General features: G+C 33.4%; 6 protein-coding genes across 12 annotated transcripts in view; 2 read left to right on the top strand and 4 right to left on the bottom strand.

The window, feature by feature from the left end:
* Window positions 1-6,851: 6,851 nt before the first annotated feature.
* LOC112014000 (uncharacterized) lies at window positions 6,852-12,988 on the bottom strand. Its single transcript, XM_024046381.2, has 7 exons — window positions 12,608-12,988; window positions 11,541-11,949; window positions 11,214-11,370; window positions 10,919-10,963; window positions 8,680-8,845; window positions 8,176-8,546; window positions 6,852-7,489 (listed from the first exon to the last, which is right to left on the bottom strand). The coding sequence occupies exons 1-7, from the start codon at window positions 12,902-12,904 to the stop codon at window positions 7,171-7,173; spliced, it is 1,764 nt and encodes a 587-aa protein (XP_023902149.1). The 5' UTR covers window positions 12,905-12,988; the 3' UTR covers window positions 6,852-7,170.
* A 1,771-nt stretch (window positions 12,989-14,759) lies between these two features.
* On the bottom strand, window positions 14,760-23,879 carry LOC112013942 (protein MEI2-like 1). Of its 3 annotated transcripts, none has more exons than XM_024046341.2 (15): window positions 23,696-23,879; window positions 22,397-22,574; window positions 22,195-22,240; window positions 20,568-20,909; window positions 19,573-20,003; window positions 19,324-19,482; window positions 19,071-19,187; window positions 18,833-18,984; window positions 18,409-18,491; window positions 17,895-18,317; window positions 16,155-16,806; window positions 15,591-15,675; window positions 15,437-15,505; window positions 15,159-15,338; window positions 14,760-15,068 (listed from the first exon to the last, which is right to left on the bottom strand). In XM_024046341.2, the coding sequence occupies exons 2-15, from the start codon at window positions 22,472-22,474 to the stop codon at window positions 14,916-14,918; spliced, it is 2,970 nt and encodes a 989-aa protein (XP_023902109.2). In that variant the 5' UTR covers window positions 22,475-22,574; window positions 23,696-23,879; the 3' UTR covers window positions 14,760-14,915. The 3 variants fall into 3 exon arrangements, with proteins under 3 accessions (XP_023902109.2, XP_023902094.2, XP_023902101.2); XM_024046326.2 differs by having other exon boundaries at window positions 20,568-20,912; XM_024046333.2 differs by lacking the exon at window positions 23,696-23,879 and adding an exon at window positions 23,118-23,611 and having other exon boundaries at window positions 20,568-20,912.
* A 21,200-nt stretch (window positions 23,880-45,079) lies between these two features.
* On the bottom strand, window positions 45,080-47,600 carry LOC112000075 (protein MHF1 homolog). Of its 5 annotated transcripts, none has more exons than XR_010626474.1 (5): window positions 47,345-47,592; window positions 47,196-47,267; window positions 46,213-46,296; window positions 45,560-45,766; window positions 45,080-45,263 (listed from the first exon to the last, which is right to left on the bottom strand). XR_010626474.1 is itself a non-coding variant. In XM_065767107.1 (5 exons), exons 1-4 carry the CDS (start codon window positions 47,472-47,474, stop codon window positions 45,941-45,943), a joined length of 360 nt encoding a protein of 119 aa, XP_065623179.1. In that variant the 5' UTR covers window positions 47,475-47,600; the 3' UTR covers window positions 45,654-45,766; window position 45,940. The 5 variants fall into 5 exon arrangements, 4 of the variants coding, with proteins under 4 accessions (XP_065623178.1, XP_023887947.1, XP_065623179.1 ...); XM_065767107.1 differs by lacking the exon at window positions 45,080-45,263 and adding an exon at window positions 45,940-46,014 and having other exon boundaries at window positions 45,654-45,766; window positions 47,345-47,600; XM_024032182.2 differs by lacking the exon at window positions 45,080-45,263 and adding an exon at window positions 45,940-46,014 and having other exon boundaries at window positions 45,654-45,766; window positions 46,213-46,293; window positions 47,345-47,593.
* Window positions 47,601-49,310: 1,710 nt separating this feature from the next.
* LOC136064823 (trihelix transcription factor ASR3-like) lies at window positions 49,311-55,284 on the top strand. The gene is made up of 4 exons (XM_065767093.1): window positions 49,311-50,683; window positions 51,804-52,089; window positions 53,638-53,689; window positions 54,701-55,284. Exons 1-4 carry the CDS (start codon window positions 49,990-49,992, stop codon window positions 55,025-55,027), a joined length of 1,359 nt encoding a protein of 452 aa, XP_065623165.1. The 5' UTR covers window positions 49,311-49,989; the 3' UTR covers window positions 55,028-55,284.
* Window positions 55,285-55,832: 548 nt separating this feature from the next.
* On the bottom strand, window positions 55,833-58,342 carry LOC136064828 (magnesium protoporphyrin IX methyltransferase, chloroplastic-like). Its single transcript, XM_065767100.1, has 2 exons — window positions 57,657-58,342; window positions 55,833-56,442 (listed from the first exon to the last, which is right to left on the bottom strand). The coding sequence occupies exons 1-2, from the start codon at window positions 58,236-58,238 to the stop codon at window positions 56,035-56,037; spliced, it is 990 nt and encodes a 329-aa protein (XP_065623172.1). The 5' UTR covers window positions 58,239-58,342; the 3' UTR covers window positions 55,833-56,034.
* An 11,011-nt stretch (window positions 58,343-69,353) lies between these two features.
* The window catches only part of LOC112000068 (magnesium protoporphyrin IX methyltransferase, chloroplastic), a 2,509-nt gene continuing 709 nt past the window's right edge, over window positions 69,354-71,153 (top strand). Inside the window, exon 1 of the mRNA XM_024032173.2 lies at window positions 69,354-70,039. Coding sequence (XP_023887941.2) covers window positions 69,455-70,039 — 585 coding nt within the window. The 5' untranslated portion in view covers window positions 69,354-69,454. The remainder of the gene's footprint in view (window positions 70,040-71,153) is intronic.

The raw sequence follows: 71,153 nt of genomic DNA on the forward strand, positions 1-71,153 counted from the left end.
TATAAGGATCGTATTAACGAGAGGCTTGTTGACATCGACCTGAATACAAAGTCTAGCGTACCTCCCTCTAGCCTCCAAAGATGTGTGGGTGTCTATCCTAAGCACCTTTCCAATGGCTCCTCCTATCTGTTGGAGTACCTCAAATTCATATAGTTCCATAGGGAGCTCATGCAGCCGAACCCAGCTTGCTATAGAAGAAACACTCGCACACGCAAGCTTAAAGAAAGGCTCCCACAGCCCATTTTTAAGGATTGGCTCCATGTCTTCTTTCAAAGAAAATTTGATTGAATAGAAATCTTTTCCTAAATCTACACAGTCGAATCTCCCAGCTAGTTTCCACAAGAGGTTAAGCTTGTTTTGGAGAAAGTTGAATCCCACTGTTCTACCATACAGCTTGATGATCAATGCGTTGGACCATGGCTTCCTAATCCAAATCTTGGTTTCCCTGGTTACTTTAACCACCACAAGACCCTCACGAAGTTCATCCATCTCCTTATCTGAATCCACTTCCATGTCCAAGGTATCTGTAAAATCAAAAGTCTTGGCATAAGCACCTGGTATTTCCCCCACTAGTTTCTCTTTAAAAGTTCTCTTTAATGCCCCCCACGTATTCTGAAAATCCTAAGAATGGCCACTCTCACTTGAACCATTGACAAAGTCAGCATGGTAAACGTCCTTAACCTTCTTTTTACTCCTGGAGAGTTCAGCTTCCTCTTCCCTAGAGAGGTTTCGGTTTTTTGAACGAGCGTCAGTCATACATCAACTACTGGATACCTTTATGGAAAAAGCAGTTTCCATAATTTTCTTTAAGTGGCTGGTGGTGTGCCAATAAAATGTCGAAAGACAAAGGGCTAAAAAGTGTGAATACAGGAGAAGGGTATTACAACAACAATGTTTGATTTATTTTTTTATTCAAGGTTTTTTATATACGACTTTGCAATGAAAGTTGTATACAATTTTACTACAATGGTTGTAGAGTATGGACATAGAGTATGCCAGTTCCACAAAGTGACTTTGGTAGCTTTTACAGAAACAAGAAGGTGTTCCAAGGATGGTAGAAATCTTGTGAAATTGGGTTCCTATGAGGTAAGTGAATATATAGCTCATTTTATTCAACATTAATATCTTAACCTTGTGCTTTGTTTTACTCTTAGATATTGTTGATGTTGTAATCTCTATTTATTTTTAGAATAATTTCATATGCATACATGAACAAAATAAAATTAAAAATTTGGATAATTTTTAATTTTTGAATCTTTATTTTAGAGATATGTTATTACGTGATATGATTGAATTGATTGTCTAGTGGCATTTCTATTTATTATTTCAAGTAGAATCTTTGTAATAAATTCTTTAAAAAAAAAAAGAAGATATTTTTGGGTAAGTGCTTTTGGCAATGTAATTTTAGGGGTTAAGTAGTTTAATTTTTGAAGCCTTTGCTAAGGGATGGGTTTTAAGTTTGCCAATATATATCAAGGTTGCCTAAACTGTAGCACTATAACAATTTATTGAAACATAAATTATTTTAAAATTTCTTTATAAACCAAAGGGTCAAAGTGTTGGGGGCATGGTCCGGCCCACATAAGACTAGAGTTTCTTAATGGGCTTATCCAAAGTTAGCCAATAACTAGCCACGTGCATGACAAGAATTCTAGTTAAAGTAGTGTTAGAAATTCATGTGTTCCTAGGATTCATGTGGGGCGGCAGAGTTGCTTATAAAAGCAAGGATTAGTGTGCCATATATGTGAGATAGCAATAACAAGGGTGTGTCGCATTAAAAGAAAAAGGTGTCGCACAGGAGAATTAAGAAAGCAGCCAAGAGGGAGTTGCTTAGAGAAAAAGAAGACAGCCAAAAGAGAGCTGTTCGTGGAGAAGAAAATAGAAAGGAGAGAGCAAAGTGTTGCCACTTTTGAGAAAAATAATTAGTGTGTGTGAGAGTAAAGAAAAACAAGAGAGCTTTTTTCTTTAGCCATGAGACATACACAAGAATTATTGTAATTGATTTGATAATAGTGAAATTATTCGGAATTTGTTCTATGGTTTTTCCCTTCAAAGAGAAAGGGGTTTCCACGTAAATTTTGTGTTCTTATGAGTATTTGTTATTTTGGATTGTTAATATTGTTGATATTATGGTTAGAGTCGAAGCGATGGCTGGAGAAGAAGGCAAGGCTTCAAGAATTAAGAAGTTTGATGGAATAGACTTCAAGTATTGGAGGATGCAAATAGAAGATTATCTTTATGGGAAGAAGTTGCATCTGCCTCTTTTGGGGACAAAATTTGATACTATGAAAGATGTAGAACGGAATCTTCTTGATAGATAGGTACTGGGAGTTATTCGAGGAGTTATTCAATTAACTCTATCAAGATCAGTTGCACACAATATTATGAAGGAAAAGACCATAGTAGATCTTATGAAGGCTTTGTCTAGCATGTATAAAAGTCATCAACTAACAATAAGGTGTATCTAATGAAGAAGTTATTCAATCTAAAGAAGGCATAAGGCACTCCTATAGCACAACATCTAAATGAGTTTAATACGATCACAAATCAATTATCCTCGGTGGAAATTGAATTTGATGATGAGATTCGTGCATTGATTCTTTTGGCTTATTTACCAAAAAATTGGGAAGCTATGAGAATGGTAGTGAGTAATTCTGTAGGAAAAAGTAAACTCAAATATGATGATATTCGAGATTTAATTTTAGGTGAAGAGGTTTGTAGGAGAGATACGAATATAGACAATGCACAAGATCAAGCTTTTGTCTCAAAAAACAAGAGCATAGGTAGAAGCAGAGGACCTAATAATCGAAAATTCAATAGTAGGTCACAATCAAGAGATAGATCTTAGTTTAAGGAAACTAGAGAATACTTCTATTGTGGGAAAAAAATTCCATACAAGAAGAGATTGTTGGCATTGGAATAAAGAACAAACTAAAGGAAAAGATGAAAAGAATGATAGTAAGAAAAATACTACAACTATTGTGATTGTTAAGGATGATGTGGTGCTCTCTATTGAAGAGCAAAAGTGTGAACATGTTGCTAATAATGATGTTGAGTGGGTTGTTAATTCTGCAGCCTCCCATTATGTTATCCCTATGAAGGGGTTGTTTACCACATACAAAATAGGATACTTTGGTACAATGAAGATGGGTGATTCCAGTTACTTAAAAATTGTAGGAATTGGTGATTTGTGCATCGAAACCAATGTTGGTAGCACCATAAGGTTGAAGGATGTGCTACATGTTCCACATTTAAGGATGAATGTGTTTTCTACATTGGCTATGGACCGAGCAGATTATTGGACTACCTTGGTAATGGAAGATGGAAACTTACTAAAGGGTCATTGGTTGTTGCAAGAAGACATGCTTGTTGTGGTATGTATAGAACTCATGTGAAGACTTGTAAGAAGAAGTTCAATGAGATTAAAAATTTTGAGAAGACTCCAAAGATAAGAGTTGAGATTGATGGTGATGATGTCAAGAGAGTGAAATTTTCATTGCCTAATAGTGCTTCAAAAGAGGAAGTGATAGGTGATGAAGAATATGAAGATGTTAAGGCTACATGAGATGATAATGAAGTGAAAAACCTTAGAGGTCTTGAGCAGGGGGAGTAATATCCTCCACTAGAGATTGTTGAACCTCGTGAGAAGAGAACTACTAGAGAACATCGAATTGTTAGCTTCAAGAATAATTAGGCTTCTGATGAGGGGAGCCAAAGGATTGGATTAAGGAAATCCAAGATGAGATTAATTTTTTAAGAATGAAAGGTATTGATATTGATGAAGTGTTCTCAGTGTTGGTGAAGATAATGAAGAAGGTCAAGCCTGGTGTCTGCTTGACTAACATGGATTTGAATTAAAGAATTGGATTGAAAATCTCCCCACATTGGTAGGCTGGAAGATGAGATTGTTAGGTGCATCAAGCACCATGGTCCAGCCCACATAAGACTAAAGCTTCTTAATGGGCTTGTCCAAAGTTATCCAACAACTAGCCACGTGCATGACAATGTGCATAACAAGAATTCTAGTTAAAGTAATGTTAAGAATCCATGTACTCCTAGGATTCGTGTGGGGTGGCATACTTGCTTATAAAAGAAAGGATTAGTGTGCCACATAAGCGAGATAGCAACAACAAGGGTGTGTCACATAAGAAGAAAAAGGTGCCATACAGGAGAATTGAGAGAGCAGCCAAGAAGGAGCCACTTAGAGAAAAAGAAGACAGCCAATAGAGAGCTGTACGTGGAGAAGAAAATAGAAAAGAGAGAGCAAAGTGTTGTCTCCTTTGAGAGAAATAATTAGTGTGTGTAAGAGTAAATAAAAAATAAAAAATAAAATTCTTTAGTCGTGAGACATACACAAGAATTATTGTAATTGATTTGATAATAGTGAAATTATTCAGAGTTTGTCCCATGGTTTTTCCCTTTAAAGAGAAAGAGTTTTCCACGTAAATTTTGTGTTCTTGTGTGTAATTATTATTTTGGATTGTTAATACTGTTGATAATGTTATTTGGGACCCAACACAAAGAAAGAACAAAACTAAAAATTTGTTTTATGTATTCGGTAAGGAAGTGCTCTTAGGGCATTGGTTAACAATCCATTTTAGGAAAGTTTTGACACCAAAATAATTATGTCTTATTTAAATTTTGAATTTTTTTTAAATATATATAATTATTTAATGTTTTCAAAATTTAGTCTATAAGAATAAGAGTTAGCCCCCCCAAATATATGAATTAGTCCAATGATGCTATTAAAAAAAAAATTGGTCTAATAGTAATAAAGATATAACTTTATTTTTCACAATTTTAGTTTTTATTGTAAAATGTGCTCTTATATCTGTTAAATATTTGATCAAGTTTGGCATCAAAAATGTTTGAATCTATCTTTTTTTAACTTGTTATGTGGCGATTAACAAGTCATTGACTCATTAAAAAAATATTTTCATTAAAACTATACATAAAATATGTCTTTAGTTGCCACATAATAGGTTAGAGCAAGATAGCTTCAAATATGGGTGTGTGTATATATAAAACTTATCAAATAAAAAAAGTGTGTGTGTGTGTGTGTGTATAAAAAAAAAAAAAAAAAAAAACGTGTGTGTGTGTGTGTGTGGAGGTTCTCTTGATAAATATATTAATGCCATAATTTAGCCTTCCAAACAAAAATTCCTAGCTCCGCCGCCCCTATGCACGTGGAAGTGTGTATAGAATTTGGAAAATTTGATGGTGTATGTGATTTTTCTTTTGGTTTGTTTTTGTGTTTGTCCAAATGAGATGAGGTCTATCTATGCAATTTTGGAGAGTGGGCTTTGAGAGTTTGCGCTATGTGAATTTTTATGGAAGCAAGCAAATATGTGTTCATTGTTGTGCGAGATTTGTCACGCATTTGTAAATTGTGTGTGTGAATATGTAATAAGTGTACAGCTTGTGAATATAATGTAGAAGTCAACATTAAGAGCTATATGACAAGGAGTATAATATTGACATTACCCTCTGTTTTTTCGTTGATTAATCTGAACCTTGCTTGCTATTAATTGCTTCACTCCTTTTCCTATTGCTTCTTCACTTCCATGTTTTGTTTTAATAGTTTTTCATTGTACTCTGTGTTTAAGAGTTCAGGTTTGTGGTGTTTGGCTAGGGATTTTTTTTTTGGATGAGCCTTTTGCTCCGGTTTTCGATTTTTACTGATTTTGGCCGTTTTAGGGGTTTTATCGGACCAGAATGTTTCTTGTTCAACAGGTTAAACCGGTTCAGTTTTTAAAACTATGACTTCGCCTTCTAAAGGTACCTCACCCATCTCAACGCATCAGCCATATTGGTTCAAAATGAAGATCTTGAGACCATTTTTTCAAAATCTAAAATGATTTGAATAGAAATGAAAAATAAGAGAAGAGTGATTTTTTTTTGGAGGGAACAAGGGAGACGAGACGAGAGTAGGAGAGAGATGTAATAAAATTTGAATTTCTAAAGCCCGAGTCTCCAACTCACGTCAAGGTGTGTCATAGTTGCACCCAACATGCCTTCTAGGTCGGTCTTAAATGGTCCCGATTTTAACAACCTTGCACCTCACCCTTCTACATTGCCCCACACTGCATCCAACTCGAGTGAGCATCAGGTCACCGCTACTACACAAAATCTGGTAGGTGAGTCTCTAAGCCTCAAAAGCAGGAACTGTCTACAGCTGAAGTAGGTAAAGTTCAGAAAAGGAAACAGGCTACAGCTGATTGGGCCGAACAAATGGTTGATATGCGTAGAACAGTGGCATTCTTACAAAACGAGACCTGGAAAGAGAAGATCAAGAGAAGAGAACTCATACTCGAACTATCATGGTTGTATCACTCGGATCCATTCCAACTTGTAATATATCTAGTTGCCTAGCGGCAAAATAACTTTTAAATATTTCTTTTTCTCAAATGTATTTTTATTAAAATACTATGTAGCATAAGTGTCTGTTATTTAGTAAACATCAAACCTGATTAATTAGACCTTGTCCTTATATATGTTTTTACCTATGTCCTTGTAGAAATTATATTCATTACACCTTAATGCCCTTATATAATATATATGAATATAATTGTCAAGAGTTTTATAATTTAACTGACACCTAATATTTTTAATGGAGACATCAAAGGTTCAAATCACCCTCTCCACCAACAATCGGCATTTGAATTTTACTTAGAATGCTCGGCTTTTTCTACTTCCTTATGACATGTGAGCTATTCCAAAGTATTAATTAAGTGACCAAATCCATCATTTTCTATCAAATTAAGCTTTTGGAATTAGTGCTAGTTTATCACTAAGTTCTCAAGCCATTTTTCAAACCAACCGAGGCTTAGATGATAGACAGAAACATATGCTGGAACACAAAAAGAAAGTTGCACTTAATTATCTCCAAAAAATAGTAACCATCATGAGTCACACAGTAATGCTTGACTCAGAGGCAGGTGTGACATAGTATCTAATGTGGTTACCAGAACATCAAACTATCACGCTCACAGCCAAACTCATCCCACTTTAGAACCATTCCATATCCCCAAACCATCCCTAATGCAATGTTTTGCTAAGCTGTGCCAAAACGGACCACCAAAAAGTTCTTCCACTTAATAAGATCGTTACAAAAATTCAGTGCACAAGCAAAATGGTGGGTTTCTTCCATACAACAACATGATGGAAGATTTAAGTCATCTTGTGCAATCCAATGTTGAGATCAGAAGATATGGAAACAAGAAGCGGCGCAGAGTGGAGCCATACAGCTTTGAAGACGCGTTTCTGATGGGCTTTTATTGATTGGGAAGGCTTTCTAGAATTATACCTGATATCAAAGACGTGAATCATGGGGTCTGCTGAACCAGATGTTATGTAGAAACCATCAGGAGACCAGGCCTGATTTATCAGCGCCGACTGAGATTCACTGCTTTCTTGCCTCCACCCAAAAGCATGGATTTCTGTCTGTCTCAATCTGATATCAAACAATCGGAGCTGCCTCTCAGGAGCTCTGCATATAAGAAATGTTAACGTTAAACTTTTAACAAGCAAAACTACATTTCTGACTAAAACAGATGACAAGAAAAAGTTTAGAATCTGAATGTAATTTTAGCCCTTCCTGAAATTTGATGTGCTTTCTATTTCAAAGCTACAATTCCTTTATAAAAGCCCAGGTATAATCACCAAGAAGTGTTTATGGTCACATACCATGAGCAATAGGACAGGCAATTGCCACTATAGTCAATATTTTCTGTTTCAAACCATCATATCATATAACTCCTTAATATTTATAATCATAAAACTATATTCAAATTTGTAGGGAACTGATTCACATTATACATCCGAACCAAACAGAGTCCAAGTTGCACACCTCAGCAGCAAACCAGAATTACCACTAGATGCAATTCAAGAGAGGTTTGAAGATCAAACTAATATTAGAAGTTCAATACCATTATTTCATCTCTTCTGTTAGTTTGCATTTCTGGTATGCAACTAAAGAAAATTGATACTATCTTTTAACTTAAGACCTCAAATTTTCCTAGATAAAAAGTTGTTGATCAACATAGCATTTTCCAATTTTCTTTCAAGTATAAAATAATAAGTACTAGATCTTGTAGATTTCTCGGAGCACTAACAAAGCAGTGTATTAAGACAATGACAGCATCAAGAAAAAACTGGTCAAGAAATGTTTCTTACGCTGTTTGAACCATGAATAAATTGAAATCACATGGATTTGGTAGTACACTCATGCATTTACATTCAATTTGATGCCTGTAATCTGCTCTTCCTACCAGTGTATCAAACCCAATAATTCGCTTGTCTGCCCCAGCAGACAATACAATCGGCTTTTTCTGCATTCCAGCAACTCCCATAACAGCAGACGAATGCAAATTCCTGTGCAATGCCTTTGGTTTCCATGAGTTCTCCCCATCTTTCTCACTCCAAAGCATAACAGCATGGTCACTGCCTCCAGTGACAAAACAGACATCTTCCCAAGGCATGAATGTGATGCCGTTAATAATACCCTTAACATGAGGCTTTTCCTCTAAGAAATTTACACGAGCTCTCTGTCAATACACAAATATGCAAAATCAAAGTGAGAAAAGAAACAGACTTTGCAATGAAAGTTGAATGCTTATTTACAAATGGTTGTGGAGATAGAGTATGCCAGTTCCACAAGTGTCTGTATTTAAATGTTACCCCTTGTGTCTTATTGAGATTAAGAACTGATATCTGAGAATCTCCACCATCAGCACTGTATACAGAAAATAGGCTGTTTCCATGTGGGTGCCAGGCTATATCTTCGGGCCATCTCCTCTGCTTAGGGGACAAACATTCAGTCGAGCTAAGTAGAGAGGCAATGGACCTGCAATTCAAGACAAAGAATTTAAGTGCCAAGACACCAGCTGAGAAACTTGACATCACAAAATTTAGACACTAGTAACTGAAACTGGATATAATTGATACAAAAGGAAAATTTTATATAATTCTAACATTTCTTAAAGGCATACAAAATGGGGGACCATTCTCGTGGACATCCAATATATTTGATGAGTATTTCTTTTTGTGGACTAAATATCCAATTTCCTACTTTGTCCTTACAAAGCTCTTCCTATTCTAGTCATGGTGGGAGACTAAACATATATGAAATAACCAGGGTATTTTTGCCTTGTATCATTAATAGGAGTACAGCTCCATATCCTTTCATCAGAAAGATAAGAACACCTATAAGTATAATCCATCTAACAAGATACCTTTAGCATCATGTATCACCTTTTCTATCTTGCAGCATACTGAATGGTGGGAGACAACCTTGTATTAAATTTGGTTAAAAGTAGTTGCTGCTTTGTCTGAATCTCAGCATACTCTACACACTGGCTTCTTCCCCACATATGATCTCAGTTTTGTGCACCAATTTAAAAAATAGTTGGAACGTGATGAAGTAACCAAAAGAGAAGAAAGTTTAAAAGTGTTGATAACTTTTTCTTTGTTGCAAGGCAACTAGAGAGGATTAAATATATATATCACATCAGCATATCTTTATACTTAACATATTACATAACCTGCTGCCAACAGGAAGAAAGTGTGAAAATTTTAATTACCTATCATCTCTTCTACACAAGTAACACGAGATATTCTTAACTGAAACTCACAATCACAAGTAACGACAAACTAAAAAGATGAATATTAAGAACATGATAGTAAAAAGGTTAACTTTCCAAAAGAGAATGTGTCCAAGGAGGCATAATGCTCAATGTTTAGTGACCACAAATATTATCATACTTTTAATTGTTTATCTTCCTTAATGAACCCACAAATAGCATCCGCACACATTCTCCAAACTCATTGAATGTTTCAGTCCAAACCTTTGCCAGCCAAGACCCTTCCCCTCTCTTCCAATCCTCCCAAATGGTGAGTAAATGGGCTAGGAAATAAAAGCAACTCGTTCAGGGGTCTTTGTTTTCCTCTCCTGATAATCAAGGCTAGAGCAACATATGGCACAAATTACACAATGTTCACTTTCTAGATTTTCATACCAAGGAAAAGAATAAATTCCAAACAGAAATACCACTCTTCTTCTATTGGGAAGTTACACACACACCCAGTGGGTCTTGAACCCACATCCTCATCCCCCATGTTGCTCTTACAAAGGGAGGAAGCGTCATTTGAGCTAAAGCTCATTGGCCTCTCTTCACACCACCTTAACCAGTAATTGCCCTAATTTATACTAGGAACACAAAAATAAACACGGCGGCTTGCTTTGGATGTGATATACACTTTTATCTCTAAAATTGAATCATAAAATAAAGAAGTAAACCTAGCAAGTGATCATCAACCAAATCTAACTCCTAACTTCCAAGTTCCCGCAAATATTTTGGTAACCTAAACTACACATTTTTAAGAACTCCACACTCTAATGTATCTGCTCCAATCAACTATCACCTAATATATACTAGGAAATATTTGCAGACGTTTTTCTCCACACACCACTAACCTTGACAAAATTCCAGAAATTCTCCATTCCAATGACAAAAAAGCTCACTCAAAATCTCTCTGATTTCAAAAGAGACTTTCGGCAAGGACACAAAGAGTGTCTGCTTCACATATCCTCTAAACAAGCAGTCTCATTGCTATTAAACATTAGATGCTTATAATGAAAAAGAAATCTGCAGTTACAAATAAATTAAGTCCTAGATAATGTCAAGTTATGGTAATGAGTGGACCACCTAAGACACCTTCATATTGCATCCACATGCTCCACCAAATTTCAATCATCATAATAAAAATATTCACGTCCTGTAGGTTGCATTATGAATAAATAGAAGCAATGCTGCATAACATTATGTGGTAAAATAATAACTTTTCAATGCTATCAATCAACAGCTGACATAAGATACCAGTGAAGATAAATGAATACAGACAAAGATTTAAGACTTACCCCCTAGACTGAACTTGCCATAAATTGACCAAACCATCCAAAGCACTGCAAGTATTTCAAAAACTCCCACGAATTAGATTCTGTAGAAACTTATGAGAAAGATAAATTTCATTAATACCAAAAAAAAAAAAGGCATATCGTGTAATAATAGAATAAAGGATAGTTAACGCGGGGGGTGGAGGGTGTTGATATTTTACTATTATTGCAAAATTTCAATCATACCATGAAAGTTCAATTTTTTAGCCAACGATGACATATATTTATTTTCACGTATATATACTAACTCAATAATTACCTAGTCACGAAAAGTTGATCATTCACTGGACACAAAGCAAGACTTCTCAACTTTCGCTTGTGTTGACTGGAGATGTGAGTGCTTGCATGGCAGCGGACTATGCATGGTGAAGAACGGCTACTTATTGATGTAATCAAATCTTTGTGTTCTTTCTGTTCTGAAATACAAAAGAAAAACTTAATGACTACTAATTGCAAAGAAAGGGGATCTTGGATTGGAGGAACTGGGCAATATGTTATGCAAAAAAGTTGCAAACATGTAATTGTAGGCACACACAATCACAGTGTAAAAATAATAATGTAACGCTATGCAACAAGTGAATCTCACCAAACTTTCTTTTTGTTCCTTTATCTTGAATTTTAACTTCTTCTTCGGGCTCAATAGAAACTCTAGAAGGTTTGTCCCCTTTAACTTTCATAGCACTATAAGATTGAGTGGAAACTGATGGACCAGATTGAGTACTAGAAACATGTGAAGGTTTTGCACCAAACTTTGCCGAGTTTATATGTTGGGAAACTTTTGGATTCACAGAAGGAATCAGAAGTTCTGGTTTAGATTGAGGCTGGTGTCTAGATGAATCTTCACTTATATTAATAGGACTAGTTGATCTGCGCTCCACCTTCAAATTTTTCGTTCCATTCTCGGCAGTCCCTTTAGATGACAAACCATTACTATGGGTTCGAAGCCGAGCCAATTTAGATTTTGAATCATGCAACCTCTTCTCTGATTCCTCAAGCTGCATACTTTTTCAAAGAAATGGTCAGCAAATAACCTCCTTGAGAAGGTTTCAGAATTGCAAGCAATGAAAGAGTTTGTCTTCACAACATTTACTAAGGAATACTGAAACTCCCACAATTGCTGAAACTCAAATGGCACTGATATACAACGCATGGGGATGATTGAAATCACTCCGCCAACCACTAATCATGAACGCAATCAATATATCTACAAAATCCAACATCCACGGGCGTTCTTTCTTTCTGGTTTTTCAGCAGACTTACTATTTTAAAAAGCTCAAGTACAAAAATTGTGAGTTATTCCAACTTGAAAGATAAAATTTATCATTATTTTAAAATTATATACATGATAAAATAAATAAATAAATAAATAAAGGATCTTGCTATATATATGTTGAATCTAGCTGGAGAAAAATGTTAAAGAAGCAAAACCCATTTCGTAAAAAACCATTCAAAGTTCAAAACCAAGAAGCAAATTAAACAATAGAAGCTTATGGAATATCAAAACTAGAACTTTTATTAGTACAGTATCATAGCCAAATCAATGAGATAACATTCACATAAACCCCAAATATCATTAGGAAATGAGAATGAAAATTGGGATTGAAAGAATGAATGGTATTAATATTTTTATTATTAAAAAAAAAAAGACAGAACCTGGGATTTGTAATAAGCGATACGCTGTTTATTAGTTAGGACTTCTTTGGTACGATGTTCGATCAGAGCCACCAATGCCTCTTCTTGCTCTTCTCTGCTAACACCGTTGTCGCTATTGTTGTTGCTGTTGTTGTCGTTGTTGTTCTTGTCGTCGTCGTCCATGTTGTTTGATTTTGTTGTTGTTGCTGTTGATGATGATGAAACTAGTTTTTGCTGTTGCTGTTGTTGTCGTACTTCATTCTCATCGTTGGTCTCAACTTTGGGTTTCTTCAGAGCCAGATAAGGAGGCGCGCTCATTTCTAAATTGTAAATTTGGGTACTATATTCTATTTATTATTTCTATTATCTCTCTCTCTCTATTTCTTTTCTTTCTCTGTGACGTTTCTAATTCCTATACCGAAAAAATTAAATAACTTTTCTGTGTGTGTGTGTGTTTTTTTTTTTTTTTTTTTGAGAAACTTAGAAGAAGAAGTTGAATGTGGACATTGGATATCAAAATGTGAATCATTATTAATGCTTATTAATATTATAAGCATACCTAATAGCTAATTATGGGCCTTGGTGACTTGATCCATTGAGGGTTTTTTATTAGACATCGGGACCTGAGTGTGTAGCCTTTTTTATTTTAGAGAATTTTAATTTATAACGTTCACTTCAATAATAGTTCTTTATCATCAGACGAAGACACAAATCAATTTTTAGTATAGACAAAAATTGAACCTCAGATTTATACAACTATCAGAAGCTTTACGAGTTGAGTTAATTAGAATATACGGTGTGCAGCCTTTTAGTTGAAGGTTTCTTTGTGATCATAACAAATATCTGGCTTGATTAATTGAATTAGAACTCCAAGGGCTTTTTTTTTTTTAGAAGGAACTCCAAGGGGTTAGCTTGAAATAATCCTATAACTATGGAAAGCAGAAAAACGTTGCAATGGGAAATTAAAACATCTCTTCTTTCTTGAAATAATTCTATAACACAGTTTAACATGCCCAAAACACTTGTTCAATAGGCTTTTGTTTTAGAGGATTTTTTTTCTATTCATCCCACGTTTAAATTTTAAATATATATATATATATATATAAAATAAAATGAGAAAGAAGAAGGAAAGGGAAAACGTTTGAAACTAGAAACTATGATATTGTGAGAAATAAGGCCGATCAAATTTGATGCTTACAAAGCAATCGACCAATTTTTGTCAACTAATCTTTTTTTTTTTTTAAATACTTGGAAAAATAACCACTTTAAAAGTTTTTATTTATTTATTTATGAAAAATCTTGTAACTTTATTAAGACAAAGATAAATTCAGTAATCTTTGCACACTGTCACAATTTTAATCATATCATGAAAGCCCTTTCGAGTTTTGACTAAACGAAGTCTTTTTTCACTTAATGCTCGTTAACAGAAAACATCTACATATTATAGAAAGAAAAAAAAAAAATTAAAAGTTGTGTGCTAAACTATTTCACACACAACAAATGGGAAAATGTTCAAAGGCAATATTATTAATGGTGCGAGCCCCAGGATGAAGTACTTAAAGAGATTAGCACATGTTAGTGGTACAGCTCTTGTGCTACATATTTAACTATAAAACATAGTTTACAATAGTTCTAAAATTTTCGAAGTGCCATGCTGTATTTACTCAAATAAAAAAAAATAAAAAATAAAAAAGTGCCAAGCTGTAAGAAGATATACATAATCAGGACCAAAATAGAATAATTCGTCAATGGTAGCAGTACAAAATTTTCCAACGAGAATTCTCAAGTATGCTTTAGGCAACTCCCCTTTTGAGCAAGCAAACCCAAGCTTAAACCAAAAAATAAATCCCACAAGACACAAACTTGAAGGAAAAAAAAAATGGAGATTACTTAGAAAAGTACCAAGATTTATATTTAAAAAAAAAATGAAAACAAAAACAGGATTGCCCCACGAACTGCACATAAAAGTGGGGTTATATCCCTCTGGAACATGTCCATTGTAAAAATGTTTACTCAAAACTAGCAAAAATTTCGAGCATCCGCTAAGTCATTTTGCATACTCATAGTTGGCCCCATTGTGAAATTTCAAAAAAAAAAAAAAAAAAAAAAAAAAAGTAAACCACTTGATTCTGGTTAATTTGCATACTCATAGTTGGCCCCATTGTGAAATTTCAAAAAAAAAAAAAAAAAAAAAAAAAGAAGTAAACCACTTGATTCTGGTTACGCGCTCCTGTTTCCAAAATCTTGCAAAAGCGCTTCTCTACAGCCACAAAAACAGTCAGAATATGCCCCATGTAAGAAACAGGGTTAATGTGATAGATCAGCTTGCTCAATCAGAGTCCTTTGAAGAATCCGATCCATTGGAATATTCCTCTCTATTTGCAGAAATTGAAGGGTTTCCCAGGTTGTGGTTTTCCTCATTGCTGCTGGTTCGAGGTCTGCCTGGTCTTGATCGAATATTGGTACCCATGGGGAAGGGCTCCTGCAGATACAACAAATCGTGTCAGTTAGATCATTAAGCAAAATAACCAAAAGGACCATGATAAACAAGTAGATATTAAAATGCCCCTACCGGATCACCAGCATTTGGACCTTCAGTATGAAAGAGAATAGGGCGGCAACGTTTATCCTCATTCATCAAGCTTGAATTCTGGAAATGGGCAATAAGAGCAGCTTTTCCCTGAATCCTAGCATATGCAAGGGAGGCCACCTTTTCACTATTAAACTTCTCCCATTTTTTGCCATTGAATGCCTGCAAAAGTGGTGCATTTTAATCCTATGAGCTTTTGCCAATAACTTAATAGTATCATAAGAAACCACAACGCCAAAATCACAGTTCATAAATTGAACCTGATGAAATGAAATAATCTGATGAGCATCAATCATATTGATGAACGCATAGCCCACATTGCATTTGTTCTGCAGAAGATATTGGTAAATTTGATAAGGAACATAAATATGGTTTCTAACCCAAAAAAGCTTATCCACAAAGAAATTTACTTGCCTTGAAGTCAATTGGCAAATAAAGAAAATCATAGGTTCCCCGACAGTGCTCATCTATTGCAGCGAGAAGCATTTTAGAAGTATATCTGTAAAAATATATATTACATCAGCTGATAGAAAGAACTAAGGGAGAGGGGGAAAATAGAAAAAAGCACCCAAATGAATCTGTGACCTTTTCATAAAAAGTCAACTGCCACTGCTTAAACTACTATACATGGTCATAGTGGATGACCATGACCAAAATAGCCAATTTCTAGTATTGTCATATTTGATGACAACCCTCTATTGCTTGCTTTCCTAGCAGAAAATTAAAGAGGTGACCACTGAAACATTAATGGCCTGTTTGGGGTGGAATCACAAAATGCCAAACAGGATATACAGATGCCCCAACAAAGCACATTTACAGATCCCATGAATCATAACAAGTATATCAATATAAATTAACAATGCTATTCAAACAAAGCAAAGATTCATCAGAAGAAAACGCTATAAGATAATTGAAAGATAAAAGATAAAAGAAAGAAGCAGAAAAACGCTCAAGATGTTTTTAGAATCATTCACATACTTGTTGGGAATGTTCTTTATCATCAGTGTTGTTCGGACATCTTCCCCACGTAATATGCGGTCAGTATCAAGTTCATACTGTTTCTTATCAGCAAGATTAGAATTCACATCATTTCTACGGTGAGAAAGGTTTCTCACACGTTCACTTGCAGAGTCAAAAGATGCAGGCATTGAAATCATCGGGTTCCTCCCAAGAAAAATGTTGCACATTTGCTGAGGAGAGTGTTGCCCAGCATTTGTCAACATGTCTGCGCAATTTCCTCCAATATGAGAAAAGGTGCTGTGAGGAGAAATGTCAATATGATGCAACTGAGAACTACGAGGAAAGCCCATACTCCCAAGAGAACCCAAGTGGAAGCTAGAAGCTTCAGGAGACTCCCCTAAATAGGTACGTCGCCTGTCCCAGAGGGAGGTATTTACAGCTGGTGCGGATCCAACATGATGATGCACGGGTGACATGTTGAGTAATTGAGGTGATCCTCCAGGAAATCCAGGCATTTGTGGAAGGCGATGAGCAGGAACACTGTCAACAAATGAAGGCGAATTCCCCCAAATCACAGGACTTGAAGGATGTTGCTGATATGAGTTGGGGTTCTTCCATGCATAATGGTGTCCATGAAGGGGACAGCTCCCATTTCCAGAAGAACCAAAAACTAAAAAAAATATTTTATCAAATATTTTAACTTGTTTAACATAATACTTAAACCTAAAGGAACAAAAACATAGCAGGTAGAGGAACAATTCCTTCCAAAAATTGTGTAATTTTCCTCTAGATGGCAAGAATAACAGTAAATAAGAATCAATGTGTATGCTGCAAACCACATTATGCTAAGATGGGGACGGTAACTTGTACAAGGGTTACAGCAAAGAGTATTAATACAATATTAAGCTAGGATGAGATGACCACAACAGTTAGAAAACTTAACAAGGCTTTGTTCAGATATCAGACATCACAAGCCTCTATCAAGTATTCTCTAACCCATAAATAATCCATTGCTACTGAATTCTCATTTCATTTGTGGACAGAGAGGCAAAATGCCAAACCGGATTATAACAAGCTTCTTGTTTATATTTTGTCCATTTCTTATTTATTCCACCGTTAAAGAAAGCATATTTGCAAAAGTATAGAATCAAAACATTAAAATCCACACCCTTTATCTAATTCCCTAAAGATCTCAATATTCTAATCATAAATAGTTTGGATGCTTTGCTGAGAGGAAAGAAAATGAGGGGAAAAAAATCTTGAAAAATGAAACTTAAGACAATTGGGAATGGAATCATACAAGATAAAGACAGTAAAAGCCAAGCAGCCCAGTTTGCCAACAGGCAACAGCACTTCAACATTAAATGCTATACATCAGAGGACACCAATAAGTTATGATAAATATTGATAAAATTTAAATAAATAAAAAATCTAAATAGCTAATCCATTTTGTGCATGTTAAAAAAATATATAATAAAAATAAATAATTACTGCAATTAAAATTGCATAAACTCAAAATGCAGACCACAAGTGTGGCTGCAACACATGCGGACTTAGCAGTCCCAGCTTCAAACTATCCAAAATCTAGTGAAGAAGAAGAATAACCTAAAAATTTATAATCGATTTATTGAACTTAATCTGAATGGTTCACTTGTTAATCTAAAATAGTTTAGTAGTCAACCAGATACCAAAATCTAAAACATCCAACAACAAAAGTACATATTTCAAACAGAGTACAGGACAATATAATCAACTCACCTCCATTAAGTTCCACTGGATGAACATTGGAACTCATTCTGTGAATTTGCCTACTGTTGATTCCTTCTGTCATCCTGGGACCAAGATTGCCAGCCATATCAGCATTGGTGCTCAAAGAGTTGCATGGAACACTGTTGGCTAAACTTTCATGACACTCCGGGAATGAATGAGGATGTAAATTGGGAATGCATTGGTTAGCAAACTTCATTTCATTCAGAGAATGGTTGGACTCACAAACTCCAAATTGTTTGCCAATAGATGCCACTCCCACCGGAGAGGGCAAGTTGTTCGGAACACTTGAACTCATATGAGGGAATGCATTTTCAATAAATGAACTCAGAGATGATCGGTGTGCAGAATGTAAACCAAGGTTAGATCCATTATCCACACTGTTAGATGCGATAACCCCAGGAGAGACGGTTGCTGTAAAAGATATTGAGCGAGAGCAAGAATAAATATTTGTGTTTTAAGAAGACCTTAACTGATGCAGAAATTCTTTAGACAGAAATCATACCCGTGTGTCCGGATGATAAATTGTCACAAGGGCTTTGACAAACATTAAGTCCATCTTGCTCCTGCTCAGGCTGTTGCATCAAACTGCAAAAAGAATTTTAGTTCACACATGTATCGATATATATATATTATCATTTGGAAAGAAAGAAACAAAGAAATAAGACAGAACAATAACATATGGTAAAACCAGATCAGGGTGATCCAGAATAATATCATCATTCACCAGTCAAAATTTTAAAGCAAGACATAGTAGGAACACCACATGGGAAATATCCATAATGAACATAAAATCTACACTTAGTTTGTTTCAAGATCAAGCAGACAAAAGGGGAGAAAACAGAAATAGGATCCCCATCCCCCTCAGAATTCAACATCTTTTTTAATGATGCTACTGAGAAATAAGAGGGAGCGAAAATAGACAGTACCACCATCTTGCAATCTCTGAATGGCTTGGTTCAATCTTGATCTGTTTCCCAGAAATTTCACTCCTATTCAGTGCACGAAGAGCAGTTTCTGCAGCTCGGACATCATAAAACTCTATCAATTTGTATTGATACTTATGTGAAGCATCAAGGATCTGCAAACCAAAATATATAAATAAATTAAAATTAAAATTTGTACTGTCATTTATATAAATGAAAGAACAGGACAACAACAAATTACTTCTTTGATTTCTCCATAAAAGCCAAAAATTTTGTGAATCTCATCATCTGAAACAGAAGAATCAAGGTTGAATACCACCAGGGTGCCCTGGTTAACATCTCTTTCCGAAGGATTATCCTAAAACATTAGCAAACATCAAGCAACAGATTAAGTAAAAAGAAGAAAAATGATGATATCACAGAAATTATGAGGTAAGATGACCAAAACAGTATTGACACATGCACCACAAGTGGCAGAAAAGTAACCACCATACCTTTGGTATTGAATAATGTATGTCAAGTTTCCTACGCTTCAATGCTTTACTTTGAAGCACTTTCTTTGCCTCTTGGGCTGCCCTTATGTCATAATAAGAAATCATAACAAACCCACGATGCTTGCAGGATGTATAGAGCTTGCGAATATCTCCAAATTGCTGACAGGGAAAAAAAAATTGTCAATTAACTTGCTATGAATCAGTTGCATGAAGTCCTAATGAACATTGAAAAGCAAGGAGTATATGCACCTCAAAAAGAGCCTTTAATTCAGAATCTTCGACATTACTATTAATATTTCTCACAAAAAGTGTTCTAGATGGGTGTTCACCATAAGGGTGTTCACCAACAATTGAGCCATTAGAACCCACTTGGCCATTGGAAAGTCCCCTGATATAATCAGAACTTCTTTGGCCCATACATGTACGATCATCCCCCTCTAATTCCATGCCTCCCCCACTGCTGAACAGATCATAATCTTCGAAGTCATCACCATTTTTGGCATAAGAATTACATGCCAGCCCATCAGTCATACCAGAAAATAGATCATCATCGTCAGGAAGGAGGTTTCCAATAGTCTGGGCCTCAATTTCTTTAAGAGATTCAAATGGTTCTTCATCATGGTAGGAAGCCACAGCATTAGCAGGAAGATGATATGGAACCTCATTTCCCAGCAATCCTACTGCATCAAAGAATGCACTGTTACAGAAAATGCAAAAGGGAATATATCCATTATATTAAATTAATACAAATGCAACCATTGACTTTTAAATTTTATTTTAAAAAACAAAACAAGAACATGCAAAATCATATGTTTAAAAGAAGTTTCAGTGAGATTTTGAACCCAGTTTATTAAAATATGTGAGTTTTCTCATAAGATAAGACAACAAGAAAAATGCCTAACTTAAAGCAAAATCTCATGATAAACGTTTACTGGCCAGTTGTGAGATTTCTTCCATCTCCATGGACTAATCTACTTACTGAAATTCTCCAACTCTATTTTCTTGTCTTCATTTTTTTTTTAAATCATCAAAAAGTAAATATTATGATGAAAGCTAGAGTTTGTTACATCTTTATTGTATATGTTTACCATGAAACGATAGCATATTAAAACCAACAACTGGTGAAGCTATAGTGCAATGACAACTTTCATGCCTAACTTTAAGAGAGAGAGAAAGAGAGAGGCAACTATTACCCACATTCAATATATGAATTGCATATGATAGAAATGAAAAGGAAAGCTTACACTTTCTACTAAATATTTCAGACAATGAACTTGAAAACAGACTACTCTCACGATTGGTTCCACTCATAACAGTCGTCTTTCCTTCCAAACTATGAGAAGGCAACTGCACACACACATTTGGCCGTAATCCCATATGATGATGCATAGATTTCCGTGAAGCATTGGACAAACTGACAATGCCTTCATTTCCACTAACACGTAGCTTTTCTGTTTGGTCTCTAAGTAAACTTGTCTGTGGCAGTTCCAAACAATCCACAGACTGTGTCCCAATGGGTGAAAGTTTTCCTGCGTGTAGTGAAGCATCCGACAAGCTTCCAGGTGTAGCTATCATTCCATTCATTCCTGCTGACCAAAATTACACCAACAATAAGAGGAACCCCAGCATGCTCAAAGCTTTGCTTGGGAAAGCACTGAGCAAATTTCAATAAATTATTTAATAGAACTGAACTAAATAGCAAAAAGACATTAATTTAACCATGTTAAAGAAACATGACTATGAACCCTAATCAGACGGATACAACAATGAAAACACGGATCAATGAACTGGGCAGGATAAAGCACTCGTACAAAAGAAGAAGAACTAACAAAGAAAAATTATTCTCACAAACAGTAACAGAGTTATTCTCATAAACTCTAATTTTGTTGGATATCTAAAATTAAAAGTGTCAAGTACATAACTATCTGTCACTAATCTTTAAGCAAAATATTTCTATATTGGGGTTGAAAATAATAAGTAGGCAACAAAGTACCCAAACACAGTTCTCGCAATGAATTCATCAAGACAAATTACACACTAAACTGGTTTAGGCATATTTTCTAAAGAGTCATAGCTACAATTATAAACACTAAGAAAATGGCCAAGTTTCCCTTGCTAATTAAATTATCATAACAGTAGTGTATGTGAAAAGATCATCTCCCTCAAAGAAAATACACTTTCACCATTTCCATTAGGAGGCCGAATGGCCATTTCAATGCTTGGGACAAATAGAGTGCTGCAAAAATATTCAGCTGATCAATTTACAGATGCATGGCACCAAAAGACATTTATTTCCACAAGATGGATCGAGTTCGTGGTTGATGCTCTATCAACACCGTAATTTCTTAAATCAATGATTAGGCATACTAAACTCGAAGCGGAAAATATTCAACCTTTTCTTTAAATGGAAAAGAACTTCATTTTAAATTCATGGCCGTTACACTTTTAGCAGTTTCCATAGGTCAAATGGCCAAGTCAATGCTTGGGGCAGACATGGTGCTCCAAAAGTATTCACATGGTCAATTGAATGACGCATGGTACCAAAAGACATTCATTTCAACAAGATCGATCGATTTCTTGCATTCATCTGATACTCTATCAACCCTGTCTTGCTTAAATCAATGATTAGGCATACTAAATTTGAGGCCAAAACTCAAACTTTTCTTTAAATGGCAAAGAATATCATTTTACTTTCAGGACTGTCATTGCATAACGACCCAATCAATGCAAGAAACTTCTAATTAAGACAAAATAAAAACAATAGGACATGCAACTATTTATGATAATATGTCAAATAAGTGTGGGGCATCTGAACTACATGCATTCATCATGAATTTGAAGAGATTCCCACGAAAATTCAATGGTTCTCACCTTGGTGATAAGGAATGCTTTTGGGTTTTTGATATCCAACTTCTCTCTGCTCACAGTTGACAACAAGTTACAAACTTGCAATTTTAAAGTAGAAAATTTTGATTTTTCACAAAAAAAAAAAAAAAAAAAAAGAGTAGAAAATTTGATAACTAACATTTATAGAAGAAAGACAGAAATTTAGAGCTGTGAAGACCACAAATACCTGTGAAGAAAAAGAAATATCTTCAAAGAAGAGAGGCGAGGCAGGCACGCCTCTTTGATCCGTTACTTCAAATGGCATAGCGAAACTTACAAAGCAGAAACTTTTGCACAAAAGTGAAAATAAAAAAACCTCCAAAGATCCTAACTTGCCCACATGCCTAAACCGCCTGGCTCTTCATCTGAAAAAAAATAATTCACAGATGTTATATTATAGTACATCATCAAAAACTTGAAAGCAGAATCAAAAACCCATATCTAATATTTTTGTGAGAAATAAAGCAAAAAAAAAAAAAAAAAAAACCCATTTAAGTATAATTGGGGAGGACTTGAATTTTTTTTTTTTTTTTTCTTTTAACCGACAAACTCTGGCTTACCTACCAACGACCAAACACAAATGCCTAGTTTGGTTTCAAAGAAAAATTAGGGGAAAACAGATTAAAACAACAAGCAAAAACTACCACTCAACTGTACTAAAAAAATTACAGTTTTTTTTTTTTTTTCTAGTTCACCAACAACAAAATTCACTCTTTTTTTTGTGTTTTGCATAGCTCAAATTCTCAGCAAATTTATAAAATATGAAAGATCAAGAACAGCGGTCCCAGCTTTTGAAAAAACTTTAAAATTAAGCAAAACCAAAAAAGCACAGGTATATTGACAAGGAAAGGGAGTTAATTGAGAACAGAAATTAACTTAATATAACCAAATAAAAAAAAAATTAGCACCTTTAAAAAACAAAATTGAGCTCCATGGCCAATTTCGCTCACTCCCACACTTTTCTCTCTCAAGAAATTGCAAAATTGAGAAGAGAGAGAAAAAAGAAGAAGAAGAAGAAGAAGCAAAAGAAATGTGAAAAAATAAAGATAGGAACAAAAATCAAAGGGATCTGTTTTTGTGTCTCTTTAATTTTGAAGAAGCCACAGCTTGTGCTTTATATTTGGAACCTGCATTTTGCTTGCAAGCTATCATTCACCACAACAACAACAACATAAAGAAACAGACACCGAATATTTCACTTTTTGTTTGTTTCTGCTTAATAATCATCATTGTTTCCTAAAATTTCAAAACACAACAAACAATAATTTCCACAGCCAGAGTCAAAAATTTAAAGATTCCGGCGTCGGAGATAACCCAATTCCCGGCGAGATTTCTCTCCCGCCGGTCACTCAATTCTAAATTCTAGAGAGAGAGAGAAGGCTGTGTTAGTTGAGTTTGGAAAAAACTAAAAACATAAAACATTAAAAAAAAAAAAAAAAAACAGAGAGAGAAAATAGGCGCGGGGTTTGTGTTAAAGTGTACTCACGGTCTAGGCAACGAAAGAAAAATCAAAATCAATCTGACCCCTTTGATTCGGAAGAGAACTACAAAGCCTGTTTTGTGTGTTTGTCTTTCGTTTGTTGCTGTTTTTTTTTTTTTTTAAGACTTTGCTTTGCTTTGGTTGTACTTTGTCTTTGCTTCAGTTTAAGCTTTGGCTTTCGCGGCTTAATATTTTCTATAATATAAAATAAAATAAAATCTTCACGGCTCAGCTCTGCTTTTTATAGTTTTAAATTTTGATACCCTATGTGCTACCAAAGTTTCTTTATCCTACTCCATCAATCATCATGATTAGGATTTACAGCATCACCATTAGGATTTTAGATTTTTCTTTTTAAAAGATGAGCGTTACAACCTTATTCCAACAAACTATCTTTATCCTGCACTAATTTTATCTTTAATTTTTTTTTTTTTTTTGTGGCATACAAATATATGAGTTAGATAAATCTTACACTTTTATAAGGAAACTTCCAAATATAAATTTGAAATGTTATTAAAACTCTGTCTATTATGGTGTTGATGGATTGCTAGTGGCATTAAAATTATAAAATATTTCAAGACACAATAAATGCATATTTTTTAAATAATAGAATTAACTGTGAATTTAATTAATAAAACTTACTATCATGTTAGAAAAAAGAGTTTGCATATATTGTACTTTACAAATATTCTATAATTATTCATCAATCACATCTATTACCGCATCAATTTGTCAATATTTATTTAGTACACTAATAAATTGGTATTAACTTTAGGATTTTCAAATAAGCAAAACTCTCCTTTTGATCTGTGCTTGAGATTTCATCTAACTACAACAAATGCTTTGTCCGAAAATTGAAAGGTAAATAAACCCTATACGAATGGCATTAATTAAACAAACTGCATGTCATATTTATGAGTTATTTGAAGATAAGGATTGGTTTACTAGAATTTTATATTAATGCATCAATTTATTGTTGCCTCTACTTTTCAATTTTTGAGATTTAAAGATTCACTAAACATAAAACTTATGTCTTACATTAAAAAACTATTTTCTTCAAAACAAATAATTACATTAAAAAACTAATTTCTTCAAAACAAATAACACCCTAACCCTTCATTAAATAAACAGGTCAAACAAAAAAAAAAGAAAGAAAAAGCAAATAATAATAATAATAATTAAAACAATCAAACCTAATAAGAGACATTTACATTAGTCTCTTGTCTCCTTTCCCCCCAAATTGTGATAATGTGTTACCATAATACATTATATGATTTTCTGTCAAACAAGAAATTCTTTTAGGTTTAAAGTTTTGTAAAAGTTGCATCTTGACATCCTGCAAGTCTCAATCCCCCATGAAGGTAAAGTTTTTTTTTTTAGGTCTAGGGCTCTAAACGGAGAAAGGATGGAGGAAAGTTTGGAAGGCGAGTGAAAGACAGTTATCCTTGACAAAGGTAGAAAGAATAAGAGTTAAGATTGAAGAAGAACGAGGAAGTCAAATAGGAATGACCACAATACTTGTTGCACAACAATGTTAATCTTAAAGTCTTTAAAATCTTAGACTTTCAACAAGAAAAGAAAAAGAAAACATTTTTAAATCGTTAGGAATGAAGGGAAAAAAAGTTCAAGGACAAAAGTATAACATTTTCAATAGTTTAGTGCAACAAAAAAAAAAAAAGAAAAAAAAAAGAACACACACACACATTTTGAGTTTAGAAAAGAAAATTGAAAATTATGCAAATTTTAGGGACAAAAACAAAATTTAAACCATGATTTCATAAACTCTCCAATAAATTATAGAAAATATTAAATATATGATATTCTATTTTATTTATTTGTTATGATCAATCTAATTCTTTATATGTTTTCGGTCAAAAAAAAAATCTTTATATGTCTTTATTGAACTCTGAAACATAATATTAGTATTATACCATTATTTATTTTTCATTATTATTATCTATACTATATATAAGAAAATTTCCCTTTTTAATTTGAACTTTTATGTGTTTCAAAAATACTCTCATTAATGAATGGTAAATTCTCTTAGAAATATGGTCATAAATGTCAAATAACAAATTTTATTTTGAATTCAAAAAGAGAACTCCTAAATTTTTATCCCTTCACATTCATCTTTTTATTTCCTAAAATTTAGTCTTTTATTATTATTCATTTTTCATCCGCATAAAAGTAAAACACCCCAATTTTAAAATAATAATAATAATAATAACAATAAGAGAATTCCTAAAATTTAGCATTCTCTCCCCTCAAATTTATCTTTTTTTTTTCTTATTTTTAAAGTTTATCATTTTTATTTGTTTGAAAAATAAAAAATATTTTTTTTTCAAATTATAATAGATGAAAATTATTAACTTTTTCTTAAAAATAGAAAAGCCTCTCAGCATGCACAACGCACTTGCTTAGAGGCTAGTTATTTTATAATTTAGTTGTTACAAGTAAGAGAGAGAGAGACTCAAATAATGCCGTCAAATTACAAGACTCTTGCCTAACATTATCCTTTTGATTAAGCCATAAAACGTGGGAAGGTAATAGGACAAGTGCAAGTCTTAGGACAAGTGCAAGTCTTGCCAACATGAATACAATCTAGATTAACGAAATTATCCATTAAAGTAACAATTTTCAGATGCAGTTATAATTAGTACCAGAGGGCAGTTAAGGTATGCGCAAACAAATTGCATGGGTTTGGTATTATTAGTTAAGACTAATATGCATTCCCTGGTTCCTATTGGTTTTAGATACTTCGAAGTCAGTCTCGTGTACGAAATGATTTGAATTTTGGGATCATATCAACCCAATATTATTATTAAGTATAAGTTACGATCCTTCCTCTTGTCCGCTCCAAGAATAAAATAGTTGATGTATAGTTTAATTAACTTAACAATGCCGATTCTCATAGATATCGCTTATTTTATTAAAAATTGAAAATTTATTACTGAAAATACTGTAGTAAAATAATTTTTAAAACGCAAAACACTATAGCAAACTTATTGCTGCGTTTTTCACAAGTTAGCTGGTCCACGAACAGTGCCGTGAGACCCAGGATTTAAAACACAAAAATGTGTTAGGCAGACGCACACAAAATTAAAAAATAATAAATAAAAAAAGTACAACCTTTTTGTCAATCAATTATCAATAGCAGTTTATTTGTCACTTAAACAACCAGTAATTTTTCAGCATCTTATGCTTTCACTAAACATAAAACTTAAATCTTACATTAAAAAACTAGTTTCTTCAAAACAAATAATTACATTCAAACTAGTTCCTTCAAAACAAATAACACCCTAACCCTTCATTAAATAAACAGGTCAAACAAAAAAGAAGAAGCAAATAATAATAATAATAATTAAAACAATCAAACCTAATAAGAGACATTTCATTAGTCTCTTGTCTCCTTTCCCCCCAAATTGAATGTTGATAATGTGTTACCATAATACATTATATGATTTTCTGTCAAACAAGACATTCTTTTAGGTTTAAAGTTTTGTAAAAGTTGCATCTTGACATCCTGCAAGTCTCAATCCCCCTTGAAGGTAAAGTTTTTTTTTTTTTTTAGGTCTAGGGCTCTAAACGGAGAAAGGATGGAGGAAAGCTTGGAAGGCGAGTGAAAAACAATTATCCTTGACAAAGGTAGAAAGAATAAGAGTTATCAGGGGCGTAGCCATAAAATTTTACTTAGGGGGACCGAATTGTAGTATTGATATATTAACCATAGTTCATATTGAATATAAAATTATTAACTTTGATACATTGTTATACTCTTAAATATTAATGAATATACAAAAATTATATAGTTTATTATAGACAAATACCAACCAAAAAAAAATCCAATAAAAGAATAGTTCACATCAAAATTATGCCTAACAATCTTTAATGGAATAAAGATAGCAATACAAAAATGTGAACAAAAAAATCTTAAATACCCTTATGCATATCAACACACATATAGTGGTAGAAGAAAGAAACAAAAATAATACTAATGGTAAAATAACAATGATGATTGATAAAAGAGAGAGAAAAGAAAATGCACTTGCATATTCACTTCTTTAAAAAGTCAAGAAGATGATGTTGCACCAGGGAAAAAAAATGGATTAATAATTTTGGTTGAGATAAGAGTTTTTGTGTTGAGAAGAAAGAAAATGGGGCAATGGGCTGCCACTAGCAGCTACAGTAAAGCTCCGTAGGTACCTAAAGATGAAAAAAACTGAAATTATGTTGGGAAATGGGTTGTCAATGATGCTAGAGAGTGAGTTATTGTTATTCATTGGATTAATTATAAATTTTTTGGACAATGGAGAACATCAACTATTAGTAATTATTTTTTGGATTAACTATAAATTTTAGGAATAATTGGGGTGGACACTAGATAGGTAATAAAGTTTTGAACAAATGAGGAGGCCAAAAAAAAAATATATATATATATATATCCATTGGACTAACTAGAACTCTTAGAAATAATTGGGGGGGTTGGGGGGCCGGTTCTAATTTTTTGGGAGGACTATATCCTATTACTAGCATAGTTGTAGGAGAGAAAAAAAAAATGGGGTGGGGCAAGGAGCAATGTAGCTTCGCCCTTGAGAGTTATGATAGAAGAAGAGCAAGAAAATCAAATAGGAATGACCACAGTACTTGTTGCACAACAATGTTAATATTAAAGTCTTTAAAATCTTAGACTTTCAACAAGAAAAGAAAAAGAAAACATTTTTAAATAGTTAGGAATGAAGGGGAAAAATAAGTTAAAATGACAAAAAGTGTAGCATTTTCAATAGTTTAGTGCAGGGAAAAAAAAACATTTTGAGTTTAGAAAAGAATATTGAAAATTATGCAAATTTTAGGGACAAAAACAAAATTTAAACCATGATTTCATAAACTCTCCAATAAATTATAGAAAATATTAAATATATGATATTCTATTTTATTTATTTGTTATGATCAATCTAACTCTTTTTATGTTTCTATTGAACTCCGAAATATAGTATTAGTATTATACCATTATTATTATTATTTTATTATTATCTATACTATATACAAGATGATTCTCCTCTTTGACTTGAACTTTTATGTAGTTCAAAAATACTCTTCATTAATGAAGAGGTAACTTCTTTTAGAAATAGGGTCATAAATATCGAATAATAAATTTTATTTTGAATTCAAAAGGAGAACTAAAATTTAGGATTTTTGTCCCTTCACATTCATCTTATTATTCTCTAAACCTTAGCCTTTTATTATTATTCATTTTTCATCCGAATAAAGTAAAACATCCCCAATTTAAAAATAATAATAATAACTAAGAGAACTCTTAAAAATTTAGCATTTTTCCCCTCACGTTTATCTTATTTTTCCTTATCTTTAAAATTTATCAATTTTATTTGTTAGAAAACAAAATATATATATATATATATATTTTTTTTTTCAAATTATAATAGATGAAAATTATTAACTTTTACTTAAAAAATAGAAGAGCCTCTTAGCATGCGCATCGCGCGTGCATAGAGGCTAATGCACAATGCGCCTGCTTAGAGACTAATTATTTTATAATTTAGTTGTTAGGTAAGTAAGAGAGAGGGACTCAAATAATGCCACTGAATTGCAAGACTCTTGCCTAACATTATCCTTTCGATTAAGCCATAAAACGTGGGAAGGTAGGACAAGTGCAAGTCATGCCAACATGAACACAATCTAGATTAACGAAACTATCCATTAAAGTAACAATTTTCAGATGCAGTTTGCTCAAAAAAAAAAAAAAAAATTCAGATGCAGTTATAATTAGTACTAATTACTATGCCTTTTAGGGCATAGTTTGCCAGAGGGTAGTTAAGGTATGCGTAAACAAATTGCATGGGTTTGGTATTATTAGTTAAGACTTTACAAGTTTTAGGCAAATTTGATATTACACATTTACATGTAATATGCATTCCCTGATTCCTATTGGTTTTAGATACTTCGAAGTCAGTGTCGTGTACGAAATGATTTGAATTTTGGGATCATATCAACCCAATATTATTATTAAGTACAAGTCACGATCCTTCCTCTTGTCCACTCCAAGAATAATATAGTTGATGTATAGTTTAATTAACTTAACAATGCCGCTTCTCATGGATACAAAATTTTTAAAAAAATAAAGAAAAAAAAAATAAAAAAATAAAAAGTAAAGATAAAAAAGTGCAACCTTTGTGCCAATCAATTATCAATAGCAGCTTATTTGTCACTTAAACAACAACCAATAATTTTCCAGCATCTTATGCTTTCTTTTTGTTTTCTCATGTATGGAATAACTTCAGCTATGTTTAATCATACCTTCAAAGAAAAGAAGCTTTGCATTTCAAACTTTATCAAAGTTTCAAAAACCCATTCCCATTTCTCTCTCTTTACCAACTGCGGTTCAATAAAATGCAGAATATAAAAGTCATGAAATCACAATAATGTATGCGTTTTTTCATGGTTATCTCCAATTTGAACATTAGGTAATTAACTACTCCCTTGAGTTTAATCATACCTTCAAAAAAAAGAAGCTTTGCATTTCAAACTTTATCAAAGTTTCAGAAACCCACTTCCATTTCTCTCTCTTTCCCAACTGTGGTTCAATAAAATTAATGCAGAATACAAAAGTCATGAAATTGAAATCACAATAATGTATGCGTTTTTCATGGTTATCTCCAATTTGAACATTAGGTAACTACTCCCTTGAGTTTGTCCAAACAAGTTCGGTTTGTCTTTACATTGAGACCAAAATCTCGTTGGTTATTCAATTATCTCAGAACATTAAAGGTTTAAAACTAAAATGTATTCTATGTTATTTGAGTTGCTATAAGTTTTAAATTTAATACATAAAATAAGGCAAAGTAATAAACTGGACAAATATTAAAGAGTCGTTTGGTAGAGGAGTTTAAACATATATTTTTAATTTTTAAATAGCATTACACGTATTTTTACACACTTTTTCATTCACACATATTTTAAAAAAATTCAAACAACAACTTTTATCAAACCGTTCCTAAATTATGACAAACCTTGCCTATTTGGGACAGAGTAAAACTTGAAACCAAACAAAAAAAGAAGTAAAATAAAGGCAATAAAATAAAGTCCTTTCATGTGGTCCAAGTGAGAATTGGGCTGGAATTTAATAGCCTCTATAGCAAGTAATCAAAAATTGGTATAAACAAAAAACTGAGCTGCAAGGTAAAGCCGAGCCGAGCAAAGACAGAGAGTTGAGTTTAGTTTTGACAAGGATTTTTGAATGCGAGCGGCTGCATCGTACGGTGTATATAGGAAAAGCTAGCATTAATTTATTCGAAACCACTCAAAGCATCCCTCCACGTGTCATAAAGTTATTAGCTAAACTTTCAAAGCCTGTTGCAGAAACTTCAGAGCTATGATTTTATCTATGTGACCCGACATACTAAATACTAAAACTTTCTTTCTAGTTTTTAAGGAGAAAAGATTTTAAAACGACTTTCACTTTCTCTTATTTTATCGTTTTTACTGTTGTGTCTGTGTCTGTGACTCTCTTTTTGTTTTTGTATTTTCACCGGGATTCGTGAACTTATCCAACCAATCACACACAGTACTTTATAGTTTATACTAGTAAACTAATTTTGGAATTCCTTCGTGTTTTTTTTTTTATTTGGTTATTTTTGCTTTTGCTACAGTAAATCCTTTCATCGATCCTACTGTGTAAAAACTCAGCTTCGATTTGGTATTTGTGTTTACATCATTATCAAACCAATGATTAGAGATTGCGTTCTATTTTTGCTATTTCTAGCTCTACGGTGTACTTCTCAAGTCAAATGTTTGAATGGATTGCATGAGATCAATGTAGCAACCAAGCCGAAGCCACGTAGAAGATATATAAATAATACGTATAGCGTAGGAAATTATAGAATCGAACATTGGACATGTATTTCTGTTTTTTAAATATGGCAAATATATTGATTTTCAACCTATAATTACACAATAATCAAATTAAATGGTCAATTTTTTTTTTGTCCACTACTAACTTGTGCGATCCGTCATTATTTATTAATCACTAACAACCGTACAAATCAACAAATTATTAATTTAAACGTGAAAATGGTTGTGTCCATAGTATTGTTAAATATTGTGAAACTACAAAAAGAAATAGAAGGCAAACACACCTTTGGTCCATTTAGGATTAAATTATGACCTAACAAAAGGCAGGCACACCTTTGGTCCATTTGGGATTAGATTATAAGCTAGTTTTTAACGTTTTTTTTTTTTTTACTACAATACTTTCAGTAAAAATCAATTAGAATTTTTATTTAGCTTTTTATTGTGAGTTCTACATTACTTTTTGTTTAAGTTTTATTTCAAATAATCTAACATTTAGCTTTTTGGAAATAAACTAGTTTTCACTTTTTGTTTTATATTATGCATATAAGCTACCCAAAATAAGCAATTTTCAAACAAATACATATTGGCACAAGGAATCCACCCTTGCTAACTTGCCACTCTCTAAAATTGTTCAACAGGGCCCTAAGGTACTCTACAATGGGGCCCCAAAGGTTCCAGGCTATGAAGCTCATTAGCAAGCCATATATTGAGCACAACCTTCAAACATAAATTATATTGTGAAGTCGAAGGTCCTTTTCAAGGTTTCTTGCACTTCGTAGCATATCTACACGACTACATCTAGCTCATGATGTCTATGATTACACAACTGCAAAGCGTTTGTCTTGTCCCTCATGATCTCTCGCGGCAAAATCCAAGATTGCCACCGAAGCTGGCTCCCATCCACCATGGGTTGTCATATAGTGTAACCCAATTGTGGAGACATCCACCAAAACGACACATTAGCCATAGAAGACAATGATTTTTGAGTATTGCTCTTAAACTCTCAAAATATTCCACAGCTTGTTTATATGAATTTTTTTCTTATGAGTCAAATCCTAGAATATTCCTCACCGCAGGTGTATATTAAATGTTATTTGTAGTGACATGATTGTATCTTTCCAACATATGACTAGTAAAAAAAAAGTCAAAATATGATTTTAATCATTAATATTATTAGAACACTTCAATATCACTTTTTTTTTTTTTTTTAAATATTTTGTGAATACTTCCATACATACTTCAATTATGTTTTTCATCCTTATGTGAATAAAAAATTGCTATTTTGGTAGATTAGCCCCCCACCCCCCACCTCCATCCCCCCTTCACACACTTATCTTATCTTATATATAGTGTCATATTCCCCCCCCCCCCCCACACACTTATCTTATCTTATATAGTGTCATATTTAAAGCTTTGTTTGTTTTATTATAAAATGTTTTCAATTGAAAAGCTTTTTTTTTTTTTTTTTTTTTTGTTGCATTCTTTGAAAATGCTCCATAAATTTTTTTTTTTTTAATGTTTCATGTGATGTAAAATGTGAAATTTCCTTCATTAGAGCATTCACATCCCAAAATTCTATCCCATCCTATTTTACTATCTCAAAAAGTTAATTTATCAATTATTCCATATATACCATTTTACAATATTCTCAGCATCTTAACTTTTATTTTAAAATACAACACAACACATTAAAATAATATTATATACAATAAAATAATATATTCCAAAATCCAATAAAAACAAAAATCCAAAACCCAATGAGAGGAGAGGAATTGATAAAGTTACACAATAAATATTATTATTATTATTATTTTTAGAATTGAGTTACAGTGCAATTGTAGCACTATTGCAAATTTTTTCAATAGTTGATGAATACAAGTTTGGCTGTGGGCTGCTTTTGGGCTGAATTGTAAATTAGAGCTTACATTTGGCATTCCAAGTGCCAGTGCAAATACTCTTATAGAACCTATATATCCACAACCAACACTCATTATAAAACCAAAAAAAAAAAAAAAAAACACACTAAAGATCAAAACTCATTACAATGAAAACCATAACACCCATTACAACAACAAAAATTCTAGGGACAAAAAGTCACAACCCATTACAAAAAAAAAAAAAAAAAAGTCCATAAAAAGAAAAAGAAATTATAACACCCCATTACATATTAGCAAAGCTACTATCAATTGCCGCTTGCTTTTGTCCCAACGAACCCCAATGTTGCCTAATGTTGCCCATCGCTCTTTTCATGCCACCGAGCCAAAGACTTGCCTTAGAAGTGAGGGGTGGGGGTGTGCAGAAAGAGAGAAGAGAAGGGAGGGGCTAGTGCAAGAAAGAGAGAAGCGGCTCAAGGCAGGGAGGACTCACGCATGGATTTGGAAAATATTTTTTTTAAAAAGTCATAAACACATTCTATAAGTTTTATCACTATGATTTTTGGAAAATTATTGTGTACTCCCGGAATACTTTAAATGCATACTCCCTCACCTCACTGTGTTTTCCATGTTTTTTTTTTATCAACATAAAACATTTTCACATTTTACCAATGTTTTACAATGAAACAAACACTCAAAAAATGCGAGAAATTGTTCTTACAAAAAATATTTTGTAACAAAATAAATGAAACTAAGATGAAAATGATAGTACATTAATGCTATTAACCCAAAGTAAAATAATATGAATTGGTAAGTGAGAAGTATTTAGGGTTTAATTATTCAAACCTCACCTTTGTTTTTGCTAAAAGAATCCTTATTTATCCAATTTTTATTTCATTATTAATCCTAACGAATATTTTTAAGCCCCACTAAGGAGAGGATAACTTAATAAATTTAAGTAACATAAAAATAAGGAATATATATCTCTGTCATGTGTCTATGGGAGCCATGTGGTAATTTCAATTTATTTAGAAGCTATCTAGAGGTAGCTGGATTGGTCCCACACTCCCACGCGTTGCGCTTATGCTTAATGATCTATGTGACAATGGTGCACACGACATATCAAATCTAATCTAATCAATATATATGAGTCACTATATCAACATGAGAGAACAACACACGTAACTCGAGATAAAAGGTTGAATCCTTATCACTTATTATTCTTTCGCTCCATGGACCAAAATTTTACTATTGAAATTCGCATTATTGTCCATTTTGAAAATATGAAGCTTTGTTAATTTGCATATGCTTAGGCAAATTATGGTCTACATGGTTCTTTTAGTAATTATTGTCAAACACATTGCAACATGAGCAAGTCTAAATAAAATTTTTTATGAAGAGGGGCGTTACGTCCGTAATATTTTTATAACAAATCATAGGTGATTAGTTGTTATTGGTTCAAATTTGAACCTAACATTAAGATTACTTTTTTTTGTCCCAACAATAATAACCAGTATCAACCTGTTACTTATAATTTATTGTAAAAATGTTGTGAACATATCATTTTTCTTTCTTCTAAATTAAAATTTTAAGAATATCCTTGAAGTCCATTAATGCAATTTAATGTGCACTTAATTAGTTTTTCTTTTTTCTCAATAGCTTATTTGTTTATTTATGCTTTTTTAAAGTCACATCTAATTTTTTTTTTTTGGCTTGTTTCCATTTCTCTATTATATTGTCGGCGACAAAATGCAGTTTAATGTGCACTCAATTAGTTTTTTTTTTTTTTCCTCAATAGTTTATTTGTTTATTTATGATTTTTTAAAGTCACATTTAAATATTTTTTTGACTTGTTTCCATTTCTCCATTATATTGTAGCCGACAAACTGTAATTTAAGCGTTAAAGTCACGTATTGCTTTAGCAGTGCTGCACTGAACCGAAACATCTGGATGTAATTTTTCAACAAATAAAGAAAGGAAAATGATAACGAATATCTTTAAAAAAATAGTTAACAATTTATTTTAAAAAAAGTTTTTATGAAAAAGAAAAAAAATACTGTTTTGATAATTTTTTACAATTTCTCATAAAAATGGTGTCAAAACTTTCTTAAAAGAGCAAAATTTAGGTATAGTATTTATGTGTTGTTTCTAATTAAGTTTTCATTTTAAGATTCTGTCATATGAATTTTTTGTCATATGAATTTTTTCTCATAGGAAGAAAGTACATTTTTTAATTAAGTCGTTACATGACTAAATCTTAAGAGGAGAATTTAAGGAATATCATGTAAAATATTGTACCTAAGTTTTGTCATTCTTAAAATGAATTATTAACCATTACCTTAAGAATATCAATTAGCATGACCCATAAACAAATAAATAAAAAAGCAAAAAACTTATTTATTTAAAGACCCTTTTAGTAAATGATTGTTCATGTATTAAAGGAACTCTTCTTTTCCGTATAAATAAAAGTTTGTCGGAAGCATAGATGTTATAAGTTCAAAGTTCAAAGTTCAAACAGTTAAAGCGGCATGCACCACATATGTAAAGTCTTGCCCAAGACTTTACGTACACTTGGAAGCAAAGAAATGAAAGGATTTTTTGTAATCTATCGGCTCATATGCAGGAGAGAATGGAGATTGTGTGTGCATTGCAGCTTCTAACAAATTTCCCGCAATTAAGTTTTGTCGTGAAAGCCAAAAATCTGACAGAAATTAGAGACGTTTTAAAAAGGTTTCACTTCACGTGGAATGGGTGATCTAGCTTGGGCCGTTACTTTGATATATATATATATATATATATATCCTCCTAATACCCACAGCTATTGCATGCATGAGAGTGACAGGCGAATGGGCATTATGTTTTGGACAACAAAAAAGTTTGGCCACGTGTCAGCTTGTAGTGGGAGTGTTATGATTCCAAGTATGGGTCTTCCTGTTCATGGTCAAAGCTATTCACTTGTGAAGATTTAAGAAGAAGAAGAAGCATAATAAAGAAGAGAAAATAATTCTTGGACCACTGCAGTACTGATGCAGAAGTTTGATGATGGAGAAAAAAAAGGGCTTTAATTTCATTGTTTTTATTTTCTGGCAGACCTCACACCTTGGAAAAATTGTTGAGTCTGTGATGTAATAAGTAATTAATTTAATTTCTAGAAAGTGGATCATTTAACTTATTCATTACTTGATTCGTTTATTGAAAGCATGATATAGGAAATTTTCTTTTTCTTTTTTAATTTGAGTGTCTGGGCACTGGTGATTTGGTGAAAGGAAAATGAAAATACAAAGAAAGCTAGAAAGTAGAAACTAAAATATGAAGCTAAACCTTTAGAAAAATAAATAAATAGAGTAAACACCTATCAGGCTATCACATATGAGTTATGATTGGTATCTGCAATGATATCAGTTTCATGCTTTCATACTCGTGACCAGAATTGATGTAGGACTGCAGGCTGCAGAGAGCCTCCAGAATACCAGTTCAACCTAACAACTGGATTTTGTATTTATGATAAAGACCTATATAATGAGAATTTAGCAATAATGTAGGACACAAAAATTTTTCACTGCCTTTTTTCACATTTTGATTGCTATATAATAAAATGATATGATAAGTAATAGATCCATGTAAAAGTGACGTTGCTCAAATTAATAATTATCACATTAGCAAAGTTGTGAAAAATATTTGTGTCCTACCATTGCTTGCAACACATGCGTAAACCGATACATGTTTGACATTGATTTTCACACACTCTTTAATGTACGTATCATCGGATATTATGTGTGAAATTATTAATAGAGAGTATATTTAGTTATTTATAGGTGTGAGATAACAGTTAACTTACTAATAAAAATTTTGTTTATATTTATTTGTATATAAGCAAGCCAATCTTAAACTTTAGTTTTAGACTTGTTTAATAAAGGACTTGAGCCCAAGCAAGAAACATGGTTCATGAATAGGCTAATAAACAATCAAGGCTTCTTCTCATGAAAAAAAAAAAACAAAACTTAGCGATAAACTCATTAATTTATAGACTTTAGTGTCTATTTGACATTAACTTATAAGAGCAACCAGATCAGTCTGGCTAAAATTTTCAGTTTATTTTACACCAACAACTTATTTTTTCTATTTTATAAAACCACTTTTACAAAACACCCATATCAGAATATCTATTATACACTCTAATTTATTTAAATAATATTTTTTAAACTTATTTTATTAATAAATATCTCTTTCATTAATATATGTTTATTTCCCATCCCAAGTCTCTCTCTCTCTCTCTCTCTCTCTCTCTCTCTCAATTCTTCTCTGCCTTTATTTCTCCCTAAACTCTCATTTTCATTCATATCTCAAACCTAGAATTCACACATGCAAAAGATCTGGTGGCGACAGTAGAGTGGCAGCAATGGCGACAGATCCAACTGATTTTTGGTGGGTTTTTCATGTGGGTTTTTGTTGGATTTTTCATATGGGTTTTCCTTTGGGTTGGATTCAGTTTTTATTGATTTTGGTTTGGGTTTGAGATGAGTTTTTCTCTAGGTTTAGGTTGATTATGAGTAGGGTTTTCTGGTGGGTTTAACTTGATTTTTGTTTGGCTTGATTTGAGTTGGGTTGTGGTGGTGATGGTTGGGTGGTGTTGAGTTGGTGGTTGGATGTTTGTCATTTTCTTCTTCCATTTTGGGTTGCTGTGGCCGCTGGGAAAAAGGGGGTTGTTGTGGCCGTTGGGAAAGAGAGGGAGAACCTAAAAGGTGAGAGAGAAAAAATAATAAATTATTGATATACGTAGCTACAGTAACTGTGCATATATGCACAATTACTGTAGCAATATTGAATATATGCAAACTTATGCAAACACTAATGTGAGTGTTTTTTTGGTTAAAATGTGTAAAACTAACATTTTTTTTTTTCCATTTTGCAAACTTATCAAGCACTGATGTGATTGCTCTAAGCTCTAGCTTTTAGCTTTTATGTATAACTTTTTAAAATCTCACTTTTTTTGGCTTTTTTTTTTCAACATTTTTTAAGATACAAGTATATTTTAGCACACTTTCAACAAACAATTTTCAGTAAGAAACTAGATAAGTTGAATAGGCTTATAAACAATCAAGCTTATATCTTATGCATAATTTTAAATTATAAAAACTTGTAATTTAAACAATTTATTGATGACTAGTTATTGATCTTTAATTTTTTTAAAATTTGCAAGAAATGAGGATATAAGAATAAAATTTAATCTAATGTCAAATTTGTCAAAATTGACTTTCAATAAAAGGATATTGAGTAGGGTCATAATCTTATGTTATAACTAATTTTGTAACTAAATTTTGTCCATATTTAGAAGTTGCAACCACTCATTTAAACTAAATGAGCTTAATTATATAATTTTGTTAGATCTAAAATTCAAGAGCTTAATATTAAAATTAAGTTTAGCTTGATAAATTAATTGAATGAAGTCAACCCAAACCAAACCAAGTTCAAATTATTTTACATTTGGACAGCTAATTTTTAGCTAGAAGTTAATTCTTAGGAGTAGCCATCAACCCGAAGTCCCAGAACCCAAGAATTGGATCTCATATACTGAAGACGTTGCTGGCTCACCAACCTGGACCGGCGATTCCTCAGAATCAAGACTCAAAGCATCTGAGCCTGTCTCGTTGATAAGTACTTCTCTTTCTCTTATCCCTGACGTGGCCAACCCCAAAATCCACACCCAACACTGTAGAATCGTGTACAAACTACGAAGGCCATGTGACTGTTGATCAATTCTCTGTAGGTGGGACCCGTGATGATCATGCTTTCATACTCGTGACCAGAATTGATGTAGGACTGCAGGCTGCAGAGAGCCTCCAGAATACCAGTTCAACCTAACAACTGGATTTTGTATTTATGATAAAGACCTATATAATGAGAATTTAGCAATAATGTAGGACACAAAAATGTTTCACTGCCTTTTTTCACATTTTGATTGCTATATAATAAATGATATGATAAGTAATAGATCCATGGAAAAGTGACGTTGCTCAAATTAATAATTATCACACTAGCAAAGTTGTGAAAAATATTTGTGTCCTACCATTGCTTGCAACACATGCGTAAACCGATACATGTTTGACATTAATTTTCACACACTCTTTAATGTACGTATCATCGGATATTATGTGTGAAATTATTAATAGAGAGTATATTTAGTTATTTATAGGTGTGAGATAACAGTTAACTTACTAATAAAAAGTTTGTTTATATTTATTTGTATATAAGCAAGCCAATCTTAAACTTTAGTTTTAGACTTGTTTAATAAAGGACTTGAGCCCAAGCAAGAAACATGATTCATGAATAGGCTAATAAACAATCAAGGCTTATTCTCATGAAAAAAAAAAAACACTTAGCGATAAACTCATTTATAGACTTTAGTGTCTATTTGACATTAACTTATAAGAGCAACCAGATCAGTCTGGCTAAAATTTTCAGTTTATTTTACACCAACAACCTATTTTTTATATTTTATAAAACAACTTTTACAAAACACCAATATCAGAATATCTATTATACACTCTAATTTATTTAAATAATATTTTTTAAACTTATTTTATTAATAAATATCTCTTTCATTAATATATGTTTATTTCCCATCCCAAGTCCCAACCCTCTCTCTCTCTCTCTCTCTCTCTCAATTCTTCTCTGCCTTTATTTCTCCCTAAACTCTCATTTTCATTCATATCTCAAACCTAGAATTCACACATGCAAAAGATCTGGTGGCGACAGTAGAGTGGCAGCAATGGCGACAGATCCAACTGATTTTTGGTGGGTTTTTCATGTGGGTTTTTGTTGGATTTTTCATATGGGTTTTCCTTTGGGTTGGATTCAGTTTTTATTGATTTTGGTTTGGGTTTGAGATGAGTTTTTCTCTAGGTTTAGGTTGATTATGAGTAGGGTTTTCTGGTGGGTTTAACTTGATTTTTGTTTGGCTTGATTTGAGTTGGGTTGTGGTGGTGATGGTTGGGTGGTGTTGAGTTGGTGGTTGGATGTTTGTCATTTTCTTCTTCCATTTTGGGTTGCTGTGGCCGCTGGGAAAAAGGGGGTTGTTGTGGCCGTTGGGAAAGAGAGGGAGAACCTAAAAGGTGAGAGAGAAAAAATAATAAATTATTGATATACGTAGCTACAGTAACTGTGCATATATGCACAATTACTGTAGCAATATTGAATATATGCAAACTTATGCAAACACTAATGTGAGTGTTTTTTTGGTTAAAATGTGTAAAACTAACATTTTTTTTTTTCCATTTTGCAAACTTATCAAGCACTGATGTGATTGCTCTAAGCTCTAGCTTTTAGCTTTTATGTATAACTTTTTAAAATCTCACTTTTTTTGGCTTTTTTTTTTCAACATTTTTTAAGATACAAGTATATTTTAGCACACTTTCAACAAACAATTTTCAGTAAGAAACTAGATAAGTTGAATAGGCTTATAAACAATCAAGCTTATATCTTATGCATAATTTTAAATTATAAAAACTTGTAATTTAAACAATTTATTGATGACTAGTTATTGATCTTTAATTTTTTTAAAATTTGCAAGAAATGAGGATATAAGAATAAAATTTAATCTAATGTCAAATTTGTCAAAATTGACTTTCAATAAAAGGATATTGAGTAGGGTCATAATCTTATGTTATAACTAATTTTGTAACTAAATTTTGTCCATATTTAGAAGTTGCAACCACTCATTTAAACTAAATGAGCTTAATTATATAATTTTGTTAGATCTAAAATTCAAGAGCTTAATATTAAAATTAAGTTTAGCTTGATAAATTAATTGAATGAAGTCAACCCAAACCAAACCAAGTTCAAATTATTTTACATTTGGACAGCTAATTTTTAGCTAGAAGTTAATTCTTAGGAGTAGCCATCAACCCGAAGTCCCAGAACCCAAGAATTGGATCTCATATACTGAAGACGTTGCTGGCTCACCAACCTGGACCGGCGATTCCTCAGAATCAAGACTCAAAGCATCTGAGCCTGTCTCGTTGATAAGTACTTCTCTTTCTCTTATCCCTGACGTGGCCAACCCCAAAATCCACACCCAACACTGTAGAATCGTGTACAAACTACGAAGGCCATGTGACTGTTGATCAATTCTCTGTAGGTGGGACCCGTGATGTATACAGGACAAGAATTCAAGTGTCATATCTTATCCCTGACGTGGCCAACCCCAAAATCCACACCCAACACTGTAGAATCGTGTACAAACTACGAAGGCCATGTGACTGTTGATCAATTCTCTGTAGGTGGGACCCGTGATGTATACAGGACAAGAATTCAAGTGTCATACTTTCTGAAATGTTTTTAAAGGCCAAGAAACAGAATAAAAGTTTCGTTGAAGAGGTTAAAACTCAAAAAGAGAATCAACTCTGTCTCGTTGATACATCCAAAAAATCCACACAGCTGGTAAATGTATACTTTTTCCAAATGTACATTATTGAGTATTTACTAAATTCTATTATTTGGCGAATTTTAATTAACTCAATTACGTTTTATTTTCTAATGTTTTGTAACTTTGTTACAAGATTCTTTATATTAATGTAGTTGTTATTTTTACAGATTTGGAAAGTGTGATTAGCAGACAACTTTATCCTTAAGTTTTTTGAATCTCAGCTTGTTACTTTAATTTTAATTCTAATTAATTTAATTGGTAAAATTTTATATTATAACGTAATAAGAATGGATTTGAATCTAGTTTGTTTATGAGTGAATAAAAGTAAAATTACTCAGGTTTGTTTGGATGAATAGAAGGTTAAAATTAAATTATTTATTCAACTTATATAGCTTATATACAATTTTTTTTTCAAAATTACTTTTTTAGATACAGTCATGCTTTCACCCACTTAAAATTTTAAAATCCAATAAATCAATGAAATATAATTCTACAAAAAAGTAGCACATAAACATTAATAACTTGAGTAAATTTTTTTATTAGATATTGAGCATTTGATTTTTAAAATTTTTTTCTCTCATATATCAAGCATTTGATTTTTATTTTTGAAAAAAATTAATGCCACACAATTTATTTATTTATTTATAAAATAATTTTCACAGTAATTGAGTTAATAAATTTTTATTAGTTTTCATTTGAAACCATCACTATATCATTTTTTTTTTTACTTACCACTAATTACTCGTAATTTCAAAATGATAGGTGTAATTTTTATTATTATATTTCTACACTTATTGTTTTTGAAAAGACAAAAATTTTCTTTGATACAATCTCAATCTCATAAACTGGTACTTAGAATAGTTAATAAAATCCTATTTAAATATGTTCTTATATACGATTCTTATAGAATAAAAATAGAAAAAGACAAACAAAAAAAATATAAATCTTATTATTATGTTGATGGGTAAAATATGAATATTTTTTAAAATGGCAATAATAAATACAAGCGTGTGGCACCCTTCGAAAGGAAAAAGAAAAAAAAAATCAGCTGTATTAAAATCTAATGATAGGCGTTTCATAAATACAAATTCTTATGGGGTGGAACCGTGAAAAATAAGGATCATGATTCAAATTTTTAGAAAAGAATTTTACACACCGATAGACTTAGTTTGCGCTTAGATTTGGATGAAAATTATAAATTATTTTACTATTTAAGTTATTTTTACTACTATTTATGAGTTTTATTACATTTTTTTGTAGTATTCATGAATCTCACTATATTATTTCAACTAATTTTTACTTCTATCTACAGTACTTTCAGTAATAAATTTTTAATTTCAACATTCTTAAAAACGAAGTTAAAGTAAAATTGATATCTTTGATTAAAAAAAAAAAATAGTAAACGAAAGAGAGATGCAAAAGTAATCACAAACTGTGTACTAAGATTTAAGGAACTTGAAAAGTCTCCGGAAACTGAGCTCTGGAGTGTGTAGTACTAGTACTATATCACAACCTAATGACAAGAGACTGACTGGGTCTGCCCTTTAACGTTCTGGCATATGACACACAGACACTGTCAAAATAGTTTATTACTAACTGAGTTTCATCATCCCCTCACCAAATGCAACCAACGACAACCAGCTTACGTGTCATATGATGTCACTCTCAATGTGTTTCACATTCAAATTTTCAACCTATTCTCTCTCTATCTTCACTTTTTATCTTCACTTTTGACTTTTAAGTTTTAACCCAAACATATACACATACGGACCCAACCCCAACCCAAAATTGAAACTCTTCCCGCCCTTTCCCATAATATTTACAACAAACTTCATTATTATTATTATTATTAATGGGCTGAAAAAGCCACCAGCAAAACCAAAATAGCACAGTGGAGTATGACTTGATGTTGGGAGTTTTCGAATTACTTTACTTGATGAACTATTCTAGCGATAGTTTTAATAAGGTCCTGATAATGTAGATAGTATTACTTATTGTCATCTTATAATGTGAAGTCGATGAGTTTACGTCAAAAATTTCATTTTTTTTTATTCAACTAAAAAAAGAAAAGAAAAACAAAACAAAGAACCAACAACACCAATATTTACAACTCTTAATACAAATAATTGAGTTTGGACATAATTCTGATGATTCGATCAGGACATTTGGGTTGGTCAGTAAGATAAGAAGGCTATTAAGCTGATGTCAATGCCTCACAGACTTTTAATCGGATGGGAACGGGAATGGGACCCCATTCATGTCAGTTTTAAGTTTATCCCCTTCGCCTCAGGCTGTGGTTAACATGTGACTCTGAGTTCTTATTAAGCAACATTACCTGTTGCTCTTTTTTGGCTTAAATAACCATTTTTATTAGCAGTAACTAGTAAGGAAAAGATATACACTATTTTATTATTATTTTTTTGCTGAATAGATATACACTATTTGATTAGAAAGTAATAATGTTAAACCTTCCATATTTGACTCTTATTAACAAGTCTAATATTAATTGAAAAGTGCCCAGACTGAACCATGTTCTAACAACCAATAGAATTTAATCAAATCCTTTTCAAATATTTGAGACCAATTTCATTACCCAAACAACGAATGATATTCAACCCAATCCACTGGCACTAATTTCTTTATACAATTAAGAATATCCTTTCGCGATACCATGTGAAATAAAAAATAGTTATAAAAATACCTGCTAATGGTTTTTAATACGTTAAATAAAAAAATCAATCAATGAATGGCTTAAATTGTCAAACTCAGTTGCAGCTGTTGCCAATTTTCTCCCATACCTTCCCTCCCCAAGTTAAAAACTGTATTCTCTCTCTCTCTCTCTCTCACATAGCCCATAATCATATACAGTTGCAACTTTAATGATGGTGAAAAGCTCTCCAAAAAATATAATGAGACATTCATGGAAAAGTGACAATTTAATTGCAAATGTGAAACCTCTACTTTACAACTGGTCCTCTCTCTCTCTCTCTAATAAAAGATTACAACTGGTTTGGTTGTACATCCAGTGTCTGGAACCAAGTCAATATTTGGGGTCCAGCCATCTATTTTATATGATTATTGATTAACATATCTATTTTTAATCCTATTAATTTATACATTCAATAAGTGTCAAGAATTTTATATCATTATTGAGTAGGAAGACAAAAAGCTTACCATGTAGGTGTGAGCCATTTAATCGGGCAACCAAGGTCGTAACTGGGCAAGTGAAAAAAAAACCTCATAAAAGTGTTTGGAAACAGTCAAATAAAATACAACATTGGGCCAGATTCATATGGGTCCAAAAAGATAATAGTACTATTGTACTGGCCCATCACTTTCCATTGGTCCTACTCCCAGGTGGTATCCCACATCATCAATTTTTAGAACTGTCTTCTATCAACTACAGAACCTGAACAAAAAAACGTTGTCATTTGATGTACCAGGTACCGAAAAGGCTATTACATTTCCCATCAGTTTTTATATTGGTGTAGGTCCAGTGCAACTTTCACCAACCACACCATGTGTGCCAACTCCAATGCTTAATTGGATAATATGAGTAATATATCAAGCAGCAGTCTCACACGGAATGATCATAGTATTATTAGTTTAAACTAATTGCCTTTCAACTTCAAGCTAAGGTGTAATATGCATTTAATCAGAAACTGATCAGCAATTTAAATGATGCAGAAGCTTGGACATTCTTACAAAAGGGAGGTGTTTGCAAAATCTAGGTAAAGGCACGGATCCAATATTGGAGAGTGCTTTAGTTATCAGGAATATGCACTACACTTGTAGTTGCTTTGTTCTCCTTTCTTGGCGTCTTCTTCCGCTTCCTCTCGGATTGGGGTTCTTTAGCTTTCAGATCATCGCATAAGGACCTCAAAGAGGTAGCTAGATGTTCGTTTCTGTGTGCTAAAACCAAATAGAGAAATTAATAGCACGTTCAAAGGAAACAAAAACGTGATCCCTCTGTTTCCCTTTCTCTCTTTCCCCTTCTTTCCCTTCCACACCCCACCAATAAAGAAAAAAGAGCTTGGTTAATACAACAAGCAAAAAACCCTTTTGGCCTTTAGCTCAAATAGTACCTTAAGGTCCACATGACGCAACTGATACATGCATCCGCCCTCTCGCAGCGTGTAGACCCAACAATAATGTGGGACCTACACATTGTGAGTGGTAGAATGCATGAGACACATTCTCCACATTAAGGTGTGTAACATATTAATAAAAAGAGAAGGGGGAGGGGATCATATGTGGCAAATTGCAAAGGCATTTATAACCAAGTATAGGTAAATAGAGAGGTTATATAGATAGTCAACCTATAAAAGAAACTGATCAACAATACTTGGAAAACTCACCAGAAAGTATGACATCTTCCATCTTTACAATTTTGCGACTGGCATGCTGTGCAAATAGCTCAAGGTCCTTTGCCAGCTGCTCTGCTATGCAGAAAAAAAGAAACTTATTAATTAGCTAAAAAAATTGAGTTTTGCTCACTACCTTAAGAGTTGAAAAAGTAAATTCTGAGGTTCATTGCACTGTATCTTTTTGTAAGAAATTCTATTAATGCCACTTTGTAAGCTAGCACCCCTTTTGACTCAATACTCAAGATTGATACAGATGTAGGACAAAATTCAATAACCATATAAAATTGCCTAATCCATTCCACATAACTCCAACAAATATCAAGTACACAGACTCTTATATGGCACAATTGTAATCATCAGTAAACCAAATGAAACTAGCATTTCGACCGCATACATCCTTATGAAGGAAAAATCATAGCCCAACAAGCAACTACCTAGCATTCCAAAGAGGAATGGTTCTGATTTGATCTACAATTTTGCAATGTACAGAACTTAGCTACAGTCCCTAATTAAATACAACCATAATAACAAATTGGCCAATGCAGCAAAACCATGTGGCTTATTGGCAACACACTCGGTTGTGTATAGTTACAACCTAGGATGCACGGACATAGCCTGTCCGGATACGAAAACAGGTATGACACAGTGACTAAAGCAATTTCTGAAAAATTATAACATGAAACGGCTGGTACGACTAACCTAAATGAAGTGTAAGTGCTTCCTAGAACACAAGCTGCAAGACCACATGATTGAATTTAATTAGGAAACACCTAAGCTATAGTATCTTAAGTAACTGTAACTAAGTTTTTACCTTTTGCAAGTCAATCAGTTAATTTCCCAATAGATTCATACCACACCCAAGCACCCAAAATCCTAATTCTAGACTTCTTAGTGGGCTAAAATTGCCATGTTGTAAATACTAAAAAGCAATAATTACATAAGAAGAGCGAGAATAAAATGAATTATAAATGAACCTGCATATTTGAAGGCCAAATCGGAAATGCAAGCGACAATGGGTTCGGATATTTCCATCCCATTTCTTTTCGCTGAAAAACAAAACGAAACATTTCTGAATTTCAGTTTCCAAAAAGAAAAAAAAAAAAAAAAAGATGAAAGAAGGTACCTTCGGCTTCAGCAATAGAGATGGTGGAGAGGCGGAATCGATCTCTCAACACATCGCTCACTGACTCTGTTTCTTCTTCTTCTTCTTCTTCTCTTTCCATTTCCATGTCCATGTCCATTGCCTTTTCCATTTTCGCTTTTTTTTGGGGGGCTTAGGGCTTTACTCAGAACATGCGCGCGCTTTCGGCTTTAAAACGCACCGCACCGTTCTCTTCCCATCGCGGCCCAAAGGCAAAGCCCACATCTTCAGGGCTTAGGATTTGTACTTAGGCTTAGGGCATTTGCTTCTTGACCAATCTTTATCTTTATTATCCGCCCCCAAAACACGATAAATTTGTATTAATCTCATTCGACAATAAGAAATTTTATCAATTAAGTTAATTATTATTAGATTTTATTTTTTAAAACTTTCTAATGTGTTATTATATTAGATTTTAATTGATATAATTTATTTTCTAAATCCAACTAAAGCTCCAAGGCCGATAGTATGCCCATAGTTATTAACATAGTCTCGGAGGCTCTTCTCTTCATTAATAAAACCATGCTACTCTTTTACTCAATATATATACATTAAACACATTAGTTTATCAAAAAGAATTATATTGGATTAAAAAATTCAACATTAAACACATTTAGATTATATTATGTTCATTCTCAAAAAAAAGAAAGAAAAAGATTATATTATGTTCAATTTTTTGTATAAATCCCCATAAAAAAATTGTACAAATGATATAATTAATTTTTACCGACCCTTTCTGTGATTAGACATTTAGTTAAAGCCTATTATTGATTTTGAAATTAAAGCTTGGAGACCATTGTTACTATTCCTTGGCATGCAACCATGTGGATTTTTTTTTTTTTTTTTGGATACCCTTATCCGTTATCACAATGTGACATATTAAAAAAAAGTATCCATCAATGTTAAACATCTAATCGGATAACAATTATGAAGCCAATCTATGAAGTAGTAACCCATCATCTAAACCTTATTACACAAAGTCTTTTGAACATGAAGTGCTATAATCCATGACATAGTAAGCTACCATATTCTAAGTTTCTAACTATGCATTACAATTTTCGGGCACCATTTGGTTTTGGTTGCAAGGAATGAGCCAACAAAAAGCATTGTTGTTATAAAAGATTCTAATACATAGGTTTTGTGTTTTTTGTGGCTAAACAAAAATGGTAATAGCATAGTTTTTATTTTTATTTTTTTGAGAATCCAGCCAAGGCTTTTTATTAGGGTAAATACTAAATACATAGTTACAATAAAGATACAGAAGCCATTCGACAACCTAATATATTAAACTTAGCCAGTTACCTTGTAATAAAAGATAAACATTTGATTTTCTCCCAAAAAAAAAAAGCTGAAAAAGATAAAACATTATATTTGACAGCTATTGTATTTGAAAAATTAAATTATAAATTTAACAGCTATTGCCCCTTGATATTTGCATATAAATATGGTAATTAATTTATTATATATTCTAAGATTGATTATATCTTTTAGTGTAAATTACACTAATATCTCTTGAGATTTGGAGAATTATTAGAAATTTTCTCCTATATTCATAAATAATGCCCTGATCTTTGAAATTTTTACATATATGACTATTTATGCGCTACTAAAAATTAAGTCCAAAAACATAGGTTTCTACCTTTTTTTTTTTTTTGAGAATCACATATTCACATATGTTTCTACCTAAAATATCATTCAAAATAGTTTCAAATAATGTTTTTTGACTGGGTTATACATTTTTTTTTCATAAAAAAAAAAAAAAAATGAAAACTAGGTTATTCTTATATGATAAGAAAAAACAATAAAAATATGCTAAAAATAAAAAATTAAAAAAAAAGAAGGTTAAGTGATATTTTTGAAATTAGGATGAGGACTCAATCTTGGAGATATAAATTATTTCTTGCTTTAAATATATGCATAATTTCTCTAAAAGCGTGTACACTTCGTAATGGTATAGTTACCACATATTGCGAGAGAAATGATACATATATCTGATTCATGAGATACTTTCTCCTAATTTTATTTTTGAGATAAACCTTATAGTAGTTTTGATACTTAAAAACTTACCCTCAACCATATCTCAACTCACCTTTAAAGACAGAATCAGGCAACTTTAGATATGGTCTAGGGAAGTTGCCTGAGTCACACTGCCCAAGAAGGGGTGAGCATGTCTGCCAGATTTTCTGCCTAAACAAGAAAAGAGTGATGCCAATGTTTGGAAGCTCAATAACTTTAAGGAGGGTGGTTTCCCAATTATAGTAGAATCTTAATATACGGCACAGAATATTAGAACCATTGACCTTCCAAAAGAACGTTACAGATTTGGCAAATATGGTACTTAAAAAGGCTGGAAATGACTCCCATATTGGGACACCTTAAATCTTCCAGGAAGAACTTGGATTACTGCATGGTTAGATTCCACTGACCTTTGGAAAGAGCATTAGAGATTAAGTTCTATTCCATGCCCAACTAGAACCAAAAACACTCACAATAAATCCAACTTTTTCTCTCATTTCTAAACAAATGAAACAAAAAACCCTCACATCTAACCAAACCTCCATCTAAAAAGCCTTTAGGTTAATCTGACTCTCAAGTTATCATACGCTACCAAAACACATTTGTTCTTGATGGCGCCAGAGTCAAACAGCTTAAATGAAAATGCTGATTGTCCACATGTTGGACTTATCAAACAAGAAGCTCTTATTGACAGCACAGACGATGGGAATAAGATAACAAGGCATCCTCGATGGACCAGAGATGAAACACTCATCCTAATACAAGGCAAGAAGGTTATTGAGGATGGGGTTCGAGGGGGTCGTAGATCTACTTCAACCTTTGGTTCATGCCAAGTAGAACCCAAGTGGAATTCAGTCTCATCATATTGTAAACAGCGTGGCGTGAAGAGAGGACCAGTCCAGTGCAGGAAAAGATGGGGTAATCTTCTTACTGATTACAAGAAAATTAAAAGATGGGAGTCACAGATAAAGGAAGAGGCTGAATCGTTTTGGATGATGAGGAATGATATACGGAGAGAAAAGAAACTGGCAAGTTTCTTTGATAAGGAAATCTACAATGCATTGGATGGAATGACGTTTTCTGCTGCCGCATTTCCGCTGCCACTGGTTGCAGTACGAGCAAATGAAAATGACTCTGATGGAGTCAAAGCAGAGGTTGAAGATGAGGATGGGGATGAAGAGGAGACCCCTGTAGCAGTTTTTGATAGTCATCGACATGCTACAGCAGAAGATGGTTTGTTTTCAGATTTTGAACATTCAGAGCAAGAAGAATCAGGCTGTAGACCTGAGTATGAAACTGTTTCAGGTACCAAATGTTATGTTGAAGTGTCCACTCTTATTAAACTTTTTTACCCTGCATAGCTTCTGGCTTAGATACAATTTTGTTTGAATGATTTCTGCCTGACATATGAAAGTCATAGGTTTTTGTAATATATATTTGTGGGGTTATGGTTTTGCATCATTTTTTAAACTTTAGTGCAGGACAATGTGTTTGTTAACATGGGTTAATTTCACATCAGTCTGTGTTTTATTTTGATTTAAACCAGCTACTACGAAGTAGATTAACATCAATCGATTTTATAGAGTAACATGTCAACACTCTGTTCAAAATTTTAAATCTAAGTCACTTGTGAAATAGTCATAAACGTTCCTAATAGTCGTACCATGCTGTTTTTGCTCTGATAAGCAGAGAAACGGTATTTCTGCCAGAGGTTCTCTCATCAAGGTAAAACCAATATGTTCATACAATCATACTCTTTTTATTAGTTGCATATGGTTCAATCTATTGAATTGCCATACAAAACATGTGACAAGTTGGTTGGCACTTGATAGACCTGCCTTTTTTCCTCAGACTAGCCGGTTGCTGCTGCTTTTCATATCACTCACACAGAATAATGAATTACATTTAGATCACCAAAATGGAACCAATTTGTTTGTTTTGTTGTTTTTGCATGTTTTAATTCCACATTGTAAACTCAACCAATCAGTATTGCACCTGGTCAAGCGTATTGGATTATCAACAAGGACACTTATTATGAGACAATCTTAAACAATTGGTTCGTGAGTTCAATATCCAATTTTCATGATTTGTGCCTCTTTGTTTCCCAAGTCTACGATTTCCAATTGGAGAGCATCTTTTTTTGTTAAAAATGACGTTTCACCTTAAGGATTTTAATTTTTGTTATCATACAATGGCACTTCAATAAATTGCTATAGGTACTGCTACAAAGAGTTCATTGACTAAGAATGAAACGCATTCTACACTTTAAATGCACCTTAAATTTTCTTTCACATATGGAACATGATCTTACGGATTCCATGTCCAAAGGCTAAAACTTAGTGATGGAATAATTTGTTTTTCACTCCCAAACTGAAGAACTGGAAAACATAAAGAGGTTACACATTGTTTTGTTTCTATTCTGCAGGCACCGTTAAAGGCAAACAACCAGGGTCAGCCAGTATTTGGAGAGAATCTATCTCTGAAGAGGAACGGAAGAGAAGGCGGTTGTCATTGGATGGACAGGAAGATGCATCCAGTTTGGGGAATCAATTAGTCAAAGTTTTAGAGATGAATAGTAACAAGTTAAATGCGCATCTTGAAGCTCAGAACATAAGCTGTCAACTGGACAGGGACCAGAGGAAGGAGCATACTGACAGCTTGGTTGCTGCTCTTAGCAAGGTCACTGATGCTCTTGTAAGAATTGCGGACAAGTTATAAACTGCAATCATTAGAAAATAAGACACCCTTTACAATTTCTGTGAAATGTAGTCAAGAATAAGGACTTAGCATTTAGAGTTGACAGATTTAAGGTGCTTTTAGTTTTTAATACACTGCAGTAATCAACAAGAAGCTACTCATTCTACTTTAATATACTTGAGTGACTTGTGAGCCATGACAAATTGGTATTAATGTTTCTTGACTCAAACCATTCCTCAGGCTTCTATCCCCAGATTGCACCAAAGGGGATTGAGTTACATCTCTGAAAATATTAAAAGATTAGTTATCATTCTGGTGGTAAATTTCATCTAGTTTACCAAGACATCTTCTTGCCCTTTTAAAGGAGGAGAGGTACTAACCTACAAGGCTACAAAATCCAGCAGTAAATGAACAGGATTATGGACCAGTACAAAAACAAGCACCAGTGTTGCAAACATATAATTAGGCATCAAGCTTATATCTTTATATGCTGGGTGCTTTGATGGTATTTGGACTACTGGGCAACTTCATAGAAGGTTAATACAAACAGCACAAATTGGGAATTTGCCTATGGGCTTCACTCTCCTCCACTCCTACTTTTTATTTTTATTTTTATAGATAGGATAGAAATTCAACCTATGACGTCCACTCTATGATGATTGCTCTTTATCATTAGGCTAAGATACCAATTTGTTTTTCGCGCAAGTAGGATTCAAATCCTAGATCTCTTATTCGATGGTAGGAGACTTTACCAGTTGAGCTAACTAGAAGACACTTCTCCTCTCTTACTTACCATTACTTAACAGAAAAGGGAAAAAAATGACAATGAACACAAAAATTTGTCAAAATGCATAAAATGTTTTATACATTGATATCTGCTATACAATTTGGAATCCATTAGTACATGCAGAGAACAACATACATGGAAAAAAATCACGCTTTACATTCAACTTGGAGGAATTTCCTAACCTTCTTATAAACAGAACAACAAGATTAAGGCAAAACTTATTTCTAACCTCTCTTCATCATTATGCAGGAACAGCCTCAACAAGCTTTGCAAAGTAAAATTGCGTAGTGATGAGGCCTCTCTTGTTTATCTTCCACCCTACCTTTTGCAATGCCCTCTCCACATCTGCCTCTGAATGGAGATATGCCCTTGTTGCCTTTGAAGGCCCTGGGAACAACTCTCCTATTCTCTTCAATATATCATAATAAAATGTTTTTGGTGCAAAGCTCAGAATTAATCGATCCTCTGCCAAGGAAGCAAGGTGTGCAATCATCCCGTCTGCCTTACTCTGTGGGTAATGAATTAAAACATCTAGGCAAACCACTGTGTGATATTTCCCATCTAAGCTCTCCAAATCCTTCACTTCAAATTTCGGCATCACTGGTGCTTGCGAGAGGTCATCCTTGCCTGCTAGAAGCTGTTCCTCTGCCTGCATGAAATTTGAAACACGAACAAATAAGGTTTGCAAGTGCTGCATGGGTTGAACAAATTGTAGAACTCCTATAAGAATAGAAAGTTGACATGATAATGAATTCATTATGATTCACTTTCTCAGGGAACTAAAGTTTAGTAGTAATCCTATTAGTATAGCTCACCAGTTATACCTGGTAAGAAATGGAGGGGGAAAGAGAAAACAAAAAGAGGCTTAAATTAAGCCATACTAGCACTGGGAACCAGAAATCCAAGTTCATTGGCAGTAAAAAGTCACATACTTGTCATACTAGTTTTGCGATCTGCACCAGGTATACATGTTCACGAAGGGAAAAACTTAACTACAATTCCTTAAATTCACCTGTGTGGTTGCATTAACCAATACCAAAAAAAAAAAAAAAAAAGATTTTAAATCTAAGTCACTTGTGAAATAGTCATAAACGTTCCTAATAGTCGTACCATGCTGTTTTTGCTCTGATAAGCAGAGAAACGGTATTTCTGCCAGAGGTTCTCTCATCAAGGTAAATCCAATATGTTCATACAATCATACTCTTTTTATTAGTTGCATATGGTTCAATCTATTTAATTGCCATACAAAACATGTGACAAGTTGGTTGGCACTTGATAGACCTGCCTTTTTTCCTCAGACTAGCCGGTTGCTGCTGCTTTTCATATCACTCACACAGAATAATGAATTACATTTAGATCACCAAAATGGAACCAATTTGTTTGTTTTGTTGTTTTTGCATGTTTTAATTCCACATTGTAAACTCAACCAATCAGTATTGCACCTGGTCAAGCGTATTGGATTATCAACAAGGACACTTATTATGAGACAATCTTAAACAATTGGTTCGTGAGTTCAATATCCAATTTTCATGATTTGTGCCTCTTTGTTTCCCAAGTCTACGATTTCCAATTGGAGAGCATCTTTTTTTGTTAAAAATGACGTTTCACCTTAAGGATTTTAATTTTTGTTATCATATAATGGCACTTCAATAAATTGCTATAGGTACTGCTACAAAGAGTTCATTGACTAAGAATGAAACGCATTCTACACTTTGAATGCACCTTAAATTTTCTTTCACATATGGAACATGATCTTACGGATTCCATGTCCAAAGGCTAAAACTTAGTGATGGAATAATTTGTTTTTCACTCCCAAACTGAAGAACTGGAAAACATAAAGAGGTTACACATTGTTTTGTTTCTATTCTGCAGGCACCGTTAAAGGCAAACAACCAGGGTCAGCCAGTATTTGGAGAGAATCTATCTCTGAAGAGGAACGGAAGAGAAGGCGGTTGTCATTGGATGGACAGGAAGATGCATCCAGTTTGGGGAATCAATTAGTCAAAGTTTTAGAGATGAATAGTAACAAGTTAAATGCGCATCTTGAAGCTCAGAACATAAGCTGTCAACTGGACAGGGACCAGAGGAAGGAGCATACTGACAGCTTGGTTGCTGCTCTTAGCAAGGTCACTGATGCTCTTGTAAGAATTGCGGACAAGTTATAAACTGCAATCATTAGAAAATAAGACACCCTTTACAATTTCTGTGAAATGTAGTCGAGAATAAGGACTTAGCATTTAGAGTTGACAGATTTAAGGTGCTTTTAGTTTTTAATACACTGCAGTAATCAACAAGAAGCTACTCATTGTACTTTAATATACTTGAGTGACTTGTGAGCCATGACAAATTGGTATTAATGTTTCTTGACTCAAACCATTCCTCAGGCTTCTATACCCAGATTGCACCAAAGGGGATTGAGTTACATCTCTGAAAATATTAAAAGATTAGTTATCATTCTGGTGGTAAATTTCATCTAGTTTACCAAGACATCTTCTTGCCCTTTTAAAGGAGGAGAGGTACTAACCTACAAGGCTACAAAATCCAGCAGTAAATGAACAGGATTATGGACCAGTACAAAAACAAGCACCAGTGTTGCAAACATATAATTAGGCATCAAGCTTATATCTTTATATGCTGGGTGCTTTGATGGTATTTGGACTACTGGGCAACTTCATAGAAGGTTAATACAAACAGCACAAATTGGGAATTTGCCTATGGGCTTCACTCTCCTCCACTCCTACTTTTTATTTTTATTTTTATAGATAGGATAGAAATTCAACCTATGACGTCCACTCCATGATGATTGCTCTTTATCATTAGGCTAAGATACCAAATTTTTTTTCGCGTAAGCAGGATTCAAATCCTAGATCTTTTATTTGATGGTAGGAGACTTTACCAGTTGAGCTAACTAGAAGACACTTCTCCTCTCTTACTTACCATTACTTAACAGAAAAGGGAAAAAAATGACAATGAACACAAAAATTTGTCAAAATGCATAAAATGTTTTATACATTGATATCTGCTATACAATTTGGAATCCATTAGTACATGCAGAGAACAACATACATGGAAAAAAATCACGCTTTACATTCAACTTGGAGGAATTTCCTAACCTTCTTATAAACAGAACAACAAGATTAAGGCAAAACTTATTTCTAACCTCTCTTCATCATTATGCGGGAACAGCCTCAACAAGCTTTGCAAAGTAAAATTGCGTAGTGATGAGGCCTCTCTTGTTTATCTTCCACCCTACCTTTTGCAATGCCCTCTCCACATCTGCCTCTGAATGGAGATATGCCCTTGTTGCCTTTGAAGGCCCTGGGAACAACTCTCCTATTCTCTTCAATATATCATAATAAAATGTTTTTGGTGCAAAGCTCAGAATTAATCGATTCTCTGCCAAGGAAGCAAGGTGTGCAATCATCCCGTCTGCCTTACTCTGTGGGTAATGAATTAAAACATCTAGGCAAACCACTGTGTGATATTTCCCATCTAAGCTCTCCAAATCCTTCACTTCAAATTTCGGCATCACTGGTGCTTGCGAGAGGTCATCCTTGCCTGCTAGAAGCTGTTCCTCTGCCTGCATGAAATTTGAAACACGAACAAATAAGGTTTGCAAGTGCTGCATGGGTTGAACAAATTGTAGAACTCCTATAAGAATAGAAAGTTGACATGATAATGAATTCATTATGATTCACTTTCTCAGGGAACTAAAGTTGAGTAGTAGTAATCCTATTAGTATAGCTCACCAGTTATACCTGGTAAGAAATGGAGGGGGAAAGAGAAAACAAAAAGAGGCTTAAATTAAGCCATACTAGCACTGGGAACCAGAAATCCAAGTTCATTGGCAGTAAAAAGTCACATACTTGTCATACTAGTTTTGTGATCTGCACCAGGTATACATGTTCACAAAGGGAAAAACTTAACTACAATTCCTTAAATTCACCTGTGTGGTTGCATTAACCAATACCCAAAAAAAGAAAAAAAAAAAGGATGTTATCTTTCCCAAGGATAATTAAATTCAACAATGTGGTTATTGGCCAATGCAGTCACTAAATCAAATTTAATTTGGGGATCTTGAGTACAATACCTTAAGAATGGTACTGTACCTAAATTATTTGTTCACAAAAAGATAATGGTTCAACAATTATAAAGTAGCATTTAAGTCTCTGTTCCTTTCTCTCATAAGCCCCCATCCCCAAGTCCAAAATGACCAATAATGCACATTTTTAACAACACCACCAAACAGCAGTCAATAACAAACCATATCTCAGATTCTCAAGTCTCAACTCGACGAAAAAAGACATAAACCCTATTTTAAAATAACATGGCATGGAGACACCCCCACATTGACAACGGACACGATTCTCTCTATTTCACTTGAAAGGAAAATGTCTATTTCAAGGTTAAGATTTTTATTTATTTTTTATCGGTGATATCATTTAAAATTTTAAATGCCGTGACACTGATTCAGCGATGGTAGGATACATACTACAGGGTGTGGCTTCTGTCCAGTGTCTCCAGTGCATTGGACCAGCTGCGACCATGACACATGTCTGAAAATAAACAGGTGTCATGATTGCAACGGGTCCAGTTTTACAAGACACTGAACAGAAGCCACACCCCATACTACAAACCATGTGTCACTACTACATATGCCCTTTTAGCAAAAATTTGTAACAGCTTTAGCATTATCCTTAAATTTATAGTAATATCTAATCTGAACACAGAAATTGGAAAACCGTTATGACAGTTAAACAGACAGTTAATATATTGAGACCCTGATTGACTGACCTGTTTCTGAGCTTCAGCAACCATAGCAGCAGAAATATCGGTGGCAGTGACAATGGCCCCCTCCTTAGCAAGCGGAATAGACAGAGAGCCAGTTCCACAACCAGCATCACAAACAGTAACCCCACGAAGCGAACCATCGTCAGTCAACATAGTAATGGCATTCTCGACTGTTTTCGAATGGCCAAGCCTAATGTCTTTCTGAACCCGGTTCACATCGTCGGTCTCACCGTAAATCTTCTTCCACCTCTGGAACCCAGAGTTGTTGAAGTACTCCCTCACCACCTCCTTGTCGTCCCCGCCTACCTCCTCTGCCTGGATGCGCCGCCGTCTCTCGGGGTCGGTGAGGGAGAGTACGGCTGCGAGGGCGGCGACTGAGCTGCCTCCGATGACGGCGAGAGTTGTGCCGTCTAAGGTGGGGGCGGTGGCGGAGGAAAGAGGAGGGATGGCGAATGTGGTGGTGGTGGGTCTAATTGTAGTAGTTGGTGTTGTGAGCTTTGGAGGGGCTTTTGGAGAGAATGCTGGTGGGTTTGGGTGGTGGGTGTGGAAGCCAAGTGGGGAGGAGAGTGAAGCTGAAAAGGCCATTGTTTTTGGGGGTCTCGAAGTCGGAGACGGAGACACAGTAAGAGTCTGAGATTTTAGTAATTGATAACGTTATCCTAGATAAGATTGAACTACGGCCTACGGGGCTACCTCCAACGATTCTCCTGGGTCCCACTATTTTTCTCTCGCATATTTTTGTCTTTTGCCGTTTTTTTTGTTAAAATTATTAAAAAAAAAAAAAGTTTTATCTGTTGACTTTCGATATAAACTGTTTACCATCGCACTGAGATACTAGTTGATTTTTTGTTTAGGTAGAAATTAAACATCAAATTTTTTATTTAATTATAAATTTTTTTACTAATTGAACTAATTAGAACTTACTTTGCTGTGTTTTAATTGTTCAAAGAACCATGCTATTTAACCAAAAAAAAATTTTGATAATATTCTTCAGAATAGTTAAATTGGTAAATTTTTTATTTGTTTCATTTATGTGTCTCTAAATTTTCTCATTTTGAAAACATGGCTTCAATGGATTTAAAAGTCTGAGCCATTAAGGTAATAAATGAAATGGTCTGGTCAAAATATGGGACACAACTTCTCTATATAAAAAAGATGTTTGGTTGTTTAAATTCAATCTTCTTAGAGCATTCACAGCAGTGGAGCAATAATTTTAGCTATTTAGTACCACAAAAAGTTACTTTATCTATTTATCTACACACATGCTACAGCAGTGGATCTATTTTAGCTTTCAACACAATAAAATAATATAAAAATTACAATAAAATAATATAACCACTACAATAAAATAATATATCCCACTCCAAAAAAACATACACAACATCGGCTACAACCACCTCTACCATCAGCCACTGCCACAACCACCAGTCCACAGTAGGCAAAAAAAAAAAAAAAAAAAAAACCCAAATCTCAAATTTTTTTCCTCAACCCAGATTAAACAAAATAAAAAATCACGAGAAACCCACTCGATCGACCAACAAGCACTCCGATTAGCGGCATGGGTCTGAGGCTAATCGGTAGAAACACCCACACCCACCACCACGAAACCCACCTGAGCCACCACTAATGCCGACGAACCTAGCCACAACCCATTGATGTCGACGAACCCAGCCACCCACTGACGTCGATCTACCCACACAGCCATAACCACCACCACACCACAGCCCACAGTAAAAAAAAAAAAAAAAAAAAAAAGTAAGGGCGAGATGGGTTGGTGGTGTGGATCGGTGGCGGGGTATGCAGCGTGGGGGTGGGCTGGCAGCGGTGAGAGGAAGTTGAGAGAGAGCTAAGAGAGAGAGAGAGAGAGAGGTGAGAGTTAAGAGATATCAGAGTTGAGAGAGAGAGATAGAGAGAAGTAATATTTTAATGGGGGCAGGAATAAAAAATTAATTTTTTTTTTTAGCTTTAAGCTATAGTGTACATTTATCTATAGATGTGCACTGTAGCAAATCATCTAAAAAAAATAAGTATAGCTCCATTGCTGGAGCAAGTTTTTTGTGTGTGAGAAGCTAAAATATACCAATATGACTTTTTAGCATAACTGCTGTGAGTGCTCTTACAGTCTAATCAGTATGAAAGTGAAATCAATCATGAGGAAATTAGTAGACAACTATATGAATGCATAGATATGAGTTAGGTACAATTTAATCTCAAATAAGAAAGTGTAATCAATTATAATGGAATTGGTAGACAACTATATGGATTCGTAGATAGGACTTAGGTACAGTTTCTCACAGAAATATTAATTATTTGTTTACATGCTCTAAATGTGCCATCCGATTCATATTTTAAGAATCTCACAGTTGAATTATATGATTTATATGTGCTTAACATGTATGTCAATTTTCATGCTAATCGGATGTTATTTATCTTATGATCCATAACTCATCTTTTATGAATTATTTTAAACTACAAAAACTTGAATTTAAACAATTGATTCATAGCATAACTATAAATCTTTGATCATCGTAAAATTTTGCAAGCATGGAGAGTATATGAATATAATATAATCCAATGGTAGATTTATCAAAATTCGCATCTAATAATAAGTTATTAAGTGGTGTAATATCACTTAGAGTTACACCAGGTGTAACTTGAACCCAACTCATATATATATATATATATAATTTTCATATACTATTACTTTCGAAAATCTAGTGAACAATGCTACCTCTCATTTATCGTCTTTGTTATGCAAATCATCAGTTAGTAAATAAGTAATAGTGGTAAGAAGCATTACAAATGAGATCACTAATATATATATATATATATATAATTAATTAGCCATTATTATTATGGAGTAGTAGTTTATAATTTTATGCATTTAAAAAAGTGGAATATCTAGAGTTTTCTTAAAGGTATGTGTAAAAATTTACTATATGTGTGTGTGTGTGTATAAAGGTAAAAAAAAGGTATATTTAAGGTTTTTATTAACTTAATCAGAATTAGGTGTCAACTTTGATTGGGCGTTGTGGGGGTCCCTAACATCTTTCTCACAATTAACTAAATTCCTGATTCTTTGTTTTTAGTTTGAGACACAATTAGGATCTATAATAGAGGACTCCAAGAGACATTGGAATTGATTGATATCAACTCCACACTTCTTCTGCACCTCACAGATGATCACAATCCCACACCAGTGCAAGTAATGTTAGCAAACAATAGTAAACACTCTTAACACATAGAGAGAGAACCCAAATAGACAACTAATTATTGGGTTAGGTATTGACAACCTCCATGAACTCTTTCTAAACTTCACTATCGTTTCCGAGATGACCATTTAGGTTTCCTCCAACAACAATCTTTTCTTTGTTTTGTATTTGTAAGGTTAGTTGTAATTTGTCACATAGCACCAATATCTTTGTAAATAAAAAATTATTTCCAATATAATTTTCATTATCTTTTGTTGGTTTAAAATAATCAACACTTACTATTTCAATTAGTGGCCATTATAGATATTTATATCAATTACCATTTGATGTCTTTTGACTACTTAATTTGAAATTAATCAAGTACTCAAAAGTTTGAATGATTTTTTTTCTGCGAAAGACAAAATTGAGAAAGGAAGGAAAGTAAAAAAAAAAAAAAAAAAAAAAACCAGTGGTGAGACAATGCGATCGTTGTGACCAAAACATTGGCGTACGAAGCAAAGAATAATTAGTGTTCCTATCGATTAAATCAATGGAGTTTGATCTGTATTATACTCTCAACAATGATAGTGCCGGCAATGTATAATGACCATTATAGTGGAAAGAACGGTTGTCGAAACCCGCTAATATGTCATTGGTATTTTCAATGCTCCATATGTACCATCTTCACCTTGTGGGTTTTGTAATGATTTGTTTTTGTTTTTTTGCTTTTAAAAATGTTTTGGCCGCGAAGAGAGGTGAATTAGAAATTATTCCATTACACATTTTTTTCACGTAAATGTGAATTTTTATGTGTGAAATTTATGTGTATGACATATCTTTATTTGAGAGAAATGTATAACATATTGATCTGAGTATGGTGAATAATTTCACGAAATAGGTAGGGAAGATTAGTCTCAATGCCGCTGTTATGTGTGCACTTCATATTTTTCAACAATTCAATAGCTTGCACTACCTAATAACACAATCGATAATCTGGTTGTTACTAACTAAATGAGTGATGAAAAAAACCATTGATGTGAAAGCTCTTGTGATAGCTACATTGAGGGATTCGGTAAATAAAAATGATCTGAAGTCCAAACACATAAAAGTATATTGAGAGAAAATTCAGTCATAGTTTTTAAGACGAGGCCATTTTTTGTCAATGTGTTTAGAAGAACTTGAAATAGAAAGGATTTTTTATTTTTTATTTTATTTTTTTTCCTTTTTCCGTGTTTAGAGGGTTAGACTTTTAGAGTAAATTGTTTTATACGTGAAAAGATGTTGCTAATTGTTTTATTTTTTTTTCTTCAAGTTAGTATCCAATATCCATCAAACACTTAATTTCTAATTAATTGGCATTGATGCTTACTCTTATTTTTGTTTCAATTCTTTATGCAAATGAGTGTGAATTTTGTAAAGGAATGTGGACTATGTGAATGGTAAAGTTCTGAAATTACAGTTTCAAACAGAAGAATATGAAAAATTCGATGATTGCACAGACTTGCAGTGCTAAATCTCCAACAAATGGGGTTTGACGAGTTCAAATTAACCTTGTCAAGTTATCATAGAGGCCATGCCATCAGGGTGTGCAAAAAACCTACCGACCCGCCAAACCCGACTCGTCGGGTTGGGTCGGTTTTTAGGGCTTGGTGGGTTGGATTGGGTTACAAAAATTATTTTTATAGCAGGTCAGGTTGGGTTTGGGTCATAAAATTACAAACCCGCTAAACCCGACCCGACCCATCCATCTTTAATATATATTTAAAATATATTATAGATTTAATAATTTTTTTTTTAAAACTAGCTGTAGGGCACTTATATATATATATATATATAAATAAATGAAGGAAGAAAAAAAGAAATGAAATCAAACGTCAATTACTAACTATTATTTGGAAAATAAAAAGGTGGTAAAGAGGAGTAAGAAATAAAATAGAGATGGCTATACAAAGAACATTAAAAATTTATAGTACAATAAAATCAACAATTAAATATAATAATACAAAATAGTAACTTAAAACTAATCAAATTCTAACTAGGGAAATTGTGTGTGTGTGTGTGTGTGTAATCATAATCTTCATACACCATGACTTAAAAAAATTATTGAATAGTTCTACCTCTTATTTAATGTTTATTTTATACAAATCATCAACCAATAAATATATGATAATGGTAAAAAAATGTTATAGACAAGATTATGAAAAATATGATAAAACTATTTTTTTTTCTTTTTTAAAACTCTTTATAAAGTCTAGGGACTAAAATAGTATTTTATCTAAAATAATATCCAAGTTTAATCAATAATTGTTTTATAAACAATTACTTTTCCAATTCCTTCCCACAAGATAATTAAATACATGAAAATTCGTCTGAGTTATCATCAAGATGTATATAGTTATTAACTGTTTATTATTTATTATATGTTACTTTCAAGAATAATGTAACTTCACAGAAAGTTAAGCTGATTTTATCAATTAATAATTCAACAAAACTGGTACAGCTCCATTTTGTCATGTTTTGAGACACTCGAAAGAGTATTTCTGTTGGCTGTGAGTTGTGTAAAACGTTGTTAACTGTTACCACTATTAATTTAACAAACCAATTTAATATTATCATAAACTATATTTCTGATTTTAACATCTAAACAGCTAGCACTAAAGGATAGAATGTAAAATAGTTCAAATATTCTTTAGTTTGGAAGTTTGAGTATCTTTCTTTTTTAACTTGTATGGAATGGTCATATTCTTATCTAAATCCTTGTAAGAGTTTGTAAACAAGTTTAGAAGGTACATTTGAATATAATACTTTATTTTAGGGAAAATTACACTATAACCCTTTTACCTTATCTTCCTAAATATAAGAATTCATACTTAATTTACCCCCTTAAACCATAGCCCTATTACACTTGTCTCCTAAACTAGAGACGGTATCTCACGCACTTGACGCATACAAGTGTTTTGCCCTAAATTATGAGAATGCACACTTCTCTAAACAATTACCCGAGTAATGCTTGCTTTCTTAACTATAAGAGTACACACTTACTCTCCTAAACTATCACTCATGTAATACTTTACACTCCATCCTATTAGTTTAGAAGTGTAAGTGTAAAATGAGGTAAAATTTATGGGGGTAAAAAGCAATTTTCCTCATATTTTAATAGATATATACTCTTTCTCGTTTTACTTCTTATTATTGTGTGTTATCTGAGATAATTTCAACCTATGTAAAATCTATTAACACCTAATTGCTTCAAAGTTCATATCTTTTGATGGCTAGTTAAGTCGGAATTGCACATAGTTTTGATATTTGTGAACTCGGTTTGGCAGCATTAAGGACATAGGTGGTCTTAGATACCAAAGGCTATCCATGATGAGATTATATAATAATTATAAGATAGAATGTATATGCTTATATACAAAAAATCACCATCATTCAATGTTGACTCTTTCTTACTTTTTATGATTCTCCCCCCCCCCCCCCCAACTCTCTTTTACGAGTCATTTACCGTAATTTACTGGACTTGTTCTCCAAGTTTGGGTCCTGCTATGATTGAGAATGCAAATTTCAAACAATTGAAGAAGGTGAAAGTGAAAGTGAAAGAAATCAATAACCTAAGGTAGAAATTATTAGATTTTCTTCAGTAAGCATTGCATCTTTTGCATACCATCAAACGAAGCCATTACAGTAAGCGTACCTTTTACTTTAAAAGAAATTGATGTCATGGCATGGGAAGGGGTGTGCATGGGTCGGGTTGAGGGGATTTTTTGACCCAACCCACCATGGTGGGTCAAAAAAATTTTAACCCAACCCAACCCATCACATAAGTCCAACCCAACCCACATGAGTTGGGTTGGGTTGAGTTGAACCCATGGGTTTGACAAATTTTATTATTATTAAATTGAGTAGAAAAAATATAAATATTAACATATTAAAAAAAACCCAAAGATTAGTATCAATGTAACTCCTTAATAATTTACTAGGGTTTGTGTGAAGTAATTGGCTTTTATATGGGATAGGAAGAGCTAGTTATTATAAAAAATTTATTAATTATATGATGTTATATATATATATATATATTAAATTACTATTAGTAGGAGGAACTGAGGAAGTGCTGCCCTACAGCTAGTTTTTTAAAAAAACATTGAATATATAATATATATTTAAATATATATATATATATATATATATAAGTGCCCTACAGCTAGTTTTAAAAAAAAAATTATTAAATCTATAATATATTTTAAATATATATTAAAGATGGATGGGTCGGGTCGGGTTTAGCGGGTTTGTAATTTTATGACCCAAACCCAACCTGACCTGCTATAAAAATAATTTTTGTAACCCAATCCAACCCACCAAGCCCTAAAAACCGACCCAACCCGACGAGTCGGGTTTGGCGGGTCGGTAGGTTTTTTGCACACCCTGATGGCATGGCCTCTATGATAACTTGACAAGGTTAATTTGAACTCGTCAAACCCCATTTGTTGGAGATTTAGCACTGCAAGTCTGTGCAATCATCGAATTTTTCATATTCTTCTGTTTGAAACTGTAATTTCAGAACTTTACCATTCACATAGTCCACATTCCTTTACAAAATTCACACTCATTTGCATAAAGAATTGAAACAAAAATAAGAGTAAGCATCAATGCCAATTAATTAGAAATTAAGTGTTTGATGGATATTGGATACTAACTTGAAGAAAAAAAAATAAAACAATTAGCAACATCTTTTCACGTATAAAACAATTTACTCTAAAAGTCTAACCCTCTAAACACGGAAAAAGGAAAAAAAATAAAATAAAAAATAAAAAATCCTTTCTATTTCAAGTTCTTCTAAACACATTGACAAAAAATGGCCTCGTCTTAAAAACTATGACTGAATTTTCTCTCAATATACTTTTATGTGTTTGGACTTCAGATCATTTTTATTTACCGAATCCCTCAATGTAGCTATCACAAGAGCTTTCACATCAATGGTTTTTTTCATCACTCATTTAGTTAGTAACAACCAGATTATCGATTGTGTTATTAGGTAGTGCAAGCTATTGAATTGTTGAAAAATATGAAGTGCACACATAACAGCGGCATTGAGACTAATCTTCCCTACCTATTTCGTGAAATTATTCACCATACTCAGATCAATATGTTATACATTTCTCTCAAATAAAGATATGTCATACACATAAATTTCACACATAAAAATTCACATTTACGTGAAAAAAATGTGTAATGGAATAATTTCTAATTCACCTCTCTTCGCGGCCAAAACATTTTTAAAAGCAAAAAAACAAAAACAAATCATTACAAAACCCACAAGGTGAAGATGGTACATATGGAGCATTGAAAATACCAATGACATATTAGCGGGTTTCGACAACCGTTCTTTCCACTATAATGGTCATTATACATTGCCGGCACTATCATTGTTGAGAGTATAATACAGATCAAACTCCATTGATTTAATCGATAGGAACACTAATTATTCTTTGCTTCGTACGCCAATGTTTTGGTCACAACGATCGCATTGTCTCACCACTGGATTTTTTTTTTTTTTTTTTTTTTACTTTCCTTCCTTTCTCAATTTTGTCTTTCGCAGAAAAAAAATCATTCAAACTTTTGAGTACTTGATTAATTTCAAATTAAGTAGTCAAAAGACATCAAATGGTAATTGATATAAATATCTATAATGGCCACTAATTGAAATAGTAAGTGTTGATTATTTTAAACCAACAAAAGATAATGAAAATTATATTGGAAATAATTTTTTATTTACAAAGATATTGGTGCTATGTGACAAATTACAACTAACCTTACAAATACAAAACAAAGAAAAGATTGTTGTTGGAGGAAACCTAAATGGTCATCTCGGAAACGATAGTGAAGTTTAGAAAGAGTTCATGGAGGTTGTCAATACCTAACCCAATAATTAGTTGTCTATTTGGGTTCTCTCTCTATGTGTTAAGAGTGTTTACTATTGTTTGCTAACATTACTTGCACTGGTGTGGGATTGTGATCATCTGTGAGGTGCAGAAGAAGTGTGGAGTTGATATCAATCAATTCCAATGTCTCTTGGAGTCCTCTATTATAGATCCTAATTGTGTCTCAAACTAAAAACAAAGAATCAGGAATTTAGTTAATTGTGAGAAAGATGTTAGGGACCCCCACAACGCCCAATCAAAGTTGACACCTAATTTTGATTAAGTTAATAAAAACCTTAAATATACCTTTTTTTTACCTTTATACACACACACACACATATAGTAAATTTTTACACATACCTTTAAGAAAACTCTAGATATTCCACTTTTTTAAATGCATAAAATTATAAACTACTACTCCATAATAATAATGGCTAATTAATTATATATATATATATATATTAGTGATCTCATTTGTAATGCTTCTTACCACTATTACTTATTTACTAACTGATGATTTGCATAACAAAGACGATAAATGAGAGGTAGCATTGTTCACTAGATTTTCGAAAGTAATAGTATATGAAAATTATATATATATATATATATGAGTTGGGTTCAAGTTACACCTGGTGTAACTCTAAGTGATATTACACCACTTAATAACTTATTATTAGATGCGAATTTTGATAAATCTACCATTGGATTATATTATATTCATATACTCTCCATGCTTGCAAAATTTTACGATGATCAAAGATTTATAGTTATGCTATGAATCAATTGTTTAAATTCAAGTTTTTGTAGTTTAAAATAATTCATAAAAGATGAGTTATGGATCATAAGATAAATAACATCCGATTAGCATGAAAATTGACATACATGTTAAGCACATATAAATCATATAATTCAACTGTGAGATTCTTAAAATATGAATCGGATGGCACATTTAGAGCATGTAAACAAATAATTAATATTTCTGTGAGAAACTGTACCTAAGTCCTATCTACGAATCCATATAGTTGTCTACCAATTCCATTATAATTGATTACACTTTCTTATTTGAGATTAAATTGTACCTAACTCATATCTATGCATTCATATAGTTGTCTACTAATTTCCTCATGATTGATTTCACTTTCATACTGATTAGACTGTAAGAGCACTCACAGCAGTTATGCTAAAAAGTCATATTGGTATATTTTAGCTTCTCACACACAAAAAACTTGCTCCAGCAATGGAGCTATACTTATTTTTTTTAGATGATTTGCTACAGTGCACATCTATAGATAAATGTACACTATAGCTTAAAGCTAAAAAAAAAAATTAATTTTTTATTCCTGCCCCCATTAAAATATTACTTCTCTCTCTCTCTCTCTCTCAACTCTGATATCTCTTAACTCTCACCTCTCTCTCTCTCTCTCTCTTAGCTCTCTCTCAACTTCCTCTCACCGCTGCCAGCCCACCCCCACGCTGCATACCCCGCCACCGATCCACACCACAAACCCATCCCGCCCTTTCTTTTTTTTTTTTTTTTTTTTTTCTACTGTGGGCTGTGGTGTGGTGGTGGTTATGGCTGTGTGGGTAGATCGACGTCAGTGGGTGGCTGGGTTCGTCGACATCAATGGGTTGTGGCTAGGTTCGTCGGCATTAGTGGGTGGCTCAGGTGGGTTTCGTGGTGGTGGGTGTGGGTGTTTCTACCGATTAGCCTCAGACCCATGCCGCTAATCGGAGTGCTTGTTGGTCGATCGAGTGGGTTTCTCGTGATTTTTTATTTTGTTTAATCTGGGTTGAGGAAAAAAATTTGAGATTTGGGTTTTTTTTTTTTTTTTTTTTTGCCTACTGTGGACTGGTGGTTGTGGCAGTGGCTGATGGTAGAGGTGGTTGTAGCCGATGTTGTGTATGTTTTTTTGGAGTGGGATATATTATTTTATTGTAGTGGTTATATTATTTTATTGTAATTTTTATATTATTTTATTGTGTTGAAAGCTAAAATAGATCCACTGCTGTAGCATGTGTGTAGATAAATAGATAAAGTAACTTTTTGTGGTACTAAATAGCTAAAATTATTGCTCCACTGCTGTGAATGCTCTAAGAAGATTGAATTTAAACAACCAAACATCTTTTTTATATAGAGAAGTTGTGTCCCATATTTTGACCAGACCATTTCATTTATTACCTTAATGGCTCAGACTTTTAAATCCATTGAAGCCATGTTTTCAAAATGAGAAAATTTAGAGACACATAAATGAAACAAATAAAAAATTTACCAATTTAACTATTCTGAAGAATATTATCAAAATTTTTTTTTGGTTAAATAGCATGGTTCTTTGAACAATTAAAACACAGCAAAGTAAGTTCTAATTAGTTCAATTAGTAAAAAAATTTATAATTAAATAAAAAATTTGATGTTTAATTTCTACCTAAACAAAAAATCAACTAGTATCTCAGTGCGATGGTAAACAGTTTATATCGAAAGTCAACAGATAAAACTTTTTTTTTTTTTAATAATTTTAACAAAAAAAACGGCAAAAGACAAAAATATGCGAGAGAAAAATAGTGGGACCCAGGAGAATCGTTGGAGGTAGCCCCGTAGGCCGTAGTTCAATCTTATCTAGGATAACGTTATCAATTACTAAAATCTCAGACTCTTACTGTGTCTCCGTCTCCGACTTCGAGACCCCCAAAAACAATGGCCTTTTCAGCTTCACTCTCCTCCCCACTTGGCTTCCACACCCACCACCCAAACCCACCAGCATTCTCTCCAAAAGCCCCTCCAAAGCTCACAACACCAACTACTACAATTAGACCCACCACCACCACCACATTCGCCATCCCTCCTCTTTCCTCCGCCACCGCCCCCACCTTAGACGGCACAACTCTCGCCGTCATCGGAGGCAGCTCAGTCGCCGCCCTCGCAGCCGTACTCTCCCTCACCGACCCCGAGAGACGGCGGCGCATCCAGGCAGAGGAGGTAGGCGGGGACGACAAGGAGGTGGTGAGGGAGTACTTCAACAACTCTGGGTTCCAGAGGTGGAAGAAGATTTACGGTGAGACCGACGATGTGAACCGGGTTCAGAAAGACATTAGGCTTGGCCATTCGAAAACAGTCGAGAATGCCATTACTATGTTGACTGACGATGGTTCGCTTCGTGGGGTTACTGTTTGTGATGCTGGTTGTGGAACTGGCTCTCTGTCTATTCCGCTTGCTAAGGAGGGGGCCATTGTCACTGCCACCGATATTTCTGCTGCTATGGTTGCTGAAGCTCAGAAACAGGTCAGTCAATCAGGGTCTCAATATATTAACTGTCTGTTTAACTGTCATAACGGTTTTCCAATTTCTGTGTTCAGATTAGATATTACTATAAATTTAAGGATAATGCTAAAGCTATTACAAATTTTTGCTAAAAGGGCATATGTAGTAGTGACACATGGTTTGTAGTATGGGGTGTGGCTTCTGTTCAGTGTCTTGTAGAACTGGACCCGTTGCAATCGTGACACCTGTTTATTTTCGGACATGTGTCATGGTCGCAGCTGGTCCAATGCACTGGAGGCACCGGACAGAAGCCACACCCTGTAGTATGTACCGTACTATCGCTGAATCAGTGTCACGGCATTTAAAATTTTAAATGATATCACCGATAAAAAATAAATAAAAATCTTAACCTTGAAATAGACATTTTCCTTTCAAGTGAAATAGAGAGAATCGTGTCCGTTGTCAATGTGGGGGTGTCTCCATGCCATGTTATTTTAAAATAGGGTTTATGTCTTTTTTCGTCGAGTTGAGACTTGAGAATCTGAGATATGGTTTGTTATTGACTGCTGTTTGGTGGTGTTGTTAAAAATGTGCATTATTGGTCATTTTGGACTTGGGGATGGGGGCTTATGAGAGAAAGGAACAGAGACTTAAATGCTACTTTATAATTGTTGAACCATTATCTTTTTGTGAACAAATAATTTAGGTACAGTACCATTCTTAAGGTATTGTACTCAAGATCCCCAAATTAAATTTGATTTAGTGACTGCATTGGCCAATAACCACATTGTTGAATTTAATTATCCTTGGGAAAGATAACATCCCTTTTTTTTTTTTTTTTTTGGTATTGGTTAATGCAACCACACAGGTGAATTTAAGGAATTGTAGTTAAGTTTTTCCCTTCGTGAACATGTATACCTGGTGCAGATCGCAAAACTAGTATGACAAGTATGTGACTTTTTACTGCCAATGAACTTGGATTTCTGGTTCCCAGTGCTAGTATGGCTTAATTTAAGCCTCTTTTTGTTTTCTCTTTCCCCCTCCATTTCTTACCAGGTATAACTGGTGAGCTATACTAATAGGATTACTACTACTCAACTTTAGTTCCCTGAGAAAGTGAATCATAATGAATTCA

This window comes from Quercus suber, unplaced genomic scaffold, assembly GCF_002906115.3.
Source record: "Quercus suber isolate HL8 unplaced genomic scaffold, Cork oak 2.0 scaffold_772, whole genome shotgun sequence".
Lineage (NCBI taxonomy): Eukaryota > Viridiplantae > Streptophyta > Magnoliopsida > Fagales > Fagaceae > Quercus > Quercus suber.

What these genes read in the sequence shown, in the direction of transcription:
- LOC112014000 (XM_024046381.2), bottom strand. Translation starts at nt 12,904, where the DNA reads ATGAGCGCGCCTCCTTATCTGGCTCTGAAGAAACCCAAAGTTGAGACC. An exon ending in AGGAACAAAAAGAAAGTTTG is followed by an intron (nt 11,371 to 11,540) that starts GTGAGATTCACT and finishes TTTGTATTTCAG; the next exon opens with AACAGAAAGAACACAAAGAT. An exon ending in ATCTCAATAAGACACAAGGG is followed by an intron (nt 8,547 to 8,679) that starts GTAACATTTAAA and finishes GTGTATTGACAG; the next exon opens with AGAGCTCGTGTAAATTTCTT.
- LOC112013942 (XM_024046326.2), bottom strand. Translation starts at nt 22,474, where the DNA reads ATGCCATTTGAAGTAACGGATCAAAGAGGCGTGCCTGCCTCGCCTCTC. An exon ending in TGAAATATTTAGTAGAAAGT is followed by an intron (nt 20,004 to 20,567) that starts GTAAGCTTTCCT and finishes TCTTTGATGCAG; the next exon opens with TAGGATTGCTGGGAAATGAG. An exon ending in TCAGAGATTGCAAGATGGTG is followed by an intron (nt 18,492 to 18,832) that starts GTACTGTCTATT and finishes TTCTTTTTGCAG; the next exon opens with TTTGATGCAACAGCCTGAGC.
- LOC112000075 (XM_065767106.1), bottom strand. Translation starts at nt 47,474, where the DNA reads ATGGAAAAGGCAATGGACATGGACATGGAAATGGAAAGAGAAGAAGAA. An exon ending in TTTGGCCTTCAAATATGCAG is followed by an intron (nt 46,297 to 47,195) that starts GTTCATTTATAA and finishes TTTTCTGCATAG; the next exon opens with CAGAGCAGCTGGCAAAGGAC. An exon ending in GGAAGATGTCATACTTTCTG is followed by an intron (nt 45,767 to 46,212) that starts GTGAGTTTTCCA and finishes ATTTGGTTTTAG; the next exon opens with CACACAGAAACGAACATCTA.
- LOC136064823 (XM_065767093.1), top strand. Translation starts at nt 49,990, where the DNA reads ATGGCGCCAGAGTCAAACAGCTTAAATGAAAATGCTGATTGTCCACAT. An exon ending in TGAGTATGAAACTGTTTCAG is followed by an intron (nt 50,684 to 51,803) that starts GTACCAAATGTT and finishes TCTATTCTGCAG; the next exon opens with GCACCGTTAAAGGCAAACAA. An exon ending in CTTGTAAGAATTGCGGACAA is followed by an intron (nt 52,090 to 53,637) that starts GTTATAAACTGC and finishes TCACTTTCTCAG; the next exon opens with GGAACTAAAGTTTAGTAGTA.
- LOC136064828 (XM_065767100.1), bottom strand. Translation starts at nt 58,238, where the DNA reads ATGGCCTTTTCAGCTTCACTCTCCTCCCCACTTGGCTTCCACACCCAC. An exon ending in TTGCTGAAGCTCAGAAACAG is followed by an intron (nt 56,443 to 57,656) that starts GTCAGTCAATCA and finishes AATTTCATGCAG; the next exon opens with GCAGAGGAACAGCTTCTAGC.